General features: G+C 37.2%; 1 protein-coding gene across 2 annotated transcripts; it reads right to left on the bottom strand.

The window, feature by feature from the left end:
* Positions 1 to 31349: 31349 nt before the first annotated feature.
* Positions 31350 to 68107, bottom strand: LOC131059857 (uncharacterized). 2 transcript variants are annotated; one of them, XM_059216091.1, is made up of 7 exons: positions 66914 to 67760; positions 66562 to 66794; positions 66309 to 66461; positions 65816 to 66216; positions 59857 to 59967; positions 31854 to 31954; positions 31350 to 31711 (listed from the first exon to the last, which is right to left on the bottom strand). In XM_059216091.1, exons 1-7 carry the CDS (start codon positions 67681 to 67683, stop codon positions 31588 to 31590), a joined length of 1893 nt encoding a protein of 630 aa, XP_059072074.1. In that variant the 5' UTR covers positions 67684 to 67760; the 3' UTR covers positions 31350 to 31587. The 2 variants fall into 2 exon arrangements, 1 of the variants encoding a protein (XP_059072074.1); XR_009370709.1 differs by lacking the exons at positions 31350 to 31711; positions 31854 to 31954; positions 59857 to 59967 and adding exons at positions 64463 to 65194; positions 65294 to 65702 and having other exon boundaries at positions 66914 to 68107.
* Between the last annotated feature and the right edge of the window lie 1131 nt (positions 68108 to 69238).

Genomic DNA, 69238 nt, shown 5'->3' with positions numbered 1-69238 from the left:
TAATTGTATTTAAGAATTGGTCATTATGCTTTTAAATGTATGTATAAGGAAGACAACAAGAGATCTAATGATGATGAGAAGAAGGGTAGATACAAAAGATATGACTCAAAGAAAAGGATAGATGATAAAGATAAAGGAAAAAGGAGCCTATGTTCTAAGATGATACATTCATCTGAGGATGAAGCTGTTGATGACTTGAATCAAAAATCTATGTTTTTGTCTATAGAAGAAAAGAAGAAGGAAATGTTTGAAAGACTCAAAGGAGTAAAGAATAGTACAAATTTAGTAAGTGAAAAGACTGCATTGCATGTCAAAGCAGAACCAAAAACTTTGATCACTGACTCTAGATGCTCAAATCATATGACCGATGATAAATACAAGTTCATTAACCTTGAGAAGTATGATAGAGGATCAGTGAAATTTGTAGGAGAGGAAGCTACACCTATTTCTGAGAAAGGAAACATTACAATTGATGGTAAGCATAAAACAAATGATGTTTATTATGTTGAAGGTTTGAGACATAATTTATTGAGTGTTAGTCAAATGTGTAATAAAGGTTATGAAGTCACATTCAATAAATCAGGATATATATGATTATAATTTTTTTTTGGGAGATTGGTTGTAGAAGGTGTTAGAACAAGTGGAAATGTCTACTATATAAAAGATAAGAGTGGGAGTAGATGTTTGATGACACAAAGTAGTGAATGTTGGCTACAACTCCATTCTGCTGAGAAGTTCTTGGGGTAGAAAAATATCTTCAAATTCCATGTTTTTCACAGAAACTATCAAATTCATTTGAAGTAAACTCTCCTCCATTATCAAATCTCAAATTCTTGATTTTAGTATCTACTTGATTTTCAACCATTGACTTGAATACTTTAAACTTTTCAAACGCTTCATATTTTTCTTTCAAAAATGTCATCCTAGAGTAATCAACAATAAGCAACATAAAGTACCTTTCTCTGTTAAGTCCTTTTGTCCTAGTAGGTCCGCAAAGATCTATGTGAACTAGCTCCAAGGGTTTAGAAGTAGAATATTCCTTGTTCTTGAATTTCCTCTTTGTTTGTTTTCCTAGTTGACATTCCCTACATACAACATCAATAGGTTTGGTAATTCTTAGTAAATCTCTCATAGCTTTGGTAAATGTTATATCAATGCACAACATCAAAGAAAAGTAGTTGTTGTATGAAAAAATGAAAGAAGCACTTTAAAGGTAAATGAACTAGAAACATGACATAAATAAGATAGTAAGAACAAACAAAACATACAAGGAAACAACACATTAACATACAATGATATACCCCCCCAAAAAAAACACTAAGCATTTATGATATACTAAATAAGACAACAATATGGAAATAACAACTAGATATACACAAAATTTCCAATTTATCTTGCAACTATTATGATATAAGACCACATAAAATAATGATATCTTAACAAAGGTTTGTCTATCATACTCCTAAAGCTATGCTAGGGTCAAGTTAGGCCAAAATACAAATAACATGGTCGAATAGTCATAGTTGTGTGTACATCACTTTGTTATATGTTGTTGCCACTCAAATTGGACAAAAGGACAAGATAGGCAAAATGTAAAACCGATAAATGGTATGATGATGGCTATATTCATTCAATTTAGATAGAAGCTAGGTTAGGCTAGGCCCAAATGGTGATGTTGTATCATCGTGAAATAAATAATATATTCCCCTCTTAAATTGGTTAGAAAAAGAAAAGTGTCAATCAATTTAGGGTAATTGTAAAGGGAAGAAAGAAAAAATGCCAAAGTATGCTCAATAGTATGTGGTAAGTGAAAGAGAGGAACATATGGTTTATATACACATTGGTAGGAAAGGATATCCCTAGGTAGGTCAATTCTTAATATCTATATAATAAGCACCTAAGAACATCAATCATATTTTAAGTGTCATGAGTAGAAAAATAGAGCCATGGAAGAGGGAAACCCATATACGAGTTGATGTCCCTATTGGAAAGGTTACCATGAGACAAGTATGAGAAAGAGAAAATGTCGCAAACAATATAAAGGATAAATTTTATTTAAATGTTCAAGGGTAAAATAATGTGAGATGCAAGAGTAGTAATAGAGATATATAGGTGAAAAACGAGGACAAGAGATTGAATGTCTCTAGGTAGTAGGATGGGATGACACCATTGAGGAAAGGGTGAAAAGAGCGTATTCAAGATAGTAATTATATGTATGGAAAATTGTTCCTAAGGATAAGGAGTAGCCATTGGATAGAATAGGGGGAAGAAAATAGAAGGATGATGACATATAAAAGGGGACATGTAACTATAATATATAACAAAATAAGTGTAAGTAGAAAAGAGAACACAACAAGCAAGAAGTGTCTATAAGATAAGAGTAACACATGGAATAAAGAAACATAAGAAACAAATTGATTGCCACCCTAGTTAAAAGAATAAACTATAATGAGTTATGAGATGCAAGGTTATCTATATATGACCTAATTAAAATAAAATAAAGCTAAGATTTGGAATAGGAGCAAAATTATAAGACCATATATTAGATAACATGGAGAAAATAGAAGTAGGCCATTTTAATATTTGACCTAAACATTCAAGCTCAGGAAGCATAAGGGGGCATAAGAATAATAAAGAAGATATAGTTAAGAGCATTTACGATAGAGATGTACAAGACTAGTTTTGTAGAAGTTTTTTTGAGCTAAATAGGTTCAATGTACCATCTTCACAAGATCCAAGTCCATTTCCTTTATGTCCATAGTTTACAAAATCTTGAATGCTTTGTCATATAAATTTTCAAGTTTGAGAGAAGAGAAAGGAGTGCCCTCAACATAAATTCAACTAAAATAACATCATACCAATAATTATTTGGTGAGGAAGAAGAGGAGATTGATTTGTTACTTTAATTTTACATGCAAAGCAATAATACCTAAGTCCTAAGCTTGACTCTATATTGTCCATGAAGGAGGAAGTAAAATGTAAAGAACACTAATAATTTCCTAGAATAGTGTTGGTGTGAATAAAATGTTTTACCTAACTAGTTCATTAGTAGGTCTTATTCAAGTGTTAAGTTTACTTATGTTCTAAGAGACTTTCTAGAAGTTTTAGTTGTCAATTAGATTTTATCTTATCTTTTTTTCTTTTATTTACTTCTTGTCCTAAGTCATTTAATAATTATCAAGTTAGTTCTCTCATTATAAAGGATTTAAAAACATGACATAATCTTGTCTTATCATACCTATCAACCTTGCCTATATAAGTAAGACATCATATTGACATTATGTGATGTAGTATCTAGTATTCAATCAATTCAATCTCGCATCCATAATAAAGAAAGCTATTCTTGTCATTCTCTCTTGTGAAAAGTTATTTTTATTTTGCAGGTGAAACTAGGGTGTGGAGAGTTCACAATCAACCTTTGCATGATATTTTAGCTTCAGATCTACAAGTCCCTTCTTAAATATGAGAGACAATCAAGTTTGAGCTTGCGTTGGGTGCAATTTGGTGCAAATTGGACCTCATCATTGTTGGTTCTTTTTTGTGTCTTTGTATTGCAGGTTTATTTTGTACCATCCAAGAAATTTAGATTTGGATTTTATTTCACTCAATTTGGCCACTATATGATAGAATTGCAAGTTGGAATTTGAAGCTCAGATTTGGTGAACAATTTTTTTATTGCGACACTTTTAGCCAAAATGGATGCTCCTATTACATTTAAAAGGCCCCCAAACCCTTATTTTCATATTGAATTTGTCCAGTTTTGATGAATTTAATTTTTCACAATTTTTTAATTTTGCTAGGAGGGTTGCCACTACAAGCAAAATTCAAACCTTTTAAAAAAATCACAACTTTTAATCCAAAAGTCAAAATTTTAGAATTAAAATATCATTAGAAACTTGGTTTTGTGTATTTTTCAAAGGTGTGGGTTTCATTATTAGATTTTGCTGCTATAGCTATTTGAATCCATATCTTACTTTTTGGCTCCCAAACTCATAATTGTTTGGCACAATCTTCAACTTTATAATATTTGCATTATTGGAAAGGTATCGAGGAGCTTTATTAGACCATTGATGCACTTTTTCCAGATTCAACTCTAGGTACATTATTTTTTTATATTTGCATTTTGGAGGATTACTTGGACATGTTAGCACTTGTGAAGATGTTTTTTTTTATCAAAACACTTCATTTTAGCCCTATTTTATGTTTTGATCTCTAACTTTGTCATTTGAGAAGTGTATCAATATTGTAGTCATGGATTATGAAACTCATTCTTCTATAATCATTTTGACTAAGGACAATTATGTATATTGGCAAAAAGGCATCCTAACACACTATATAGGTGGATCAATCTTTTGCCTCATCTTTATGGACTCGTCCCTAGGCCAAAAACACAATGAAAGAAATTAGTTTGAGGTATAAAAATGATCATATCATAGAATTGATTGGTACAAGCACCAATGCACACATATTTAGAGAGACCTACAATCATATCTATGGAATCAGGGGTTCACACACAATTTGGACCAAGATTTAGGAGATCTATAAATTGATGAATACTAAGAGGGGGGCTGAATTAGTATACCAAAAAATACTGAACTTAAACACTTAAACAGTTTAGCAGTAAACCAGTATAACAGTTTTACTAACAAACTGGTTAATACAAATGCAAACCAAACAACAAATAAGGCATTCACCCATAGAAGCACAATCACCATAACACAAGAGATTTTGACATGGAAACCCAAATGGGAAAAACCATGGTGAGATGAAACTCACAAGTAACTATCTGCAGAATAGTAACCAGACCGGTTAAGGTCAGACTGGTTAAGGTCATACAATGTTCTTCACCAGAACAGAACCTGTTACGAATCTCAATCTCTGTTAGGAGATAAGTCCGATTAAAGACTACCTCGTGAGAGGATTTCAGATCCACAAATGTGAACTACCTTGTTAGAGGATTTACAAAGGCTTTTCTAGGCCTACTCTGTTAAGGGTTTCAGACTTGTCGAAGATGTGAATAATCAACAAGTGAATGATCTAGTAAATAGCACAGTCTTCTTGGTTAGATTCATGATAGCTCATTGCTAATGCATTTCAGCATTACTTCAGTCTTCAGTAAATCCACACTCTGTTACAACACACAGACTTGATCTTCTCTTCTAAGATCGCACATACAAAAACTCATCAACCACCAAAAACCCTAACAGCTACATCTCTTAAAACCCTAGACATGATGTCCTTAAGAAGGAATCTGATTTCATGTCGGTCCAATAGGATTACATTGCAAGTTCCTAGGTTCATTGCATCTAGACACATTTGATAACACGACACAAAATCACCGTCAAAGTTTCAGTGGATGGTAACTCATCACAAAAATACCTGTTGGTAACTCTTCACAGAGTATTACCGGTTCATACAACTTTACCGATTACCGGTTGGTAATTCATCACAGAGTAATACCGGTTCAAACATTAAACCGATTACCGGTTGTCCAAAAATGAAGATTGGGAAAATGATAACTGCCGCTTCAGTTCCTTCGTACCGCTTGAGATCCTCGAACCGCTTGAGGTCTTCATACCGCTTGAGATTGGTAAACACTTTCTGCAAAACACTGATAGTCTAAAGACTATAATACATAATACCGGTTTGGAACACATACCGGTTGAGCATAACTTATACATACAAAAAGTGATCTTAAAGCAAGTGTGTGTCCATCAATGACAATCACAACATAAACATAAAAAATGCCAGCATAAATATCCACATAATCCTCCATTCCTAGGTGATCTTGCATCAAATTGTCTCATTCCACTTGATGATATTTATAGTCTACCCTTTGATCATAATACATTAGAGGAGCTTGAATATCATGCAACACTTGTGTCTTAATGATCTAGAGACCTCCCTTGAAGCTCCCACTTCTCCAATTGAGATCACACATCAATCTTATGTTGCTAAATTATTGAGAGCTTCTAATGATTCATTGTAACAAGTAAATTGAGTCATATGGATTCATTTTTTTGAGATGATTACTTAACAAGTATTTCAAACTTGTTTGTAGAGTCTCACATTTTATATTTCAAGGACCAATTTGAGGGGTTATCTCTCCTCTTTGACGGCAATCATGACAAAATTATTGTTACATAATATTTGTCCTTCGATTTTTTGAAACATATATCAATGATTGATCCTAGTTTATCATGTTTTGTTTTGATTGGATATGTACCTAATTGGATTGTGGTATCATCATCTTTTGTGGACAAGAAGGAATTTGAGTAGTTTTCAAACCTAGTCAACATACATCTAGATTCTTCTTCCTACCTATTCCTATTTATAATGGGAAGCATGCTCATATTTGTACTTGGTCTATCTTCTTCCCAAATGGAGAAATGTTGTTTGTAAGTATTGGATCATGCTTTATCTTCAAGCATTTACCATTTCTATAGAACATTATACATTGTGGGGATGCTACATAGTCTCCCTCGTTCCTTTCTATGGATAAGTAAATGATTTTATTCTTGTGATGGATCTCATCCATAGGGGGTCTTGTGTTCTCCACACATCACTTGTTCATATTTATTTGCATCTTTTCTTTCTTTTGGAAAGGAGTTTTATCCCACTAGGTTTTCTCCTTTTCTCTATTTGTGAGAGATTGCATTTATAAATGTGTACCTAACATGGCCTAGTAGCCAAGACCCATAATAATCTTCCTCATAACATCATTTGCATATATCTACTACTATCTAAGTTGCACTTAAGGGGAGGTGTTGGTGTGAATAAGGTGTTTTACCTAGCTAGTTCACTAATAGGTCATAATCACATGTTAAGTTTACTTAGATTCCAAGGAACCTTTCTAGAAGTCTTAGTTATCAAATAGATCATATCTTATCTTTTGACTTCTATTTACTTCTTGCCCTACGTTATTTAATAATTATCAAGTTAGTTGTCTCATTATATTAAAATTAAGGCACATGCCACAATCTTTTCTAATCTTACTTATCAACCTTGCTTATAAGCAAGACATTATATGTACTAGCTTTGATGTACTATCCAATGTTCAATCAATTCAATATTGCATCCATAATCAAGTAAGCTATTCTTGGCATTCTCTCTCATGGAAGGTTATTTTATTTTTGTAGATAATCTTAGGGTGTGGCGAGTTTACAATCAACTACTACAAAATGTGTTCGAATTAAAGGAGGATATGTCATTAGCAAAAGGAGTAGCAACATCTTATGTAGAAGGGGATGGAAATCTAGGAGAGGAAGGGGGAAACATAAAATTATCAAGAAGCTAGTCCAAAGAAGATTTTTTTTGGAGAAATACTAGGACAAATTTTATCCATAGAATAAGCATTAGCCTATTGGTTAAAAATAGGAGGCAGAGTAGAAGAAAGATGTCCATGAGAATTAATAAGAAATGTGATTATGTCCTTTGACAATATCTAAAGGGAGTCTCGTCAACTAAAATGGCATACGATTTATCACTATGTACAATGACTACAATGGCTAATAGAGAGTACAAGGGACTTCTCTCATCACATGGATCTATGGTTGACCTAAGAGAATGTTATATGATAACCATATAAGCATAAAATGGAACAACGTGACATGTGTAACAAGGCCAACAAAAATGGGAAGAGAAATAGAGCCACAAGTCTCAAAAAATATTATCAAATCCCTTAATTTGTACCTTATAATTTTGCAAATGAGAGGTATCAATTTTTATGTTGTATCTGAAATCTATCCTACATGTATTAAGACTAGAAATACTATCTACCTAAGAAAATTTAATTCCAAGTCTAGTTAGTCCACAATAATCATGAAAGATTGGTTCTCATGGATTACTAATGTGGAATCAATATTGAAAGAGGAAAGATAATGTTTATGTCATCGCAAGGAAGGGACTTAGGTATTGAAGCAACCTTGGATAGAGATTGTTTGTAAGGCTCGATGAAGTGCTTTTTACATGTAGAAGAATATTGAATTAGATCCAAAAGGAAGAATTTTACTTGTGTAGATTGTAGTTGTTTAGTAATGTCATATCCCTTTAACTTTTAAAAGATAAGGGGAGGAGGGGAAAGTGCATAATGGAAGGAAGAGAAGTTGAATGTAAATAATTTTCCTTGTTGCATTGTGACTATGCCCAAAAAGGTCACTTGTGTGATAGTAGTAAGAGTAAGAGAGGTTGGAGAAGGAACATCTCATACCACTTTTTTTTATAGGTCCAAAAGGAAAGAGGGGAAGGTAGGGTAGGGTTGGAGCAACATATGCAACCTTAGGAGGGGAATATCAAAAGTATGAACAAATTATTGTATATTGGATATTTCAATCAAAGAAATAAGAGGCTTAGACATGTCTATATATGTTCCCAATGATCAATAAATGCATTCATGAACTCATAGGAGGTAAAAAACATAGTACATCAATTAAAAGAATTAAGAGCATCACATTTTAAAGTACTATGAAAGGAAGAAGGAAACATTCTCATCATAACAAAATGCATACACGAGATAAAAAAGATTGTACATGCAATAAAGGATCTCTTGATTAGAAAATGTAGGAATGATTAGAAAGTTATAAGAATAAGAAATAAAAGATGTAACTTTGTATAAGATAATCATTAGTAAAAGGGGGAATATGTGACTTAATCACTAGAAAATGCATCCCATGTGTTATCGAAGAATTGATCTATAATATATAGCATTGTACAACAAGGAGGATATGTATGACAAAGAAAACAAGAATGTGTAGTGGAGAAACAAAGAAATGATTGTATAAGAATCATTATCAAGCTCTATGGAAGATGTAATAAAATAGACAAAATGGAAAGAATGTAATGCATATCATCATCTTTAAATAACACATTATTATAAAATAAAGAAAAATGATGTGAACAAGTCTTGGCATCAAAAGAAGGTAAAAGGAAAAGAAAGAGAGAAGCAATAGGATAGGACAAAGCAAGCCAAGGTTGGGACAATGGTTAAAGTGAAAGTGGGGACAGTGGTAAAATGCTCAAATCAAGTGCTAAAAAAGCTGTGTTGTGCATACTAGGGTGGGTGTTGGCAATAGAGGATGCACAAAAAAGGTATAGGGAAGGTTTAGACAAGTATTAGGGATCTAAAAAGGAGATTGGTGTAACCTTATGAGGGTGTTATGAAAGTAGGAACAAATAGAAATGAATACTAAGTTGACCTAGGGCATAGGACAACTAGTGGGAAGGATGAGAAAATGCTAGGAAATAGGAAAACTAAGCATAGAGCGGAAAATAAACAAAGCTGGTGGGAATAAGGGTAGGGATATTGAAGCAGTCACCGGTGAGGAGGGTCCTCAAGGAGATCAATCCAACCGGTCAGCAAGAGTAAACACAACGGAAACACATAGACATGATGGAGGCAATGCATAACTTATAATTTTATTGCATGAAATTTGATTACATCTAACCGATAACAACCGGGTTACAACATACCAGCACACAAGCCTGGTAAAATAGGTCACACCTGGACCTTGAATCGAAAGATCTATCTTCTAGGCACAGTCTATCTATCTGATACTTCTTGATTCTCTGATTGATTACATTCTAAAGCATGATTATATATATATATATATATATATATATATATATCGATCCAAAGGATCTCGTCGGCCCAAAAAGGATCAAAACCTGAAGAACAAGACCTAACGTGCAAAATGAACAAGGTCGGCCTCCACTAAGAGATTCCTCCAAAAAATCCAAAGGATGAAACGTAGAAGGTCGTCCACACGCCAAGAAACATCGAGATCAACACCCAAGGCTCCACAAGCTTCATAATGGGTTCTAGTAGATCACCAGAATAGGTCTCAGGCAACCGATAAGAAAGAAACATCCAGTAACAAGAAACTATCAAGGAAACTGGTAGCGATATCTTGCCGGAAAGTGATCCAAATGAGATGCGGTTTGAAAGCAAGAAAGATGTGTTGGCATTGTGTTGTCATTGATGTCAACCGATATGGGATGATTACCGGTAGAAGAGATGTATGTGCAACACTGTTATGAAGGAGTATAGGATGTGATATCTTGGATATCACCTTGTGTTCCTGAACACTGGTAAAGATAAGGAAGATGACCTCAGAGGCCATCACTACACAAGCTAGTGCCTAACTTGTGTGAAAAGGTGGAGAAGTGTTGTGAGCCGTTACTTGGGATGAAGAGGCAGAATGTTATCTGAATCACTTCAACACTAGAAGAGAAGAATGAACCGGTATGTTGTGAGGTTGCAGAACAACAAGACTCCCACCGAAAGAAGTTGCAGTCATCTTCAGAAGAGTCAGAGGAAGTCTGAAGTGTTTGTCACCCTGACAAACCAGTAGAGGAAGGAACATCCTTGATCAGGAAGAAAGAATGTGTAAATGTAAGTATAGGAATCTGATCTATCTGAAAGAAGATAGGAGTGTTGTGAAGGTTAATGACATGATGTCATCAAAAGTGGTAACCAATATATGAGTCCATCGATTATATATGCAAGGTGTTGTTGCAGAAGATTTCCCATTTGTGGAAATGAGCATACTTAGGACTTACCAGTCTGGAGACCGGTTTGAGAGTTCCATCAACAGCTCAAGATGAGAGCAGATATGACAAAGTAACTGGTAGAATGGTTGAGACTAGAAGGGTTAGCAAACCGGTCGAAGTGAGGAACCGATAAGGTGGTTGGTCGGTGATCCTACTTGGACCGACTTGAAGTGTCGAGCTCGCAGACAGTCGACATGGAGTCAACATGGAAAACCCGCGATTGGATAAAGATAGAATGTACAACGATGGGGTTGTTGCAGGGGTTGGTCAGCTTTAATGAAAAATCACTCAAATCACGGGACATGTTACAGAAGGATTGCAGGGGTTTGAGGCTCGAGGTCTGAAAGACAACTACGACCCAACTAAGAGATTGAGAAGATTGAGGCGATGAAGGAAAGAACCCGACAGATCTCTTGTGACTAACCGAAGGATTTGTAGAGAAGGTAAAAATAAAATCACTAGGAGTAAAGGGCGTGATCGAGGAAACATGACTATGGTGGAAATATGCATTCAGATGTCAGAAAGATCAGATCTTGCAAGATCTGATTGGATTTGGTATGTCTCAAAGATGGTGAAGAAACCCTAATCGCCTGAGTTTTGAATTGGCGTTTGGCGGGAAATCTAGGCTATAAGTAAAAAGGCCTAAGAGATTGTTTGTTGCTACTGAATAGAGAGAATATTGTATTATTGCGAAGTTGTAGACTTTTGCAAGTAAAGACAAGATCAGTCGAGTGCTCAACGAGAAAGAGAGGGAGAGTGTAGCTGGTTGAATCTTTCAACCAGTTGGAGAGAAGAACCGGTAGTGACTACACCAGCAGAGTGTAAAACCGATGATGTGCAGAGAGTGAGGTGCAAATCCAGCAGAGTAGAAGCAGGTGCAGAGCAGGAAGAAGAGTGAGTCGATAGAAGAGAGAAGTACTTCACCGACAGAGTAAGACATTTGATAAGGTTGCAAGATTCACTTGTAACATGATAATAACTTATGTATTTGCAGTTTGCATTATGAACACTAAGTTGTAGCTCGGTGCAGGGGTTGGTGCTCCTTTGAGTTGTATCCCACAGATCTGTTAGGGGTTGTAGCTCCTTGGGTTGGTGCCCTAAAGTCAGGGGTTCTAGTTCCTTGGGTTGGTGCCCTAAACTGTGTAACTGTGTTTTACCGTGAGGTTGGATTGGAGCAGTAGACTCCAACAACATTGCTCACCGAGGTTTTTCCCACATTGGGTTTTCCTCATATATACTGGTGTTATGTGATGTCTCCTTGTGTGTGTGTGTGTGTATTTGAGTTAGTTTCAGTACTAACCGGTAAATCTGCTTTGTGCTTGATTCACAAACTGGTGTCACCCTCAAAGGAAAGCCAAAAGGAAAAGTTTTGAGAACCACTGATTCACCCCCTCCCCCTCTCAGTGGTGCATTGTGTCTGACAAGATGATCAAGTCTTGAAGTAGAATCCAACTCCACAGGATCCAGTGAGCCAAAACCGGGACACACACAAAGGAAAACTGAAACTACAAACAGAAAACAAAACATAAAGAAAATGTTTTTGGTTGATGCAAGATTGTTGTGAACCGGGGATTCTCCTGCATCAGACATCCAGGGTTAATGAAAAGTGAGCCTCTCTTTTCACTGGGGTCAGAGGGAAACCAAGGTGGTCTACCTCTGCCTAAGAAATCCAAGATGAATCTTCAACTGATCTGCTCTTCCACTTCACAATATATTCTTTGTACTAATTGTTCTGGGTACTACGCCCAATCCTATTGTCCAAAATCTCTTCAATCTGACTCGGTTCCTTCCGAGGTTATTGTCTCTCAAGGTCTACAACACTGTCCCCATTGAATTCTAGTTCATGGTACTCATGAAGATCTGCAATGTCGAATATAGGTGAAATACTTAGACTATCTGGTAGCTCTACTTCATATGCATTTCCAGAATTGAACTTCCTCAAAATCTTACAGGGTCCAAACTTCTTCATTTGCAACTTATTATAAGTTCCAACCGGAAATCCCTCTTTTCTCAAGTATACCATCACTTCATCGCCAACTTCAAATTCTTTATGTCTCCTCTTCTCATTTGCCTTCTACTTATATTTGCTATTCATGTCTTCCAAATGTTGTCTAACCTGAATATGCAATGCTGCCATGTGATCTGCAAAATCTTCTGCTTCTGAACTCTTCCGGTCTTCACTGCTAATGTCTCTCAATTCTGCTATTCGTCTAGGATGCACTCGAGTATCAATCTCAAAAGGTGTTTTTCTGTTACTTCTATTCACTGAATTGTTATAGGCAAACTCTGTTTGTGCAAGGATCAAATCTCAACTTCCAGTTTTATCTCCTACTAAACATCTCAACAAGTTTCCCAAACTCTGGTTAACTACTTCTGTCTGTCCATCAGTCTGTGGATGAAAAGTAGAACTGAACTTCAAATCTGTCTTCATTTTCTTCCAAAGTGTTCTCCAAAAATAGCCAACAAACTTAGTATCTCTGTCTGAAACTATGCTCTTAGGTAATCCATGCAATCTTACCACTTCCTTGAAAAATAGGTCTGCTACATGCAATGCATCTAATGTCTTCTTATAAGGTATGAAATGAGCCATCTTTGAAAATCTATCCACTACCACAAATATATAATCATTCTCTCTTGGTGACTTAGGCAATCCAAGTACAAAATCCATGCTTATATCCTACCAAGGTCTTACCAGTACTGTCAAAGGTTTATACAATCCTACATTTTGACTACTAGCTTTTGCAACTTGACAAACTCTACAACTCTGCACATATCTCTTAACATCCTTATGAATTTGGGGCCAAGGTACTGCTCACTCACCAATGTAACTATTTTATCAATGCCAAAATGTCCAGCTAAACCTCCACTATGCTTCTCTTTTATCAAGTTCTCTATAATGGAACTCTTAGGTATGCATAATTGAACTCCCTTGAATAACATCCCATCCTGAATGAAATAATCCAACCATTTGCTTCTATCAACCATAACCGGTTCTCTACATGCTTTCCAAGGTTCTGCAAAATCTAGGTCTTCATCATACAAGGTCTTCAAATATTTAAAACCTAATACTGTCACTCTCATCTCTGTCAGCAAATTCCTTCTGCTACTCAATGCATCAACAACTTTGTTAGATTTCCCAATTCTATGCTTCAACACAAAGGTGTAACTCTGCAAGAATTTTACCCATCTCATATGTCTCTGATTCAACTTACTCTAATTGTTCAAATACTGCAAAGCTTGATGATCTGTATACAACATAAACTCCTTAGGAAACAAGTAATGTCTCTATTTCTTCAAGGCTTGAACTATGGCATGAAATTCCTGATCATACACTGAATATCTCTTCCGGGCATCATTCAATTTCTCATTGAGATATGCTACTGCTCTCCCTTCTTGACTCAAAACTCCTCCTATTGTTGTTCCACTTGCATGACAATCCACTTGAAATACCTTATTGAAATTCGGTAAAGCCAACACAAGTTGCTCAGTCACTTTCTGCTTCAACAATTCAAAAATTTTGTTTTCTCTGGTGGTCCACTTGAATTCCTTCTGATCTCCCCTCATGGTCTCAGTCATAGGGTTACAAACTGAACTGAAATTTCTGATAAACTTCTAGTAAAAACTAGCCAACCCATGAAATGATCTTACCTCTCCAATGCTTTCCGATGTAGGCCACTCAACAATGGATTTCACTTTCTTAGGGTCCATCTTCAAACCATCCTCAGATATCACAAAGCCTAAATAGACTAACTCATCCTTCATGAAAGTGCAATTCTTGATATTGATCAACAACTTCTCTTCTCTCAACCTCTGCAAAACTTGTCTTAACTGCAACAAATGCTCCTCTTTTGTCTTACTGAAAATCAGAATGTCATCCAAATACACAATAACAAACTTACCCAGGATTTTCTTCAATACCCCATTCATCAGCCTCATGAAAGTACTCAGTGCATTAATCAATCCAAAAGGCATCACCAACCATTGATATAGTCCTTCAATTGTCTTAAATGTTGTCTTCCACTCATCACCTTCTCTGATCCTGATCTGATGATATCCACTCTTCAAATCTATCTTTGTAAAGTATTTTGCTCCACTCAAACAGTCCATTATGTCATCCATCCTAGGCAAAGGAAACTAGTATTTCACTGTGATCTTGTTTATTGCTCTTGAATCGGTACACATCTTCCATTCTCCATTCTTCTTAGTTGCTAATACTGTTGGTACTGCACAAGGGCTCAAACTCTCCCTGATCAAACCTTTCTTCAACAACTCCTGCATTTGTCTATTCAGTTCTTCATTCTCTATTGGTGTCAACCGATGTGTAGCTTTGTTAGGCAAACTAGCTCCGAGAACTAAGTCCATGCAATGACTAACACTTCTAACATGTGGCAATCTATCAGGTACATTATCTGAAATGATGTCCTCATATTCTATCAGCAAATCTCTTATCTCTCCCACGTGTTCTCCTTCTGGTTCCGGTCTCTCAGTCTTCTTAGGAATTAAGGCAAAACACACATTCTCATGTCTCAGTCCATCTATGAATTTCCTTCCATCTACTAAGCAGATTCTGGAATTTGTACAGACTTCATTCTTCAAAGGTTCCTCCAAAGGTAACAAGGTTTGCTTCATCCTATTGGCCACAATAGTGTATGTATTCTTCCTCCCATCATGTATTGCCTGTCTATCAAACTGTCAAGGTCTTCCCAACAAAAGATGACAAATATCCATAGGCATAATATCACACAAAGCTTCATCATGATAATTCCCAATTTTCAATTCTACTAAACATTGTTCACTCACTAACAACTTATGTTCATCCTGGATCCATGCTATCTGATAAGGCTTAGGGTGTTTCAATCTCTCCAATTTCAACTTATCCACCATCTCTTCTGAAACAAAATTATCTGAACTACCACTATCAATAGCAACTTTACAACACTTACTGGATACCTTAGATCTGGTCTTGAACAGGTTCTTCATCTCCTCTGGTATAACACACAGCTCTCCTCATCATCAACAGTTCTCCATCTTTTGGTTTATTGTCTGATCCAGTGGGGTTATCTTCCACCATTTTTGCTCTTCTGGTAGCCTCTGTCTTCTTACATTCAAATGCACAGTGTCCTTCTCCCCACACTTAAAGAGGGTTCCTCTAAATGTCTTCTTGTCTTGTCTCCCAAAGTTCTCATTCCAGTAACCATCTGGTTCTCTCCTTCGTTAGAAATTTCTATCATCCTTCCGATATGAATTACCTTCTTTTCTCACTTCCTTATCCTTGTTATGATTTGTACTCGTTCCTCTTCCTCTGGTATATCTTCTTCCTCCTTGAAATCTTCCTCCGGTAAACCTTCCACCTCTACCTCTTTGTCTCTGCTCATGTCTTTTATTCAGTTTCTCTTCAACCTTTATTGCATACTGGTAAGCCTCTTCAACACTCTCCAATTTAATCATACTAAGTTCATCTTGTATAGACATCCACAATCCATTCAAATATCTTGCAATCTGTTCAAATTCATCATCAACATGTCTAGATCTGATGTTCAACTTGTAGAATGCTTCGGTGTACTCCTTCACACTAGATTCCTTTTGTCTCAGATTCTGCAACTTCTGGAACAAATCTACTTGATAATTCTCTGGGGCAAACTCTGATTTTAACTTAGCAATCATCCTATCCCATGTCTTTATCTTTTCTTTACCTCTTCTCTATCCATCAACTTGCAAATGCTCCCACCAAAGAGATGCATGACCTTTCAACTGGGTACATGCATATTTCACCTTCCTCTCTTCTACAGTGTTTTCAAAATCAAAATACTTCTCCATCTCTAAGATCCAATCCATCAATTCATCTGAATCTAACTTCCCATCATATTCTAGTGGGGTAGAATGAGGTTTAGTGTTCGCCCTACTCAAAACCCTTAAAAACTTTTCTTCCTCCAGATCAACTGCCGATAGGTTCACTTGTTTTGTCAGGGCTTCTTCTCCTTCATCTGAGCTCACATCCTCAATAAGTCGGCCTCTTCTCTAGGCTATCTCCACGACTTCTAATCAGGCTGCTATTCCCCGCAACATCTCCATCGCAACAGGGTCTGCATTCCCACGCACTCCACCATTCCTAGTTCCTCTTTGTGCCATTGATCCACGCTAGTCCTCTGCAATTGTAGGTCGGATCTGCAATCCACCACCCTACAACAAAATTCAGGACACACAACCTCCATAACGAAACTTCGCTCTGAAACCACTTGAAGCAGTCACCAGTGAGGAGGGACCTCAAGGAGATCAATCCAACCGGTCAGCAAGAGTAAACACAACATAAACACATGGACATGATGGAGGCAATGCAGAACAGATAATTTTATTGCATAAAATTCGATTACATCCAATTGGTAACTACTGGGTTACAACATACCGACACACAGGCCTGGTAGAATAGGTCACACCGGGACCTTGAATCGAAATATATATCTTCTAAGCACAGTCTATCTATCTGATACTTCTTGATTCTCTGATTGATTACATTCTAAAGCATAATTACAAATATATATATATCGATCCAAAGGATCTAGTCAGTCCAAAAAGGATCAAAACCCAAAGAACAAGACCTAACGTGCAAAATGAACAAGGTCAACCTCCGCCAAGAGATTCCTCCACAAAATCCAAAGGATGAAACGTAGAAGGTCGACCGCACGCCAAGAAACATTGAGATCAATGCTCAAGGCTCTGCAAGCTTCAGAATGGGTTCCGATAGATCACCAGAATAGGTCTTAGGCAATTGGTAACAAAGGAACAGCCGCTAACAAGAAACTATCAAGGAAACCGGTAGCGATATCTTGCCGAAAAGTGATCCAAATGAGATGCGGTTTGAAAGCATAGAAAATGATCAAGTCTTCAAGTAGAATCCAACTCCACAGAATCCGATGAGCCAAAACCAGGACACACAGGAAGAAAAACTGAAACTGCAAATAGAAAACAAAACAAAAAGAAAATGTTTTTGGTTGATGCAAGATTGTTGTGAACTGGGGATGCTCCTGCATCAGCTATCTAGTATAAAGATTGTAAAGGGTAAAGGAACTATGGCAAGGGATAGAAAACTAAGGGTTGGTTGGTTATGATAAGAGATTAATGAGTGGGATATAGGAAAGGAGGATTAGGGTGTTTGGGATGAACTAAAGAGTTGTTAGGAAGACTAGATGGGTAGGTAAACATATGGGGAGTGTAGACTAGGGTTGGAAATATTGCAAATAGGTATTGGGGACAATTTAAGTGGTGATGGATCAAACTAGAGGCTAGAGAAGGCTAAGAGTATAGGTAAACTATGTGTTGGGCCAAAGGGGCATGGTCTTGCAAGAGGAAAGATGGGTGTTGTGAGGAGGGAAAGGAGAGATAAGTGAGAAGGTAAGGTAAGATATTATAGGTGAGAATGCAAAATAAGTCTGTGAAAATAGATATAGTTGAAAAGAGAGATAGTGGGAAAAAGTAAACTACATATTGGGAAAAAATAACCAAGTGATAGGATGAGTGCATTTGGTATTGGTTAGAGCTAATGCAAAGGCAAAAATGAGGTTATGTGCATGCTTTAAGTAGGGTTGAATAAATATGGAGTTGTGGAAAGCTATGGAAGACTTGGCTATATCAAAAGAGGAAATATAAGAGAATTGGGCTCACCAAATGACACAAATTTAGGACCTCCTAAAGTGGTAACGGACCTAAGAGATATTGAATCCTTCATTTGTACTAATTATTAAGACAAATTAGAATATAAGCATAAAACATAAAGTTATAAATAATCTATTAATATAATATTAAATAATTAGTACAATGAGCTATGAAATGGGGAATGTGGTATGCAATGATTTTTGGAAATATTAATCTAATATTAAATAATTAGTACAATGAGCTATGAAATGGGGAATGTGGTATGCAATGATTTTTGGAAAGGAAATGATTATTAGAAAGGAAATAGTAATAAACAATCCATGCACATGCACCTAATATTAGATGATTTTGAGACCAAGAATGATCTTAGTAGACCTTGTAAGAACTCCAGTCTAACTCTAGGTTTTAATGGGTGACTTTTCTAGAGCTTAAGTGCTATGTATTCAACAAGGGTAGATGAACAAATTGCGTTCCTTTGGGGTGATGGTGACATCAATACTAAATATTGCTTTCCTCTTTTACAATTCCTTGTCATCTTGTCTTGAGTTTTTTATTTCTTAAAAAATGACCACGTTTTATAACTCCCAAATTCCTAAGTTGAAATTTGGGTGACATGAGGAAAAGGGTGCGCTTAAATGGCATTGTCTCATTCAATACCATGTTTGGTATTTTTCAACATCCACAAAAGGATATTTTGGAAAATTAGTTGTGTACAAGCTTATTGTTTTGTTGTAGTGGTGTGTGCAACTATGGTGACTATATAAATTAATTGTTGGGGATAGATCTACCACAAGTGCACAATTGTTATGGAATTAACAAAGAGATGCAAAAGGTAGCCACAATAGAATGTGCAAGAGGGAAAGAGGCTTTAGATCTAAGGGTGATACTTATAATTAGTATAATGGGTTTATGCAAACTTAGGATGGTTTTGGGAGAGGAAATGGGTTTCTAATGGCTTCAAAACTACAAACACGCATGACGGAAGTCAAATGAGATATACAAAAGATCACAAGATAGATGCAAACAAAGCATAAATGAAGGGTGCATCGTAGATCTAAGTTGATGCTACAACAAGGCCTTTGGATAATAGAGGAAAGGAAAATGGATGTTTATGGATTCCAAATGAGGAGAAATATAAGACTATGTGAGGATGAAAAAATAAGAATTCTAAATAAGATCCACGAAAGATTGATCAGTAATGTGTGCAAAAAATTGCAAGCTTTAGATCTACAATATTTTTCCATTACACTCTATAATGGTGATTCCTTATATTCTCCGTGTTGAGAGAAAAGAGATACTAAGTTTCCCAAGTTGGGTGTTGTTAGTGAACAAAGGGACAGAATGGGCTTAAACACACCCTACTAAGTTTTTATATGAACGTCATTAAAAATGTAATAATAATTAAGGAACAAATAATATATTATTTTTCTTTTGCAAATTCAAAAAGGAGCAATAGTGTTGTGTGGCACTAATGCCTAAGGTATAAGTGCCCATTAAGAGAAGAGAGATGCTAAGTTTTCCAAGTTGGGCATTATTAGTGAATGAAGGAAAAGAATGGGCTTAAACACAAAACCCTACTAAGTTTCTATAAGAATAATCATTAAAAATGTAATAATAATTAAGGAACAAGTGATAAATTTCATTCCATTGCAAATTAAAAAAGGAGCAATAGTGTTGGGTGGCACTAGTGCCTAAGGTATAGGTGCCCATGGACACTAGTGACTTGGATAGCTTTATAAATAAAAGCTTATGGGGCGTCTAATGAATTCCTAAGGCTAAAATGCTTGCAATATCGTTTTATGATCACCAAAATGTGCAAAAACAGGTAGAACATGACCTAAAACACATAAGAACAGACACTAAAATGAATACAAAAGTGTAAGTTGAAGATCGTGAAGCATGTAAATTTCAAACTTATATGAACTTATTGTAACTCATTAATCTAGTTTACCATATTGATAGAATTATTGATATGCACATTGATTATGGCTTGTAATGGACATGACTATATTGACCATATTTTGGAATTGGGCTTACTTTGTTTACTCAAGTCAAAAGTAAGAAATTTTTGAAGCTACAGTTTTGGGAGTTGTTACAAAAACAAAAATGTCATATTCAACTTATTTATTTGTTTCATAATTTCATGCTTTTGTACAGTTTGATTATTGTGACTATATATTTATTAGCAATTGTTTTACTCAATTTTGTTGTTTTATCCAATCTTTTATGGTAGAACAAAGCAATCTTTACCTTTAATCAATCAAATAAATACATTTGGAGAATACAACAATAGGCTTTGTTCCATGCTAGTGCTAACCTTGCCTACACATAAGCCTTTTTAATGGTCATAATACACCCTCTAAATTTGCATTTGGAGTAAGTTTCACTTAATATGGACATCCCATCATGATAAGCATATGTAGTCCTACAAGTTATATGCTAATGCAACAATCATATCCTGGCAGGGACATGATTAAACATTTACTGTTTAGCCAATGTATGTCCATGTGGTTTATAATTATGACATTTCCTCTAGGTAATTTATCTAATACATTTTTTCCTTCAAATGTTGTGGTCCTTGTTTCTTTAATCCTATAACTTTTCCCTCTAGGATTAAGGCTTTTATGCCTTTTGAATTTAATCATGCCTAGCTTTGTTGTATACCTTAGTCAAAGTCTTAATTCTTGGCAATACCAGCTTTGTTTGAATCACTTTGATCTATTGGAGAAAAACTCCATTGTTAGAATCTACAACCTACGATATAGTCTTCGTGGAAAGAGAGATTTCACCAGGAAGATGAATTGCATCGAGATGAAGAATAATGTACAATGAGTCAACTTATAAAGCAAAAGGCAGTAGGTAGGAGATCACATGATATGGATGTGTCTCTCAATAGGATGCTAGGTTAGGTAGACACAACTAGCGTCAACTACCCAACTACAAAATACAAGGTAAATGATATTCATTAATATGCAAAATATTAGATAATGATGCCTAAGCAAACTTAAGGATGATTAAATATTATTTACTCCGACAGCCCCCACTAAGTGCAACTTAGGGAGAAGATTATTATGCAATATGAAAGCAAGATGCAATAAGGGTCTTGACTACAAAACCATTTTGGGTACCCGTGTACAATGCAAAATGCAATGCAAAGAAATGAAATCTCTCACAAATGGAGAAAAGGAGAAAACCATATGGGAGAAAACTCCTCTACAAAAAAGAGAAACAAACCAAATGCATAGATGGAAGACTCAATCACACCCCCAAGGACTACATACATCATTTATATACAATCAAATATTCCCCCATAGGAAGGAAAGGAGACTACATAGCCCCCCTATAATAGACAATGTCTTGCGAAAACAATGAGTGCTTGAAGACAAAACATAGTTTGATACCTACATACAACATTTCTCCCTTTGGAAAGAAGATAAACCAAGTACACTTGTAGGAATGCTTCTTATTTTGGATAGGAATTAGGAAGTAGAATCCAAATGTAGGATGATATCTCTGAAATTCGCTCATATGTTGCTAAGTCCTTGGATGATGAAGATGCCACAAACCAATCACGTACATTCCCAATCGCAATAGAAGGTAACAAACAAGGAACCAATGGAAACTAATTGTGAACAAGCTCCAAAGACATAGGTGAAGTGACAACACTAGCACCATCACTATCATCAAATAGGAGATATCCCTCTAAAAACTGAATAGGAGTCTCCAAGCTCAAAGAAACCATCACATAAACATGATCAAACTGAACCATGAAATATGACAAATCAAGTGAAGGAGGAGACTCGTGAATGTTAATCTCCAAAGACAAAGTAGACGAATCTCCAACTATAATGAAACTGACACTAAAGAGTCAAGGAAACCTCTCAAGTATATCTCCCAAATAAAAAATGTGAGATTCCACAAACAATGAACCAATATTTTGCAAATAGGAATCCCAATCAGGAAGACAAACGCATACTTGTTGCAATGACTCACTATAATAACCAACAAAATATGAGTGTTTGATCTCAACTTGAGAAGTGGGAGCTGCAAGTGGAGTTTCTGGATCATCATAACTCTCAAGTGTTGCTTCATATTCAAACTCCTCTAAAGTGCCATCATCAAAGGGAATATTATCAACATCATCAAGTGGGAGACGGTAATTTGAAGCAGGATCATCTAGGAATGAAGTGTGGATCTCCAAAAATATCCAAAATAATGGTCCAAAACTATGTGCGAGCACTGAATACCTCTAAACTTGGGGAGGGTTTCATTGAAGAATCTCTTACTGATATTACAACCAATCAACCCTAATATGATCAATTCCTATTTCCCCCAACTGATTGCTTCTATTTAGATTTTGGCTCAAGATTGAGTCCATAAAGATGACACAAGAGATTAAGTCGTCGACAACGTGTGATGATTCCTTTTGCCCATTACTCATAATCATCCTTAGTCAAAGTGATTACAGGATGATGGGTTGCATAACCCATGATTACATCAATGACACACTTTATCACATCATGAATAGAGATCAACAAAAATAATCTGTGCAAACCCAGATTCAAAATTCAGTGAATAAAATTCAACACGAAACAACTGAAAAATACCTCGTCCACTGCAAAGTTGACAAAAAGAGCTTTCTTTCGATATTTGGATTGCAAAAGTTATGCAAAAATGAAAAAAGGGGCCAATAAAAAGACACTTTTGAGGCACCAAGGGGGCTAAAAATGGCTAAGCCCATGATTCTCCATGTGACCACACCTGATATGGAGGGTTAAAAAATTGGGTTGAGTGTATTTGTGGGCTACCCAGGCCATATAATCTCCAAACATGAAGTTGGTAAGTTGACATATCACAAGTCGGATCAAATCATCTGAGTGTGCATCTGCAAACCACACGACAACACATCATACGCAAGAGAGGCCAACCAAAGGCATGTTAGGAACACGGTTGCCATTGCACCAAAAGATTGACCTGTTAATGCTCGATACAACTACAAGATTCGATGAATCCACGAGAGACAGTTAAGCCATGTCACAAACCTAAACATTGTGTTGCACAACACAAGGAGACCAAGAGTACACACCTTGCAACAATCCCCCCCAAGTGCAAGTGAGGGGTTCGAATCTGTGACCTAGGCTCTGATACCACCTATTAGAAACATGGTCACCATTGCACCAAAAGATCGACCTATTAATGCCTGATACAACTGTGAGATTTGATAAATCCACAGGAAGCGGTTAAGTCATGTCACAAACCCAAGCACTGCGCTGCACAACACAAGGAGACCAAGGGTGCACACCTTGCAACAAGGCCTGTGAGACTTGTTCATGACACAAAGGAGGGATGGGCTATATAAATAGCCATAGAGCTTGTCACACTACAAATGTGGGTTTAAACTCTCGAGTGCCTCCTTCCAATTCCTTTGTCCAGGCCCACCAAAAACTTGTGAATTGCGAACCCTAAATAAATGAAATATTTTGCAGAATATGATAAAGTCTTCGCGATAGAGAAAATACGACTTTGGAGAATAAACTTCATGAGCTGGCTTGGAGATAGAGAGAACAAATCCATATACCATAAAGAATTCATCGCCTCTACCAATGTGCAAACAAAATCCAATTTGCAAATACTAACATAGGCCAAACAAGCTACAACCACAATTTGAATGTGCCACTTCAATTTCGCTTCGTTGTAAGGGCCCTTCAATCAAAATCCACAACAAACAGTCAATTCAATTAAGAAACCCGACACAATATCACTACACTTGCAATGAAAGTATGCACGGGTTGAGTGTATACGACTTATTAAACATGGTCCATGAAAGCAAGGAAATCACCAATCGCCAAATGTTCTAGACAATAAACAAGTGCTCCTACCACAAATCAAATGAAGGTGCCTCCAAGAAGACTGAAAGCCAAGACTAAATGCCTTGGATTTGGTATAGGTTAGTAAACTTCAATGCGGGCCGAGAACACTAAAAGCAATTTAACTACCCACAAGCCAATGCTAAGACTAAGAAAGCTTGAGAATGGATCGTCTTAGCCTTCAACCAATGAAGCCAATTGTAATACCCTAAAAATGGTCACCTAAATCATGGGCCCCTAATCTCAACAACATCACCAAGGTCATAATCAAAGGCAATTAAATCAACTTTGAGCACCTAATTCATTAATTCATCAATCATTAATGTTACATGGCAAATAAATCACTCAATATTAATTTAATATTTATTTAATTAATTAATCATTCCAAGTAAATCAATTTTGATTAATTATCTTATTTATTTAATTAAATATCCTAGCATATTTAATTAATAAATCAATTTGCCATTTAAATCACAAAAAAATGAATTAATTTAAAGAAAAAGAGGAATTAATCTGCAAAAGAAAGAGTTAAATTGAAAACAAAAGAAAGAATTAAAATGAGAGAAGAAATCAAACTTAAGATGTTTCTTTTTCTAAAATTGAGATAACTTGAAATTTCAGAAAAACAATTAAATTGAATTAATCATTTTCTCTAAAATTAAAAATCAAAGCTTTTCTTGAGGAAAGAGGTTCAGTTGCATTAAAAAGGCTTTTTCTAAATAAAAATCTTGAGCAAATTAAAGAAAACTGCATAGAATCACCTAATTTTATCTCAAGTGCATGGAATCAACTAAATTTATCTCTAATGCAAACTTAGACTTATAATCTAAATGCATTCAATCAAGCTATAATTGGAATCTATCTCAAGATTAACTTAATATGATCTCTCAATTATTTCAATTAACTTGGATTGTACTTTTTCTAGAGGAATCTCAACTGCTCATTGTTAATCGATCTTGACCGTTGGTCTCTCTTTTAAGTCTTGTTGGCATTACAATAGAAAGGAGATTGTTGGCATTTCAATAAGGATATTGAGAAGGTTGTTGGAGATTATTGATATAACTGAAGAAGGATGATTGCTGTCTTAATAATATTATTTTGTCATTGATGTCAAGTAATTGATTTTCTGATTCAGTATGATGTTGCCATATCTTGAGAAGTATGTTTTGATGAGTATTAAGAGGTCGGTAAGTGACACAGAAAGAATGTGATAATGAAGGGGAGAAAAAAGTTATTCAATGGGCAACTATTACCGAGTTAGACAATGATGAGATCATGTTGTTTTGATTTTTTGATATCCTACATATGTTGTTAATTATAAGTTTAATACTGTACTATGTCACCGAGCAAAAAACCTAGTCGGTAAACCCTAAGGTTATCGATATCGGTTAAAGAAGGCAGAATATCTACTAAGTGAAGTTCAATATTTACCGAGTAACAACCGAGTTATAATAGAACACATTGGATGAATAAAAACATTATTTAATGAAGGATGCTGATGAGCTGGAGATGAAAAAATGATTGGTATGTCGCGCAAGAAGTTTGTTGAGGATCTACGACATCGAAAATACAAGAGGAAGATCTACAGCACAGATTGAACCACAATAACCTAGCACAAGTTCCAAGGAAAGAATGCAAGTTCCAAGGCTAGGTAAAACGTTTTTCAGATCGAAGGATACATTGAACCTAGTCAAGTTTGAAGATCTGATGGCTAAGATTGATCATGGTAAATGTGATCAAGGAGATTAAGGGGTTAGAAATTGTTTATAAATAAGGAATTGTTGATGAACAATGCATGCGGGCAAATGTATGCACAAAGATGCTACAGTAATGTTTACCGAGCACAGAAGCTTGAAGATCTGATTGAAGAACAGATTGAGAAACCCAGCAAGCCCAACAAGGGACAAGATAAGTCTTATGACAAGATTGTTTTGAGCACATAGAATCTGCTTTAGCATTTCAAATGTGAAGTTGCAGATATATTTTATTACTGTTATTTATTTTGTAAGTGACAGGAAATCTCTTAACCAAGTGGACTTAACAATCTTATTTGTAAACCCTCTAGCAAGGTAACATTCTAAATGAGTGTTTGAAATCCTTTGACAAGGTCACTTCTAACAAAGTGCAAGACTCTAACAAGTTTGAGGGAAATCCCTTAACCGGGTCACATCTAACAATGTGTTTGTAATCTTTAACAGGATTAGCTTTTAACCGAGCATACTCTAGAAGGGTATATTTCTTAGTGGGTCCGAAATCTCATAGTGGCTTTTCCCTATTTGGGTTTCCACGTTAAATCTGGTGTTAAATGTGTTATGATGTTTTAAGTGTATCTGTTTATGAGTACTGAATGATTTACAATCATAGTTGCATATCAGTAAAGGCTACCGAGGTTGAATCTGATGAATACATTGTATTGTGAAGTTTTTATGATTCAACCCCCCCCCCCTCATCTTAACTAACAAATCTCTATAAATTCAGCCTTCATCTCTCATTCAAGACACCTTGGAAATTTATTGTTATTGTGTAGTTTTTGCTCTGGAGTCATTGAAGATATCGTGCTTTGAGATTATTGCATCTTAGTTTAGCTTTTTGCATACTTAGTTTAATCGTTATTACTTGTATTCATTTAACTTAATCTTCATTCATCTATCTTAATCTTGCATATCTAGCTTAATCTTGCATCCATTTAGCTTATTCTTGTGCTCATATAGATTAAATCCTTACTCTTGGTGTACTCTACTCACTGGTATTGCTTAGACAAATCTGAGAGCAAGTCTATACTTGCATCTTTTAGAAGGCAATAGGTCGATTTGTTATGGTTTTTATATTCATGATTTTATCTATCTAACCATGCATGCAATGACTTAATTGAAGTGTTGTGTCTTACAACTTGTAGACTTTATCCACTTTTCACACACACACCAATCACTTTCGCATGTGGATTTATGACCCAGATCCAACACTATCTTCTACCACAAAATACGTGTTGAGCAATAATGCAAATAGCCCAAGGAAAAAAACAATTGCAATTTGAGACGGTTTGAGAACAAAAAAAAAATGGCCGCACAGAGTAAATGTCGATGCAAACTCCAAAAAACCAAAACGCCCAATGAATAACTAATGTAAGTCAAACACTGAAAAAATACAGGGCTCTCAAAGGCTAATGCCAGCCAAGGAAACCAATCTACATAATAACAGAAATTTGGAGTCCCAAATAAATGCCTTGTAATTCAAAGACATTAGCCTCTAGAGGTACAAATAAAAACTACAAATCAATATAATTGAGAAAAATCTGAAACTGACGAGATGCGACAAATGAAATGTTGCAAAGATATCGTTAATCTAGGATTCGAGACCTCAAACAAACTTAGGGGAAGGAGATGTAGAAAGACCACTCTAATACCCTGTTGGAAAAAAGCTCCATTGTCAAAATCTATAACCTGCAATATAACATTCATGGATAAAAATATATCTCACTAAGAAGATGAATTGTATTGAGATGAAGAATAATGTACAATGAGCTCGCTTATAAAGCAAAATGCAATAGGTAGGAGATCACATGATATGAACATGTGTCTCAATCTGTGCTTTATTGTTAAAGGGTTTCGAGTCCCTTCAAAACCTATTTTTGCCTTAATAAAAAACTAACATCAACTACCCAGCTACAAACTACAAGGCAAATAATATTCACCTAATATGCAAAACATTAAATAATGATGCCTAAGTAAACTTAATCAAGAGTGAATATTATTTACTCCAACATTATCCTCCTATACACTTTGGTATTGTCTCTCTTCTTTAGAAATGCTAGGCAACATAACAAACCAATAGAATTTTATTTTATATGCATTACTTCTTCACTTTGTCAAAGGCATTAGCATAAATCCATCAAGTTCTTATAGCCAAAGCCACAACAATTTCATCACATTTGTATTTTGTTATAATTTGAAATTGGTATTTTCTCAAATGCAAGGTGTTAACCATAAGGTTTTTTATGCAAGAGTGTGCGATGTTGAAGATAATTTTTTTACATAGGAGTTTATCTTTAGTCATTTATATTCATAAGATAGGAGTTTATCTTTAGTCATTTATATTCATAAGATTGCATTTGTACTCATCTATCAAAAGCAAATGAGATTTAACCCTTTGCTTTTGAAATAAACTCAATCTTCCACAACCCAAGAGATTTAACCCTTTGCTCCCATCATTTGTCCCAATATGCCACTTATCTTCAAATCATATGGGCTAACAATTGTAGAATTATTGCATTTTGAATTATAAGAAAATCCTATGGTTCACACTGTTTAATTGTATGACATTGTTCTTATCTACAAAAAGCTTAGCGCAAAGTCATTTATCCCCTTTATCTTCTCTTCAATTGTATCATGCATTTTCTTATTTTTCATCAAAATTTAGCCTAACTTTAAGTGATTGTAGCATAGCATGATATGACCAATATTGCATGGTATAGCCTTCTGAAGATGCCAACACCTTTAAACTATATAAAGAAATGTTGATCTATCAAGCTTTGCTAAAAAATTTCAGCGCAATCACAACATGTGTAAAGAAGTGATCAAAAATTTGTGCAATGTTTCAAATTGTGTGTAAATATGTACGTGTAAGTGTGTAGCTTTGTCTAAGTCTGTGCATTTCCATGTGTTCATGTATCTTGTGTGTCTGTGTTTGTCTATGTATGTGTGTCTGTTTTTCTACGAGTGAGTGCACGCATATCATTGTCTTCAAAGTGTAATGCCCACCCCAGATTTTTTTTTAAAACATTGAAGTTGTTGTCCTATAGTTTCTTTTATTTTAATAAACTATGTTATGATTTTTCTGTGTTGTTTCAAACTAGATAGAAGATGCAGAAAGGGTTTCATATTTGTTTTCATTCATCATGTTTGAGATACAAGAGATACATTGCATATTAAAAGAAGTAATTTCTCTTTCATAAGGAAATCATAACATAATGAAGCAAATCATAAAATATTCTGAAATTCAGACTTGAGTATGCAAATCAGACCTGGTACATTCATCCAAAGGCAGATTTTCAAGTCTATACAACAGCAAACCTGATTATGCAATATCCCACAATTGGCATGGCTCCCTAGGAGGGGCAATTTGCTCCTGGAAAATCATACCTTCTCCAAAAACACAAATGAATACTCAAAGATGGCGCTCAGCTATGAGGAATATTTGGAAACAACATCCAAAATAGATCTTCGAACACCAACAGAGCTACAAACAATTGATACTTCCAGCCTCGGTAAAAAGAGAATTTCCAAAATTATAAAATACGAATCAGACCTTTGAAAAAGCATGCTAACACCTCCAAACAAAAACCCAAAAGTAGGAAATCATCAAACACACCACACCGAAATCTACAAAACCCACTTCAAAAAACACAGAAAATATTCATTCTAAATCCACCAAAATGATAGAAATCAAGAACTCCGTGAATACTAATGTGACCCCTAAAGTAGAATCGCTCCTTCCGGCTAGGGTTGATCTCTCACCACCAAAACCAGCAAGCAAAGATGAGGGATGAGGGTTTTCGTCCTTAACTAGCAAAAAATTAAACCTAGAAAAAATCAGGCAACATCCTGTTATGTTGTCCAAGAAAAGATGTCCAAATGAGAGCCCAGGAGGTGATTATATAAGAGAGGGAAGGAAACTAGGGCAACTGGATTTGAAATTAATTTTCCCTCCGCGAAATCCCATGCCCATTCATGAGACTTTTTAATTTATTTTTAATTCCATATGTCTCCCTTCTTAGGAGTCCACTTTTGGAGGCTAAGATTTAGTCTTTGAAAAAAAAAAAATTATTGATTCATGGCATCCCATTAAGACATTAAAGGACCCCCTTTTAAAACAACATTGTGCACCTAGGCCAAGGGGTACAAAGCGCTTAATTTATAAAGCGACAATATAAGAGACTTGGGTGATTAAAATCAAAATATATTTCTTTGAACATAATAAAACTTACCCAACGTCCAAATATGAAATGTTAGACCACTGGAGATACGGAGGCTGACCCAACTGCTAAAAATAGACACTTACTAAAAATAGCAATTGCTAGAAGTAGTGTGTCCAAACACCAAATTGGCCCAATTTGAGATACTCAAAGACTCACTATAAATAGTAAGTGCTAAAGATGGTCACTGCTATAAATAGTAACTAAAAATAGTAAGTCTTGGACAAGCCATCTAAAATCACTCCCGAAAGTGTCATTCATCTCCATTAATCCATCTGAACATACACGCGACATCGAAAAACCCCTCTGATCCTGTTGACACCAACCTAGAAAGCCAACACCAGATGCACTACAAAAGGACCAGAAACGGGGAAAGGGTCAGACATTTTAGTAGATATAGTCAATACGGGCAAATTTTATACAAAATGCTAACATTGATGAAAAAGATGATTAAAAAATGCATAGTAGGCTGTTTCTCTTTTACAGTCTTATTTTGTGTATTTAAGCTCTCAAAGTAGTTTACAATAGATCAGTGAGGTGTCAAAAACCTAGTAAGCCACATTGCCTTACACCCAACACACTTTATTGCTGCCTCGAATGTCAAGACTGTTATCAAGACCTACAGGAATTGTCTATGGAACCCGTTTTTCCTTCCTTGCATTGTTTGCTACATGTTTCTGTACTTTTCTTGGGATGTGCCTCTGCACCCGTCTGTCCTCTTTACAGTAAACCTCTTTCAGTCCCATGGACCAACTGTGGTCTTTTATGGACATTAATACTTACATATTAAATTAAATATAAAAAGGTCAAAAGTGATTGGAGAAGATGTGCTACATTAATTGTTGTGTTTCTTCAATGTCTGATGTTTCATGCAGCCAGTTTTCATACGGATGAAGCTTTGAGGAACTCAAGCAGTGGAATATCAATCACAAGACCTTTTATTCAATCCAGCAATATCCAGTCCTCTATATATCTCTGTGGTGCTAATATTCATCATCCAAACCATTCTTAGATGTGATTTTGAATTAAGATGCTGTCTTGAAATTAAGCCAGTTGGTATAAGCTTTCCTATGACTTGAACTCCAATTTTGACTATATTTTTCGTCTGGTGCTACCATTCAGCTAGATGTTTTTCCTTGCTATACACTAGACCTGCGTGACTTCAACCTTTGCCATAATCAAGACGTTTCTTAATACCAACTATGAAAGTAAATAGCATAAGCCAATGAACCAAAAATTATCTTGAAGATTTCAAAATGATATGCTTGTTGCAGACTCAATAATTATATAGCTCAGCCACTTACAATCAGCCATGACAAAACTGTCCTCATATTAGTGATGAAAATAATTGCACAATTCCATGTATATCAAAAACTGAGATAAAGGCACATGTTAAAGGGATTCTCATTTGTGTTTGGTATTCAAGCCTACAAAACAGACCACTACAATGGTCAAATTCTTGAAGAAAGGTTGGTAATAACTACAAGAACAAAAATCAAAATCAGCATTGATAATCAGCAAAAGGGGAGAATTTTTTTCCTTAAAATTCGATCATAACAATCTTTGAGATAAAGGAAGAAGACATTCGTATGCCTGCACCATTCGAGCTGAGATATGAAGCTTGTAGTGGACAGCAAGCTTTGGATTTGCCAGATCAAGAATATCTGCATGCAAGCTGCAAGGCAACAAACATAGGGTAACTGAGTCAGTTCGATGACTTCCCCATAGATGCTTAGCCAATTTGTGACAGTAAACTAGATTGTGTAAAACGAAACAGTCTAAGAGTCATAAAGATAAGGCTAGAATATAATACAAACCTTTGCCATTCACCAGATTCCTTTGCATGCCTCTCTGTTACCTTATACAAGCGATCAAGTGTATAAAGGATCATTCCAAAACTCCACAAAGCGTTTTTCTCCTGTAATTCATGCCATGTTCCCCATTAGTTATTTCAGAAATATTTAAGGGCCACAAGAATGATGTTTTACTATGTATGGAGAATGAAATTACAGAGAAAACTCAGTTTCTCTTGTTAAAGTTTAAGGTATACAATACACGTTAAATGGCAAAAAACATTAATCCACATTTAAAATGTGCAAAATAAAAATTTAGCTGAATAGGAATTTACAGCTAGACTGTTAGAAATTAGTTAAAATGAAATCCTTGCAAAATCAAGATCATTCGTCTAGTGAGATCACTTGCCAAACAGAGAATAATGGAATTATCAGAATATGGACAATGTGCAAAAGACTAACCACATTGTTTACATAGACAACAATCCATATGTCGACATCCATATAAGAGTTTCTGCTAACTAAAATTCATCAGCTAAAAAAATGTAAAGAATGTCAAAAACTTGTTTCCCTTGACATGTCAAAGATAATGGAAGTAAATCCCCCGTGGGCTATTTGTATCAGGCCATGGATAGAGCCAAAGAGGTGATCAAGAGTAAAATGGGGAATAATCGGGACAGATACATGCCATTTTAGGATATAATCGATGACAGATGGGATTAGCAAATGCACTCACTCCTCTATGCCACTAGATAGTATCTAAATCCATCATTGTTCTATTGCACCTAATTGTGAGAAGATGCAAAGTTTACAAAGGAACTTATCAAGTGTGTGGAGAGATTGTTCCCTACTCCAAATTAGCTATGTGTAGCTATGGGAAAATTGCCAATATATAAGCAAGCAAGGCTTTTTTCTCCAATATGTCTATCAAAGAAGAAAGTAAGACCAAGGCAAGGCAGGCTGAGCACTGAGCTGGGTCACGGGTCGCGGGGATACCCCTAAGTTTTGAAAAAAAGAGGAAGAAACACCTTTGAACCAACTAGACTCCATAGAGTTTTGATAGTTTCTTTACATTGAACATGTGTACATTATAGGAATGAAGTTTTGATTAAATCATACATGATGGAATCTTCATTAAATTTGTGTTTTTTCAACATAATGGTAGATTTTTTTTGGAAAGGAATCCAAAAACCTTTGATGGATGGCAATGTGCTTTTTGAGTCAGCCATATAGTTCATCTACATGTGAACATGGTTAAGAGTGTGTTTGAACACAAACATTTCAAAAACACGATTGTTTGATGCAAGAGCAAATGAATGATTTGGTGTTCATTCAGCACAACCTCCACTTTATGTTGAAGAAAGCTCAAGGTTTAAAAAGTTGCAATTGATAATTACTTGTAAATTCTAATTAGTGTTTTCATTAATTTTCCAAACCAAATTCTTGTTTTTCTAAAACTTATTCTACCTGTCTCACTACATATGCATTCAATTTGACATTAGTTACCATCAAGGAAGATACAACTGATTGACACTAATAAGAAAAATCCAAAATCTAAATGGATTCTAAATGTTGAAGAGATACTTTTTCATAAGGAAACACTTAATAGGTTGGGAAGAAGCCAATTTTTGCTCTAAAGAGAATGATGAAATTAGAAGTTGTGCTCCTAGAGCTTCATCGTCAAGACCTACAGCACCCTAGTGTACTTTGTAACATCAAGAGTCATTGGCTTACTCTACTTTTTTGTCACATTGTACTTTCAACGTTAGATTGTAATAAATTCAACCTATGTACTTGCAATATGTTACTGTGTAGTAATGTACCATGCACTATGCAATGTAATCAACATTCTTAATATTGATGAAAAGTTAAAACAAACTATGTTCCAAAATTAATTGTGTAAAATCTCATTTCCCTTCACTCTCTATCTTTATGCAATTGTATTGTCTTTAAATATTAAAAAACAGAGGTTTTCTCTCTTTTTGTGCATTTTCTGGATTCCTGATATTTTGGGGTTTGTCAAGCTATCTTCAAGAAATATTTTCGCTACCATGTTATAAACATAGATGCAAGAGTCGCAGAGTTCTCGACGAGTTTTTAAAAACTCGCAAGTTTTTTGCTCTGAAAGTTTTTGTGAAAAACTCAGCTGGGCCTAGATGCATCAAAAAATTATCTAATTTTCTTTTTCAAGTCGGTCTCTGTTTGCCCTCTCGGGTAAACGGTTAAATGCAAAACGTAAATGCACAGAACATAATGGAAATATATTAAATAACCAGCCTCTATATTAATTCCACAGTCCATGTACAATAAGTGCTTATAACATTACATCTGACACGACTAACATGATCCTACTTCGAAGAAAAGGTACACAATATATAATACCCGAAGGGGTACGACACAACCGTCGCAACTCCAACTACCTACCCGTCGGCTAACCAACTGACCGCCGTAACTCATTATTACTGACGACGACATAAACATAATATAACAACATAACATAATGATTATTCCCGGCAACATCATCCCCCCCAAGAAAAGAAGTCGACTCCGACGACTTAATACAAAATAGAGATGAACGGCAGAAACTACTAACGCCAGTCGGGCCCGGATCTTATACACTTGCTGCGTCCTCGCCTGAAACCCCTTTTCTGCTACCATCCGATGCTCAAGTGCAAAATTCACCAATATTGCTTCCTTGGCCATCACAGTCCTCCTGTGCCTAACCCAAACTTGTCTGCAAAACATGTTTTTCAGTCTCAGGTTCCACCAACTGCTACTCAATTGATACTATCTCCCTAGCCAATTTGTCCTCGATAGCCATCCGTGCTGCTCTCCCGACATCCAACTCCTGGGTATGCTGAACTAAGTCTCACGCGACTATTGCCTCCAACCTGGTGGTCAGCTCCTCCCGAGCCCTCTGTGCATCCACCAAGGCAACCTCACGTCCAGCCGAGACCTACTCCGAGTTCCTCAAAGCGTACCAGTCATGCCTGGAGGTGGCCACAATCCGCTGGCACAAATGCTAGGAGACACCTCAAATCCTCCATCACACTCCCCAAAGGCCAAAAACTGAACTGAATAACTCCCTGGTGTCATACAACTGCGCGGACCTGCAATGCCTTCCCTCAAACTCTGTTTGTTCCCAACCTCCAAATCCGTCTCCCTCTACGGCTTATGGCTTCCCGCCAATGCTTAGCTGCAGGCTTCTTTCTCACAATACGGACAACCACAACACTTCCCGTGGTCTTCTGTAGCTCAAAAATAGACTGGGGGTCTGGGGGCAACGCCCCTAGCGGGGTCGAGGGGCAGCGCCCCTCGCGGGGTCCTGGGGCAGCGCCCCCGCCGCCAACACCAATTTACAACCTTCAGAACCCCATGAAAGTCCATGGCGCGCATCATTTTTTGATATTTTATGATGTCAAAACCCTTCTTCTACACTCCAATATTTTCAGTGTCTAGGCTCCAGATGTCATCGAATCATTTTTCAATCCGTCGTCGTCGTTTTTTTTTTTTTAGGCACTGTAATGTCCCCGATGGCACATCGGCCATACAACCTCCTTGTACGGTCAACAACAGCACTAGCACCTCCAATCGTGCGGCCACCTTCCCGTGCGGTCGACACCCTTCTTATCGTACGGACACACCTCCGGTCAACAACAACACTGGCACCTCCAATCGTGCGGCTGCTTGGTCTACCTGTGGCGGTCGTTTTGCCCTTACGTGGCTGTGTGGATTGTGCGGGCTTGGTTTTTTTCTTTTTCCTTTTGCGGCTGCTGCGCGTTGGTGTGCGTAACCCTTGCTGTGCGTGTTGATCAGGTCGTGCGGTGCGTGGTCGGGCCGTGCGATGCGTCTTCCTCCTCCTTTATCCCTTGCTGTGCGGCGGTGTTCGGTGTTGTGCGGTGGTCGGGCTGTGCGGTGTGCGGTGGTGGGTTCATGTCTCGACAACAACCTTCGGTGGCTCCCACCGCACGGTGTGACCGCCACACGATGGTGTCACCGTCGGTGGTTCCACCGCACGGTGGTGTCACCGTCGGTGGTTTCACCGCACGGTGGTGTCACCTTGGTCCCACTATACGGTGGCCATTTTCCCCTTTTTTTTCTTTTTTTTTTTTACCATACAGTCGCTGTCATACGACCGTGCGATTTTTTCAATTTTTTTTTTTTTAATAAATTTTTGATCGTACGATCGCCTGCCGTACGTTTTTCTTTCTTTCTTCCAACCGTACGGTCATCTGCCGTACGGTGGTGTTTTTTCACCTTTTTTTTTTTTTTTGAAATTGTCTAAAGAGTCTTCGGCTCAGGTCCCCTATCTCTCGGATCGCCCTTCATCCTTCCCGGTTTTCCTCGCCCAAAAGTCTCCCTTTGTCCCGTGCCTCTCAAGTCGTCTGCCTGGCCTCTTAGGTCCCCTTCCATCCTCTCGGGTCCCCCTTCGGGCTCTCGGGTGTCCGTCCGGCCTCTCGGGTCCCCTGCGCGCTTCGCGTGGTAGGGTTTCAATTTGGGCCCGTTGGTGGCAAGTCTATTTTCGATGGCTATTGGAAGACCTGGAACCACAAATTCTACAGGGACCATGGTCTCCTTCCCGTACATAAGAAGAAGAAGGATAATAAAGATTTTGAAGACTGCGGTCTTCCATACAGGGTTCCAATCGTTGCCGACACTCTTCGGATTATTTACGTCGCCAGGGTTTGGGGCGTCTCCCTTCCAATATTCTCTGTATTCCGGCAGGTACACCTCTGTTGGTTGCTCTGGTTCCTCTACTTCAAGCCTGTAGCTTTGGAACATTTTGTAATCCTCCATTTGCCAATGGAAGAGCCCGTTAAATCAGCATACCTCATCTTCAGAACATCCCTCCAATTCGGGCACCCCTTCACTGTTCGGCTCCATCGCATTCTTGCCCTTGCTTTCATCGGGACCCCCTTCCCCTTTATTAAAGTCCTCTGAGTCTGAGTCGGAAGAGGCGAGCTCTTCGCCAACATCTTGGGTGTGTAGGTCAATGGTATATTTCCGCCCTCCCTTCTCCATGGAAAGTGTATTTTTCTTCCAGTTGTGGTTTACCCTCGCGTTGATCAACCACGCTCTCCCCAGGATGGCGTCATAGCCTTTCTTCTTCGAGGGAATAACCACGAAATCTAACAAGAATGGTTGCGTAACAATTGTCACTTGCTGGGCCATCAACAGGCCGAGTGGCTTAATGCCGTGTTGGTCCGCTCCCACCAGGTTGAATGTGGGTGGCCACAGGGTGGGCTTCCCCAGCCGCTTCCATGTTTCTTCTGGTAATACATTCACCCTAGATCCACCGTCCACAATGGTGTCCTTCAGAATGGTCCCACGGATGCCCATTTCTACCACAGCTGGGTGTCTACCACTGCTCAAGGCTAGTAACATCGGGTCAGTCGAAGGGCTGACGGAAACCTCCACCTGTGGTGTACTCTTCGAAGCGGTGGCGGGAACCCCTACCTGTGGTGCACTCGACGATGCGGTGGCGGGAACCCGTACCTGTGGTGCACTCGATGCTGCGGTGCTTTGCACATTGGTGAGGATGGCAGTCCTCAATTGTGGCAGAGAGTCTAGAAGGTCTTTTACCTTTATCGGCACCTCCATCTGCAAGATTTGCCCAATGATGTTATTTTCCGCTTCCGTACGGGATGATGTACTCGCCGCCTCGTTGTCCCGTCGTTCGGTTGTCATCTCACGTTCAATATTGGCCTTTGCCTCCCGTAATCTCTCCTTCTCCGTACGGGGTTCAGGATAAGTGGCTTTTTTCGTCTGGGCGTGGGTGATCGCCAGTACTTCTTTCTCACCAGTCTTCTTAGCCTGCTCAATGTTGAGGAGATTAACCCCTGCCTGCGGGCAATTTGCGTCCTCATGGTCACCTGGCCCACACCAACGGCAGAGGTGCTGAGGGGTGGCTTCCTTCGTGCAATCACGGGCGAAGTGCCCCCACTGATTATAGGCCCTACATTGGATAATTGGCCGGCCCTTGGCGTCATACTGGATACGGCTTCCGTTATTGTTATTGTTGCTATTCCTTCCATCGCCGCGTCTGTTGTCCCGGTATCCTCCAGATGATGCCGTTGTGTTAGTATGTTGGCCGGTACCCGCTAGTGCGGATGTTGTGGCCTGCTCCGTGAACAGCACCTGGTTCATTTGCGTACCTCGGGTTTTCATGTTGTATGGGCACTCCTTGGTGGAGTGTCCCATCACTTAGCAAATTTCGCAGACTGCCTTCTTTTGGCAAGTACCCTTTGTGTGCCCTTCCTCTTTTCACTCAGTGCACCATATGTCCCCTTCGTTCCGACCAGTGCTTCTCATTATTTTGAATTCCTTTCTCATTCGCTCCATGTCTTTCTGGAGCGCTTGCACCCGTTTGTCAGCCTCGTCGTCGCTGCTGCTTTCCCGTGAAGACTCATCGTCCTCGGATGAGGATTTATTACTTTTCTTCTTCTTTGATGTTTTGTGTTCGCTCTCCAGGTCCATCGCCCTATTATAAGCGTCGTCATATGACGTCGGGGGTACAATTTTCATCTTCCTCCGTAGGGAGGATTTCAACCCTTCAACGAACCATCGTTTCTTCAATCCATCTGCAGGTTGGCTTTCCATTCTACCCAAGAGTTCTTTCAGCCTCCGACTGTATGCCCGTACTGTCTCCCTGGTACCTTGTTTGGTACTGTATATCTCCGTTACAATTTCATTGTCATCACGGAGCAACCGAAACTCCCCCGTGAATTCCTTCTGTAGATTGGCCCATGTGGCCACTTTTTGCTTGTCCACATCGGAGTACCAATCTATGGCAACTCCTCGTAACGTGGCTGGGAACTGCTGTACCCAATCATCCTGGTCTATTACTCCGTTGGCAGACCAAATGGTTTCACATGTACGGCAGTGCCGTAAGGGGTCTTCCTTGCCCTCCCCTGTGAACTTTGGCAATTTTTGTTTACTCGCCATCCCACCGCTGGGTCTCGCTCCTCTAATTCCTTGTGTACTTGTACCTGGCGATCCTCTGGCTCCTGCAACTGAACCTCCACTCGTGGGTCCTCCAGAAAAAGTTGCTGACACCGAACCAAACAAATTGCCTTCCGTACGGTACCCTTGTGCTCCCTCGGCACCTTCGGTCGTACCGTCACCTTCCGTTGTCTCCCTCCGGTTGTCCTCTGAAATGGACAAATTCTTTAGCAAGTCTCTGGTAGCGTCGATCAAGTTTAGACTTCGCCTTGTTTGTTCCACCAACTCTTCGCGGCTTCTTACCCTACGGTGGTATTCTGGCGAACTGTAGAGTTCTCCTTCGGCACCCTCCGTGACTCCTTCTGGCAGCCCTACAACAGTGTAGACAGTGTAGTTCTCTCCGTCTATCTCTGCCTCCGCAACCTCCGTGACACCTCTTGGGTTCCCTTCGGGCAACCCCTCGGCCGGTCGTCCCTCGGCAAGCTGCCTTAGCCTACGCCTTCGTTCTATCTGCTGTCTGAGATTCAACGCGGTTTGTGCCACTTCCCATTCGTCACTCTGTATCTTTTTATTTTTGTCCTTATTTAGTCTATTGGGCATAAGTCACTTCCATACACAGCAAACACACGCCATGTACACAAAAAAACTTTTATTATTTTTATTTTTATTTTGCCTTTCGGCCACAATTTATATCAGCAGTGTGTCGGGATTATTACAAGGTTCAATTTCCTCCTGGCCTGGCGCCATCTCGTTCCGTTACCTGTCGGCTGTTCTCTTCGTAGCGTTGCAGGATTTGTTGTCGTCGCTCTTCCTGGGCAATCTCCTCCAGGTGGGCCTGCTGTGCCAGCGATGCCTGTGCAAGCAGCCGGGGGAGGTGGTTCATTAACCGGTTTACTGCCGGGCTAACCTACAGCGCTGTCCACACGACACTTGGTGGGATTTCTACCTCTGCCGCTTCTCGTCGAACGTATGTCTGAATGGCTACCTGGAGCAAAATTGAAAATTCTCGCGTTGCCGTGTCTTCTCCTGTATAAAGTTCTGTCCGCGCGTCGTCGGCCTCCGGGTTTACTTCACCAACGAGTAGGCCCATTGTGTCTGTGCGCCATCCGTGTCTTCCGTTCCCGAGTTCGTCTAGGCAACGGCACCAAATGTTTGCCCTCTCAGGTAAACGGTTAAATGCAGAACGTAAATGCACAGAACATAATGGAAATATATTAAATAACCAGCCTCTATATTAATTCCACAGTCCATGTACAATAAGTGCTTATAACATTACATCTGACACGACTAACATGATCCTACTTCGAAGAAAAGGTACACAATATATAATACCCGAAGGGGTACGACACAACCGTCGCAACTCCAACTACCTACCCGTCGGCTAACCAACTGACCGCCGTAACTCATTATTACCGACGACAACATAAACATAATATAACAACATAACATAATGATTATTCCCGGCAACAGTCTCATTCTCTTCATCAAAATATATACATAAAATATAACATTTAAGTATATTCTTAAAGTTAAAGATATATTTCATGTATATATTGGTAGGATGTTTGAGAGTGGTTTTGGATCTCTAGGAGTTGTAATGCAAATTCTAGGTTTTAGAAGATCTTATAAATTTTTAGACTTGGTCAAGTCTTAGTAATCAATAGGCTCCTATCAACATTTTCTTGCTCTCTCTATCTCATCACTTTATCTACCCTGAATTCTAGACCTATCTCTCTCTCTATCACTCTTCCTCTATCCCCTCTCTCTACCACTCTCTATCTCACTCTCTCCTCTCTCCCCCAAGATCTAGACCTATCTCTTTACCTCTCTCTCTCACCTTCAGACCCCTGTGAGGGGTGCCACCCTCAATCTCGTTTTGGTGAGATGGAGGAGCCACAATGGACTCCTAGGATAGATCCTCTAGTTCTACCTCTCCCCTAGTTTTCACTAGAGCTGGGAAGAAACAGATGTAAAATGTTTTGATGTAGTATTTAATTTTAGTTTTACAGAAACAATTTCCAATTTTCATTTTGTTTCAGACTACCAACCACCAACATTCCACATGAGAATGCCATTTTGTACCCAATTTACATTTAAATCAATCAAATATAACTACATTTAACTTGTTTCTTTTATAAACTAATTTATGGACTCATTGGATGCATCACCTCATTGATTTTTGCGAAAAAAAATTGTGTTTCTAATCATATTTAAGAAAAAAAATTAGTTGCCGAGTTTTTGCTGAATATTTTGTGTCACATTTTTGGGCCTTGCCAATTTTTTGCTGAGTCTGAGTTTTTCAACTATGGTTATAAATATACTTGAGAGCATTTGGAACTTGCTGAACAAATTTGGAATCTCTTGAGAAGGGAAACAAAGTGCCAAACCAATGGGACTCTTCAGTATCCAATCTTAGACCATGCATCTTATCTTACAACACTAGATGGAAAACTGTTCCTAATGTCAGGGCAAAACAGCCATGGAGGTTCCAAAAGCACAACACAGAGGAAACTTTGTGACAAGGGAAATGACAAAGTTGAACACATAAATGTATCCAACTTATGGAAAAAGACCAGGATGTGTGCAAGGACTTACAAACCACATGGATGCGACAACTTAGGACTGAAAGCAACTCAAATGTAATTTAAATGTGATAGTATGTGTTTATGAAATAAAACTCTAATATCATCACCAGATAGGGGTGTGGCAACACAAAAAAGGAATTGCATGCATGTGTATGAGAAAACGATGTATGAATGGTTGAGATTGAGATTGGTACATGTAATTCATCATCTACTATCTCTACAGAGTATAATATTCTTCAAAACTCCGTAAAATGACCCTAGAGATCAGCTGCCTCAGAGTTTATTGAATGCACAGAGTCTTTAAAAAGCATGAGATCAAACTACAATAAGCCGTGCATGCCATTTCTACCATTGGGGATATTTTCCAAATGTTAGGAGACAAAAATAGTGCTATATGTATTTTGGCATTGCTGTGTGGAACAAAGTTTCTAGGGCAAGTGTTTTAAAAATATGATTTGCTTTATGTTGTCCCCCAATGCCTGAAGGGGCAATGTTGGGACATGCAGAGATGACAAGGAAAATATCAAGAAAATTTAGAACACTATCCAGCTAGCAGGGATCTTTTTCCTTTGACCAAAGCAACCCAAATGAGAATGTTTCCAATCTTAACCAGAAGAAATGAACATTAACAGTGGATGTAGCCCTCTTAAGTTTCCACCAAACTATATTGAGAACGATCACAACTCACTTGGAGGAAGTTGTCAAGGAGCTATGATGGCCTTCCTCTCCTAGTTTAGGAGAGAATTTTAATATAGTTAGTACATAGTTTTCTTATGTAATTTGGCTTTTATCACATTGTCATCTTATAGAATATAAAATGAATGATTATTAGTTATCCAAAGAATGGAATGATATCTGGGTGATTAGTCACTTGATCAAATCAAGCTTCCACAAGGACGCATCCCCGGCCCCCATGCCATTTCAAGGATGCCAAGATGTTTGGGGATGTCTCCCTATCGTCTCCCTTGCCTACAATATTTTTTTTTAATGTGGGAAACGTCTTGGAAACATGGGGGGGCACCTGGCCACCCCTAGGATGGCCAAGGACATTTGGGACGTCCCTCGACCATCCCAAGGATGACCAAGCATCTGCCACAACGTCGAAGGCAAAACAAAATAAAAAAACATTATTTTTAAATTTCAATGGATCTAAAGCGGCATGGGGGTCCCACAAGCCCTTCCCTGCCACTCCAAAACCCTAAAATAGCCCCATAAGGTCATAACTCCAAAAGTTATTTCAATTTAATTTTTCTATTTCAAGTTTGGTGTGATTGTGGGCTCCTTGTTGTGCAGGTTTTCACTTTAAGTAGGGTTTAGCTTCAAGGCTGTTGGAGGGACAAGGAAAGGAGATTTTGAGGAGAGATTGACAAATTTTCTCAGATTTTCCTTTTTGCTTCAAGTCTAAAACAACTTATCAACTACAAATTTGACGCTACAACCAAGGCATATCATTTTTTTTTTTGTTTTCTAATTTCTTATCTTGTTAGTAAGTTTGTAAATTGAAAAATATTTTCATTGATTTGGTTTAAGACTTCCAACTATAAAACAAACACCAGAAAATGAGAAACAGTAGTAATGCTAGTCATGAGGGTAGTGAAAGTGAAAATAAAGTCAACAAAATATTTTATTGGGTGAGCATGGACATGGTGTTAGAGTTTGTGAGGATATAACATTGGAATAGCAGGTTGAAATGGCAAAGTTGGTTGGAGTAAGTGAGGACAAAATCATTGGTACAAGTCAGGATAAGAAACGGTCATCTGCTGATTTGCATGCCTATTCCAATGTATCAATTGGAGAGAGTTGTGATAGAGAGAAAAGGAAGGCCATTTCAGCCGTAGGTGAGAAAGATATAGTGCTAGTGTTATTGAATATGCAAAAACATGAGCAAGTCGATGATTAAGTGGCCAAATTTTTTATGCTCATGCTATTCCATTTCATTTGGCAAGGTCAACTTATTTCAAAGCTATGTTGAGAGTGGATTGGCAATTAGACCCTCTTATACTCCCCATGGAGAACATGGATTGCATACCTCCATCCTTGACAAACAATATTCAAAAGTGAACATGTTGATGGAGGAGATGAGACAAACATGGATTAGGATTGGCTGTTCCATTGTCATGGATGGGTGGACTGATATTCAACATCGGCCACTCATTAATATTATTGTGACATGCCCTGCTGGTTCATACTTTTTTAGAGCTATTGGTTGTTATGAGAAATGTAAGGATGTTGATTTCCAATTTACCATTTTAAAGGAGGCCAAAGAGGAGGTTGGGTTTTCTAATGTTGTGCAGGTTGTGACAGATTGAGCTCATGTTTCTAAGTTAGTAGGTTTGATGGTTGAGAGCGCTTACAAACACATTTTTTGGACTCCATCTTGTGTACATGCTTTGAATAATGATTTGAAAAACATTTGCAAAATAATTGGGTGAAGGTAGTAGTGGCATAGGCTAGAGACATACAAATATTTGTATGTAACCATCACATTTCACTTACACTATTCTAGTCTTATTCAAAGAAAGAATTCCTCAAACCAGTCAAGACTAGGTATGCTAGATATTTTATGTTGCTGGAGAGGATGTTGGAGGTGTAGGATGCTCTACAATCCATGGTTGTTTGTGGAGATTGGGAAAGTGGGCTCAATCAAAGACAAGAGAAGGTGGTGAGAGAAAGAGTGCTTAATGAAACTTGGTGGTCCAATATCATGTAAGAAAATGTAATATCCCCAAAATTTTATTTATTTAATTAAATTAATTAATTAAGTTTAGAAAAAAGGAATAGTTTTCCAAAAGAGGTGACTTTAATTGATTAATTTAATTAAAATAAAGTGAAAAAAATAAAATATTAAAATAGTCACTTTATTAAATAAAGTTCTCCAATTATGATAAAAATTTGTCATAACCCTCTTTTTAGACTTCGATAAAACTTGCTAATAATACTATTATTATTATTATTATTATTATTATTATTATGAGTTAGTGTTGACGTGTATTTTGTACACCATCATACACAGAATAAAATACCTAAAGGCATCTTATCCTCTCTTGAATAAAGTCTCTAACTACTGAAGATTAGCATGAAGGATCAGTTAGGATGACTCCAATGTTCTGGTTAGTAGGGTCTCTACGTGTGGATAAGCTCCAGCGGTATGATGTGATTTGCTGTGTTCTTAAGGGGCCTTACACTCCGAAAGTCTTACTAAACTAAAGAAGCTTTTCAAAAATAACAAAAGGATAGGGTTTGCAAGAGGTCTAATCTAATCTAACCCTAAGAATGACTTCATGTGGACAAGACTTGGCAAGATTCTACCAACTTCAATTTCGCCATAAAATAACAACTTAATTGAAATTGATGCGATCTTCTAAGGTAACAAATGATTTTCAATGCATCAAAGATCAAAGACACTACCACGAAGGTACATATCCAAGATACAATAATGATTGAAGGTTAAGTGATTCAAATATCTCCAGTCGACCACGCAAGGCGTTCCTACAATCAGCAAGAAGCTAGTGGTTTGGATTACGAATCCTACCAAAGATCGAGTCTCACACTATATCCTTCAAATTAACACACTACTTTGATTGAGCATGATTCAAATGAATTGAACAACCATGAAGATAACCAAGAAAGTTGCAACAAAACACCATAACTTCAATATTTCATTGATTTCAAAGTCATCATGTACAACAATTGCTTGAATTCCTTTCCTCAAACTCAATCTTGCTACAAAAATAAATTGCTTCTAAACTCTAATCTCTCTAATACATCAAACTCTCTCTCTAATCTCTTAACTATCTCTATTACAAATGAAATGAAAATGAGGGTATAAATAGCATCCTCAATTACAATGAATGGTCCAGATTGAAAGCAGATCAACGATCAAGATCATGACACCTAAACCCTAATTAGGGTTTGTTACAAAAGTTCCCCCTTTTATTGCACAACATTAAATGCATAGCCAATTATAAATTTGGCACGAAAATCTAGGAGACATAGACCAATGATAATTAGGGTGCCATGTCATCTATAACAACCTCTCATCTAGAATCTTATTCCCTTTCCAATGCTCCTTTTTAGCATATGCAATGAATCTTGATACGATTCCCTCGATCTCAGCAATTGGAATCTCGGGAAGATTCTTCATTCTTTCTTCCAAGTGGATGACCTGATCAAATGCATCTAGAAGAGCTGCGTCCCATGTAAGTTCAAGTTCCTTAGTCCTTTCAATCAGGAGCATGGTAGAAAACATCTGGTCCTGTTGCTCATCTGTGATATTGACGTCCTTGCAAAAGATGACCTTGATTCTATCTTCCAATTCTTGCAAATCCACATCTGTCTCAACTTCGATCCTCCTGCCAAGAATGGTACGTAGTACCTCAAATACTCTGTCCTGGATCGGGTTGATCACCTCCTCAACATGACTGCACCTAGTACTGATGTCCTCAAAGAGAACTTCCTTCATCTGGAGTAAGGTTGACCACTGAAGTAAACTGTGAGGTCCTCCATCCATAATCTTTTCCTGTGCTAAGACCTTCCTCGATGTTTGTCTAATTACTTTCAAGACAGGAATGATAACATCCTTGGTATGAGCAAAAGCGGCTATCGTTATCATCAAATTGTGGATGATCTCAAGAACCTGAATAGCCCTATGAATAGTCTTCATCATCCTCGTTGCAAATTCTAAGGCAACTGTATGAGATTTATCCATCCAAGTACTCATACGCTGGACCATACTCCTGAATCTCTCTGCTTCACCAATTGATTGAAGGGGAAGTGCCTGTATAGGTGATCTTGCTGGATCCTAACGTCCTAAAGGCTGATTGAGATGGCTGAAATATGTTCTCCATGCACCGACCTCCCTCTCAAGCTTTCTACTCTTCTCCATTTCTTCTCTAAGCTTGTCCTTCAATGCCTCAAAGGAATCGGTGGCATCATCTAGTGTCTGCTCAGCTGTGAATGGACCTAGCTCAAATGTCTCTACATCATATTCCTCTGCTAGGATCTCACCTTCATACTTGTCTACTGCCGGTGTAGCTATCTGCAATTTTCTGGATCCAGTCTCGTCTCTAATCATCTTGGACATCTTGGTGGCCTTTCTCTTCTCTGTCACTTCCTGGGAATGTCCAACAAGGCTCTCTAAATCAATCACATTGTCTTCGTCCTCGATCACAATCACCTTTGTTAATCTTTCCTTCAACCAATTTGGAATGGCTGATCTTGTCTCTCTAACCTGAATCTCCTTATGCAATATTTCTTCTTCTCTGTGAGGAGATGTTACTTCGTCATTATTCTTGTCTTCATGTAACTCATAATCTTGGAGAGATCCACTTGGCGACCCTTGAGGTACCTGTCCTTCTTTATCATTCTGAACCATCGACTCCATAGACTCCTCCACTTCAAGTGTCCTTTTCTCTTGTCGAGAAGATGTACCGGATGAACGATCTCGGCTGGCCTCTTGTTTCTTCTTGGAAGATTCTCTCTTTCCAGGTCTCTCTTTCCTTTTCGAGCCTCTTGGATGGAGATCGCCTTCACTTGCACTTCGAAAGTTGCCTTCATTTGCATTTCTGGGATTAGGATTACCTTCGCTCACACTAGCTCCACCTTCGGCTGGCCTCTCTTCCAAAGTGAAAGTCATAGCTATGCCTTGCTCTCTCAACTTCTGATGCTGCACATCAACCCATCTGCGAGTACAAGACAAGACTAGAGCCATCAAAGCATCTAGATCCACGACCTCGGGCTCATTCCAATCTAACCTTACTGATTTGCTTTCTCGATCATAGGATGACTGGAGATGCCTGCCACTGTCCTGAGCTTGGTCGGCCACTCTGTAAATCTTGCATTTCCTGATGAAATCCAAAGGCAATCTAGAATGCATCTTTTTTTTTACTTCAAGATCATCCAAGAGATTCATCATAAAATCTTCAATCTGAAACTCATGCTTAAACTTCCTACCGACTGTCTCCTCTATATATCCATGTGGATCAAAGCTTTCCCTCAAAGCAAAGAATGGAAAAGAATACAAAGCTAACTCCTTCTCTGCGTCATCCATGGCTAAAGCATTAGGACATACCTCAACTGAATTGCCCAATATGATAGGTACCGGAACTCCATTTCCATGTCTGTGTCTGAATGCCTTCGCATAAGCTGCCAACTGTCTTGTTACCTCAAGTAACACAATTCTGTCTGTCGGATATCTTGGCAACATGTATGGAGGTGAAGGACATCCATGAACTCTGATATAAGTAAACTTCGGAAATTGGATAAACCAAGCACCGTACCTCTTTACTAGTTCCTGTGCATCCTGAGATAATCTGTTGTGAATCCCACCTTGCAACGTCCTTGTGATGTTCATCGTGAAGGTATCATTAACTAACTTGTAGTTGCTTCCTGGCGGATGATGCAAGTGGACATAGGAATCACAAACTCTGACCTCGCCGGGTCCTCTTCCAATCACTCCTCTATGAGGTAGTCCTGCGTACTCAAAGCTCCTGATCAAGGCATAGATGACGTATGAACTCATGTGGAAGGACTTGGTAGCTTTGAGTCTCCTCAACTGTACGTCCAAGCAATGGCTAATCATTCTAGCCCAATGAATTGTTCCTTTACCCTGAACTATCACCTGGATGAAGTAGAACATCCACTTTTCAAAGTAAAAAGCCTGAGTTGCTCCTGTGACTCGGTTGAGCATTGTAATCAAATCTCTGTACTCCTCCTGGAAATCAATCCTGTGTGGTGTGTTCGGTACCTTACTCAGGCGAGGACGACTCTTGAGTAACCAGTTCTTGTTAATGATGCTTAGGCAAGCATCTGGATCATCTTCGTACATTGACCTGGCTCCTTCTATGCTCTTGTAGACCATATCTTTGTGCTCTGGAAGATGGAAAGCCTCACTTATAGCTTCCTCTGAAAGATACGCCAAAGTGTTTCCTTCCTTGGACACGATCGTTCTGGATTGAGGATCATAATGACGAGCACACTCGACCATCAACTCATGACACTGTACTGCTGGAGGGAAGCCGGCCGCCTTAATGATGCCACTTTCAATTATCCTCCAGGCGACAGGTGATGGCTTGCCAATGTAAGGAACATCTCGAAACTTCTTCGTGCTGAAGTTGCCCAAGTTAGTATCTCCAATGTTGCTCCACTTCGACACGATCTTGGTCTCCACTTCTTCGGTCTTCTGATCTTCTTTCATGAGAGCTGGACGACTGGTGGATGCTCCCGCCTTCGGGGTTGCCATACCTACACAACATTTCATAATAAGTAACTAGATATTGCAATGCATAACATAGATTAGATTAATTTTAGGAAACTTCATGATAAGTCTCTGAGTTATCATTTCCTAAATAACGATCAAGCTATTGAAATTCAAAATTTCAAAATTCAAAACTTGAAGCAATGACGATCAACAATTCAAAATTAAAACGATAAAACCATATCGCCATACCTCACTTGAGAGCTAACTCTAGAATGCAAAACAAATGGAATTCGCCTAGGCAAAATTAACGTTAGAAGCCTTCAACGTGATCTTCAAACAAACGTCCTTCTTATCAACTTCGCCACCCTTGGAGTCTTTGACGTATTCTTCAATGTCTTTCACCTTAATTCAAACTTCACGTTCGCACTCCTTAGATGATGTTTACGCCTTCCTTTGATGAAATTCGCACCTTGAACACCACTCGCACCTCCTCTTGAATGATAATTTCGCACCACCTTTGGATACTCCAAATCGCACTTGAATGTGGATGATAAAATGATAATGTGAAAATGAAAATCTTCACCACCCTTTATAAGCGCTCACACCACAATTACCTTGAGGCCGACTTGGTAAAAATAAGGTAATTAAAATGATTTTTAAATAAATAATAAGGCCGACCTTTCAATCCAAGCGCTCCATTTGATTTTTAATTAATTAATAATTAATTATTAAATGCCTTTGTTTTTTAATTTAACAAATTCGATTTTTTACAAGGCAAAAATAATTAATTAATATCTTGCGCAAATTTTAAATGCTATTTTAATTGAATTTTTTAATTTATCGAATTTAGCATTTAAAATAAATTAAAAATGTTTGAGCGCCCAAAATTTGAAAATGGAAAAGTGCAAACCTCATCGCCCTGGTCCCTGACTGAGGGACAGGAGCGATCTATCAACTTGGTCTTGATTCTTGCTTTTTTGACGTTCAAAGTCTCCATCCTTACGTTGAAACTGGCGTTTTTACTAGGAATTTCAAACTTGGGTGACTTGACCTTGCAAATGAGTGTCTCTTGAGGTGATATCGCCCTGGTCCCTTGGAGAGGGACAGGAGCGATCCCTATGTTCTTACTTGAAATTCTTCGTTCTTGATTTTAACTCCTCGTTCATTGCCTTCCAAACGACGTTTTAAACCCTTTGTAACTTTGCTTTGACATGATCTTCGAAGGATAACAAGTGTTTTAGCAAATATCGCCCTGGTCCCTTGGTGAGGGACAGGAGCGATCCTGGTGTTTCTCTCCTTGATCTCGCTTCTTTAATCACCAATCCTCCTTATATGGCAAGCAATGACATAGTTTCTCCATTCCACGCTTGTTTCACTTGACTTCCACAAGGCATATAGATGTTTAGAGGATTATCGCCCTGGTCCCTTGGTGAGGGACAGGAGCGATCTCCATGTTCTAGTCAAAACTTGTCATCTTTCAACCTTTGTTCTTCATTCATTGCTTCCTAAATGATGTTTTTGATCTTGCCTATCCTTGCCTTGTCTTGATTTTGAAGGAAAATGAATGATTTAATGAAAATCGCTCTAGTCCTTGCCTGAAGGACAGGAGCGATATAGCTTCCTTGGCTCAATTGATAGTCGTTTGACGTTTGAAACCTTTGTATATCACCTTCTTAAGATGCCTTAGACCCTTTACCACCTCGCATGATCTTGACTTAACGTGATTTTGGAAGGATTTGGCCAATATGATGAATATCGCTCTGGTCCCTGCCTGAGGGACAGGAGCGATCTTCAATGTCTTGTGCTCATACTTGCTTTCATCAATTTGCCACTGCTTTCATTGCGTAAAATGAAGTCCTTTTGATCCCCTTGGACACTTAAAATGTGATCAACTTTCAAAATCTAGGCTCCCATGAAAATTTCGCTCTGGTCCCTGCCTGAGGGACAGGAGCGAACCTAGGTATTTAAGTGCAAATCCTTCATTTTGGCGGTCCTTGTAACTTTGTTCTTCATCAAGATACCTTAAAACGTCCTCGCCACCTTGTACTTCGTCCTGGAGTGTCTTGAACTTGGGATGAAAGCAAGATAACTAAGATATCGCCCTGGTCCCTGGCTGAGGGACATGAGCGAATTTGTGCTTGTAGGCTTCATCTCACTTTGCTAACCTCAAAAATTATCTTCAATGGTCTTGTAATGCTCCGTTTCACTCATCCATGCCTTGGAATTTGCTCTTACTTGGCAAGAAATTTGTCTAAGGTAAAAATCGCTCTGGTCCCTGACTGAGGGACAGGAGCGAACTTAGTCATTTGGGTCCCTTGTAGATGTTTTGTAATCTTCAATTTGTCTTCAACGGGTTCAATTCACCTCCTTTCTTGCCATCAAACTTAAAATTTGCTTGATCTTTGTTTAAAACATGCCTTATGAAGAATTTCGCTCTGGTCCCTGGGAGAGGGACGGGAGCTACAATGGATTTTGCCCTGGTCCTTGACTGAGGGACAGGAGCGATTTTTGCAATTTGGTCCACTTTCTTCATGTTTGTGCCTTCAAATTATATTCAATTGATAAAATGCATCTCCTTTGATCTTTCCAAATCGTCAAGTTGTTAAAATCCTGCAAGGACGAGGTGATGTTTGATTTTAAGCTCCGGTCCTTCACTGAGGGACAGGAGCGATTTTGCTTCCTGAGGCATTTCTGTGTTCGTGAAATTCTTCAATTTATATTCAACGGAAAGATCACGCCTTTCTTTACTACTTCCATTCGAAAAATCATCTTGATCCTGCAGAGATAGTAAGATTTTTGAAAACGAGCTCCGGTCCTTCACTGAGGGATAGGAGCGATTTTGCTCCTACAGGCCAAAATATCATGATTTCACAAGTTTAATCACTTCACAAGGCAAAAACAAATCATTCCCCATGCCCAGGATCAGAAATCAAAAAACTCAAAATTTGGGTCAAAATTACTCAATTGAATAAAATTCACATTTTCATCATCAACACTTAGACAAATTAAGACTCTGCACTCAAAATTCCAATTGAAAATAGACCATTCTGGCGAATTCATTCCATTCAAAATTGCATCCTACAAAAGGAAGCTTAAAAAGCTCTCAAGACTGACTGGACTCTGGCCTGAAAAGACAGTAACGGAAACCCTAAGGCTTGACCCTAAACCCAGACAACTGACGAACTACCAAAACCCTAAAAAGCAAAGCGAAAGGCGAGCAAAAACGAGCAAAAACGAGCAAAAAAAAGGGGGTCCCCATTTTAAATGGGGCGATGTGTGAAATGGTCACAACAGTTAGAAATCAAAATTTTAAATAAAACGATTGATAAAAAAAAAAAAAATTTAATAAAAAGGAGTAATAAGTGGTGACTCACACGTGAGGTCATAATTTACTTGGAAATTATTTATTTCCTCAATATTCTAATTGAGCACATGGTGTAGGAGAAATAAGAAGATTCTAGAAAAAAAAATTCAATTTCAAAATATTAAGGAATATATATTTATTATATTTAGCAAATATATGACATGGGAGTTACAAAATTATTCTATGACAAGAATAATTCTATTCATGGCTTTTTTATGACAAAAGAGTTCTGAATTTTATTTTTGATAAAATGGAGGAAAATTCAAATTCGAATTTTGAATGCATGGTCAAATGTAACCCCTCCAATGACAAACATCTTTTTTGCATGAAATTAATTTAGAAATTACTTATTTTAATTTAGCACATGTTGTAGGATGAAATGAGAAGATTCTAGAAGAGAATTTCAAATTCAAATTTCTTACATATAACCCCCACTATGACAATAATCATTTTGCATGAAATTAATTTTGGAAAAGAATCTCTAAATCAATTAATTTCTTTTGTAGTGGGAAAATGACTCTCTTTTCTATATATTGAATGCTAGATTTTTGAAAAGGGGAGTTCATTTTATTGTTTCTATGTGATGAAATAGGTCTTTGAATTGTTAAGAAATTAGTTTCAAATTTATGTTAGTTGTAGGAGGAATTTGGTAGGAATATTGCAGGATTTTCTTTACTTCGAGGATTTGGAGAAGGTCTTCACCAAGCTACAAAGCACGGATTGAGGAGAGATAGCGGGAAACAGAGGGTGAATCATCAACAAAGTCTTCATTCGTCATGTAGAAATCAGGTTCCCCTCTTCCACATTCACTTGCATGATTTTTTTTTTCAAAAAGGAGAAAAGAGGGGAGGGATTTTTATTTTGCATGCATGTTATAATTTCTTTGGGAAAAATTTAGAGGATTAAAGTATTTTTTTTTTCTTTTTTTTAAAAGATATAGTTATTTCATTTAATCTGGAAGAAGATGGGTTAAAAAGAAAAGAGAGTATTTTCAATTTGTTTTCAGATTTTTGATAAAAATATATATATATATACATATGTGCGTATATGTTTACTTTATACCTTATCAATTTGTGGGAAACCTTCCTTTCTTCATTAACTGGTTATTTATTTATTTTAAGGGTTTTAAAAATATATATATTTCTATTGGCTAAGAATAAAAATAAATAAATAAATATGTATTACTAAGAGTTGTTAATCCATTTAGAATTGCAAAGGGATGAGGAAGTTTTAGCAATGCTATTTAGAGATAAAAAGTGGTAGAAGTTGCACAGACATTATATCTACTTTTGTTGATAAACTTTTGAAGAAGACCAATAATACCCACTTAGTTAGGATTGAAAATAAATAGCAAGGAATTTGTACATATAACATAGTTTAAATATTAATATTTACTTAGCTTGACCTCTGTAGAGTAGAATACCTATGTGAATATTTGTTGTATGAGTATGTAATGAGAATTTAAAAAAAATAAAATAATATAAATAGAAATTAGAAAAAATTAAAATGGATCATTAATCTGCTATAATACATATAAGATGAGTATCTGTACGGCAAGATAATTAAATTTTGTGGAAAGTGGAGCTTCCACCATTAATGTATCATTCCAACATTAATTAGTCTTTCCATTCACGTCACATTTATTTGCATACCGCCTTCCATGCCTTTACCATGCGATGGGTACACAGTCTAATTTTGGATATGGCTAGGTTTAGAATAAATATATATGCTGCTCTATTTATTGCAGACTGTGTCTTTTGTAGGTCGTGGGTTTGGGACAAACTAAAGTCCCATTGGTCATAGCAGTAGAGGAAAAGTGTGGTAGTAATTTTTAGAATTTTACAGCAACTGCCAGGATGGGATGGGCCATGTCTGAAATCCCTATTCATGTACAATTGAAAAGAAAAGAAAAATACATAAATCAAGAAAACAAACAGAATGTATCATATGAAATGAATTTTAAGCTTCGCATCTAACTCACCCTCTGAAGACATAAGAACAAAATATACATATATATTATTTTAAATCAATCATTGAATAAATGCACCAATCTCCTGTCACGTTTCCTGACTGTACTTGCAACATATCTCATGGTAGGAAGTATCAATAAATTCCTTGACCCATTGTTTGCAGAAGAAGATTGTGTGTGATAGACCAAGGTCAGTAGTAAAATTCATCCATAGGTTGCAGGAGTCCATTTCATTACTGTGAAGAACGAGGATCAGATTTCCTATGGGAAGAACTATGTTTTTGGCTTAATATGAACATAAGGAAAAGTTTATTAACTTATTTAATCCCATTTAAATATTTAATTTTATGCATTCTTCTAAAAACAATGAGAGTTGTTTTATGGTTGAGTATTTTATAGACTTGAAGAGTTCATGAATAAAATAGTTACAAAATGATTATAGAAATATTTCTTATTAAATATGACTTTTTTATTGTTTTGTAATTATAGAATGATTTTATGCTTTATTTTATTCTATAAGTTAATAAAGAAATGATAATAGAATCATTTCTATATTGAGCATGATTTTTTTGTTTTAAACATATACTCCAAAACTACATGATAATAGAATTGTTTCTATAATAAATATTATTTTTGTTTCATAAATATGGTATGAAGACCTATTTTATCTTATTAAATAGTTAAAATGATAATAGATTTATTTTTTATATTATAATCTGATTTTTGTTTGGCAAAAATAGAATGTAGATTTATTTTGATTTTATTCCATAAAATAGATAGGAAGTGATAATAAAATCATTTTTTTTATGAAGTGATTTTTTTGTATTTCACTTAATTTTTAATCAAATGTAATAATTTTGGAAGTCATCTATTGATCTAATATTTAATGTTACTTCACCTATAGATAATAGTTTAAATGGATAAAATAATATAGAAGACTAGATATTAGGACATTTACATAGTTGCAAACTGGATTATTTTTAATGTCGGTTCATTTACTTATAAATTAAAGAAATAAAATTTTAAAAGGTCACTTAATTTTATTTAAATCCAAGAATCGGTAGATGTTATTATTATTTTCATGATGATAATAATAATATCTTTCAAAATCTATTTTTATTTTTAAAATTAAATATTTCAGATTACCAACTTTAATTATTCCCCAGATTTGACAAAGGTAAAATTAAAAGTCATAGTTCCATTTTATAGAAGAATTATAGAGATTAAGGTCTTCACTTATGTAAATTTCAAGGTCAATGTGTATTATAAGTTATTACACTTAATTGACTCCTATATAGTAAGCCAATTATTTATAATTGGAGAGTGTTTTCAATTATTACAACTCTCCCATTCTAGGATAGGGTCAATAATGATGTTACACATGTAATATCTTTAAATGCACAATTTCATTACTAAGTTAATCATGTTAGGTGGTGTTAAATAGTATTCTTTTTACAAAAAAATTGTTGGTTGCATTTTTATCTAAGTGTAAAATTTTGTGCATGACATAGATTGAATAGAATTGTTTATTAGGAGACTTAGTATTATTTACATTGGTTAACTAGCAAGTATTTAGACTCTTTTCTAATCTCTTTTTCAAACAATTAGTAATGAAGAAAAAAAATGTGGTTATTAAGCTTATTGTTAAATAGTTTTTCCCCCTACAAACAAGAAAATATTAAATTTCTTTCCAAAGTATTATTATCTGATAATTTTATTTTATTCACGCAATTTAGTACTTTTCAAGTATTAGTATTCATATTTATAGGAAGGTTATCATTTGTAGAAAATAATTAAAGATAAAAATTATGTTACTTCAAGCGGAAGAATTAGTTGGTTTATCAATAACGTGGTTATTTTCAGGATTCATATTTCAAGAAAAATGATTTGTTCCAAAATGATTGTACCTTACGAGTAGTTCAAATCCTTTTTATAAGTTATTTTTACAGTTATCATAGTTTCCAAGCAATTAGTACTTTCATTTTTTTAGTTCAATTTTCTGAGTTTTAATTATTATCATAGTTTTCCTTCAAGAAAATACTATTCCAAAGTAGTTGATTTATTTATGCTCTTTTAATTACGTAAAATTTATACCTTAGTCTTTAATTTCAAGCGATAATTCCTTGTATATAATAGTTTATTTTTCATAGTTGTATTAGTACATTGTTTTACTTAAGATTCATGAATTCAAAGTTAAACTCCTAGTTAGACAACTAAATAAGAGGAGATGAGACCAAAAACCTTAGCAGCGTTCGGTATCTATGGCGCCTTTGGGTCACGCTTACGGGTAATGCCGTCGTGTTGAGCTACTGCACTTAACGCCTAATAAAGCTGCAACAACGACGTTTGTGGTATTGTCCCTATAAACCGTTGGGGAGAAATAAGGGTCATTTGTAAGTTAAAATCCAAGGGGCGGGTAATCCCCCTTGGATCGATAATCTAAAAAGATTAATTTTAAAATGAATTTACATCTTATCAGTTAAACTTTAGAAAACCCCATTAGGGTTTGGATGTGTGATGATTTTGGAAATTTATTTTATCTTGATGATTTCAACGGATGATAACGGATTAAGGGTGACATATTTAATAGGAAATAGGACTTAGTTGATTTAGGCCACAAGCAAAAGGCCATCTTGAGCCTTTTTGCTATAGAGTTACTATCGTGGGTAGCAACCACAGAGAAACTGTTTGGGACATTGACCCTAGAAAGGGTTGCGTTACCCACCAAACAAATTACATTAAACCATAGTTAGAAACCAGAACTACATACTTTACGCCTTGATCATGTGCCAAAACGGGTATGTAGGCAAACTAGGGACGAAGTTGTGCCTAGTACTCAGGCGTTCGGGGATGGGGATTAGGATTTGGTTAAGGGTGAGTTGATCATGATTTATCAAATCTCCTTGGTCTTCAATCAAAGGGTACAAATAGTGCTAAGTGAGAGATTAAGAATAAGTCAATGTATACTCAAAAGGAATCCCATATGGATTCGCTCAACTTCCTGAGGCTTTAGGCCAAATTTTGAGGGGGAACTCAAGCTTGTTTAATTATTTTCATTTACTCCTAAAGACGGCGACCTCAGTGCATTCCTAGTAGGGGAGTGTAGTCTTTAGAGAGTGACTCAGGACCCAGATTGGTGTCGATGAGTCTAAAGTCTCTGGCCAAAGCATTTCCTATTCCTTATGAATAGATGCCTACCCCGTTTGGGTAGATGCCTATCCCGAATTCGGTAGATGAAACCCCTAACCCGTATGGTTGGATGCCTAACCCGTATGGTTAGATGCCCATCCCGGTTGGATGGATACCTATCCCGTTTGGATAGATGTACCTGAGTATGCGATTGAATCAAGCACAATAAAAATTAAAAATAAAATTAGTTGAAATTTTGGGTTAAGACGAGTGGGTTGTTACAAAATTAAAGTTGGCTTAATCTTCTAGATGTTTCTTGGAGTTCTTTATAAGGAGTTGTTGGAGCTGTAGTAGGGCATGCTTATGGATTTGATATGGTGATTTGTGCGATGATTTATGAGAAGCTGAGGATGAAAACCTTCAGTGGATTAATAGAAGGGTTGGACGAAACCCTAGCTCTTCCAAAGGGGTGGATTCGAGATGAAGTCTACATCTTTGAAAATTTGCTTAATCTTCCTTCAAAGACAAATTTTGCAATAATAAAGATATTTGGAGGTATTTTATATTTGTGTTTGGTTTGGGAATAAGATTGTTTCATTTTGAATATTTGTCACCTGGGAGTTCGATGATTAATATTTAGATGGCTTATCAGGGTAATAAGGTTTATGGTTGCAATTGTCTAATGTTAGATTTAATTCCCAAATGATAATATTGACATCTGCCGCTATTCCAAATTGGCAATTTGATATTAAGAACCGTGACATAATGAATAATATGATTATCATTGCAAAGATGAGGCTTTGATTAAATTGGCTTTAATGATCTGCTCTCTTCAGCAAGTGCGATATTATTAAGCCAAGTATTTATTTGATATTTGTCTTCATTGGCTTATTCATTTCTAAAGTTGGTGATTGATAATGTAGGCTTTTTATTTAGTGCTGGGAAAATACATTGGCATTTCTCAAGTTTAGCAAGGTTGAAGATGGCACAAGGAGATTACATTAGGCGCCAGGAATTGATTAAATTGACTTTTTCTAAAGTTTAGCGTGTGAAAATTATTTGAACCCAACAACCAGAGTTTATTATTATTGAAGCTGTTCATTATCCGGACATTTGCTGCAGACATTATTGAGCCGTGAATGTTTGTTGAGCCATTTTTATATTCCTATAGTGCATGGCATGTGTTCTTTCCTTCTATCGCAGCATTCATAGTTGGTGAAAGTCTTCTATGACGGTAGCCACCTTGCATGCAATGGGAGCCAATATTCCTGAGCAGACTTTCCTTCTATTTCAATAATGCGTCTGAGGCATGAGGGGTTGGCAGTGATTGAAGAAGTCCGAAATTAGCTCAGAACCGAGCTTGAGGAATTTTCAGAACTACCAGGTATGTTTGAAGATCATCATATCAGATGCCAGTTTGGAGGTGAAGAATAAAATCGTGCTGTTTGCTGAAGCACTTTCCAATGCTGAAGGAAAGCTACATCTTGATTCTCTCTGGCTATAGGCAAAAAGAATCAGGCTTCATATGGAATAAAAATCCAAAGATTTTCTATTTGCAAAAGAAGCTGTTCATTTTCCTAAGTTTGCAAAATAAAGGTCAGATCCTCATTGATTATCAAAGCATTTGAGTTCCTTTTAGTTCTCCATTTCTATGTTTAAATTATGTTCAAGATATTGCTGCATTGGAAAATATTGATAAACATCTGAAACCTATCAAGCTATCAACTCTGTAATCTGCTAATTCATAAAGAGCAGTACTGTTACCTTTCCTGATCACTAATAGATGTATTTAAGTGCAAGAAATTGGAAATTTGTCTTAAGGGACTTCACAGAAAAATTGTTATAGTTTGTACTTCGTTTTACTTTTTACTTTCAAATTTTAATCTTGAAAATTTCATTTTTAATAGTGTTAAATGTCATAAATTCTAATTTTAAAAGTTTTGAATGTTGCTTGCAGGTATATTTGCTCTATCATAACACCTGTCGTGGGAATAATGAGGTATGCAGATACACATTCTCCTAACAAGGATCTTGAAATGCAGTTCTATGAGGAGCATATTAGGCCTATTGTCACAAAGCGGTGGAACTCAATGAACACTCCTCTTCATATGGCTTTCTATGCTCTTAATCCGAAGTGGTATGCACCTAGACCTAGCCGAATGCTAAAGACTGCTGTTACACTATTTTATTGAAGTTTATTATGCTGTTATACTACTGCTGTCATGATTTATTTACATATTGATATTGTTGTTATTAGTTATTGACATCTCTCACTCTCTCTCTCTCTCTAATATATATATGGCTATCGGACTGTCGTCCACAAAATGTGTCCCCTGTCATCCCCCCAATCCCATCCCAAAATACCGTGGAGCACAAGATCAAATAACTTTTATCAACTAATTTACCAAAATCAAATCTATTTTTTTCTATAAACCAATATCAATACTTATTTCAGGCATCTATTATATAACACTTTGCATACTAATCTTTGCCTTTCAATTTATTAAAAGATTGATAAACTCTAAATATCAGAAAATGCACTTCATCATTACAGATAATAATTATTTATCACTTCAATAGAAAATGGAGATTGACATAAATAGCATACTTGGATTGCAACTTTCTGAAAAATGGAATGTTTGTGTAAAGTAATTATTTCCTTTTAAATTTCCACACATCTATTTATAGACCATTTTCATTAAGTTAATTCTTGCCTTTCAATTTACTAAAATCAACTATGAAAAGGGATGTTTGTGTAAGGTAGCTAATTTCCTTTAACTATGAAAATCAACAGAGATATGTAACAACGTGCACTTTCCAATTCAGAGTTTTCATCATACCTTTCCTTCATCCATGAGGACTTGGCACTGCATAATTTTCTTCTCCACCTCCACTACAAGCAGCCTCCTTTTTAGTCTAGCAGTTCTCCCTTTACCCTCTGCTCCTCTGTCCTGGAATAGTTCAAATGAAGACATTAATTTGGAAAAAAATATAACACAACTTGTTCTAGGATGAACCACACTTTAGAATATCATTGACTCATTCACTTGCTATGTCAAAATTTTCTCTCTTTTAACATTTCATTCCCTGATGAGGCTGGAAACAGGCAACATAACAATCCACCTGGACATAAAAATTCAACATAAAATATTTAATTTGTCCTTCACTCATTTAGAAACATATATATTCATCTCAAGGAAGTACAAACAATAAATTCATAGATAGCTCCTACTTACTGAAGTGTTCATTCAACAACATCAAGCCCTCCCATTGTTTCACACACAAAGCACAAACAACTGGAATAAAGATAGGTACAAAATCAACCTCAAAGATGGACAAAGAAAACATGAAAACGAGTATATGCATGCATGTAAATGACTCAAATTAGATAGCAAATAAAAAAAAGTGATAGTTAGTTGCTGTGTATGGCTTCCAATGATGACAATGGAAAATAGTTTGAAAGTATTATTTGAAATTTCACTCACCTTTATGTATACCTACACTCATCATTTGTGTTTTCCCTAAATAAGAGAAAAAATCCACATTCAGGTATAAGAACAAAATTCCTCCCCTTTATCTAACATAAGAATTATTATTTGCCGTCCAAACTCTTTTTCTACTAAGGCTTAAACTTCTAAAAAATGCTAAACACCTCTGATTTTTGTTTAAGAAAATACACCCATATTTTTCGACTAAAATCATCAACAAAAAACAAAAAATACCTGGACCCAGTAACTAAAGGAGTGTTCATCGGACCACAAATGTCAGCATGAACCAACTGCAATACCTTAAAAGCTCGCCAGGAATCAACATCCATGAATGGAGTCCGATGCAGCTTTCCATCCTGACAAGCTCCGCAAACTCCCTAATTTTGAGTCTGAATCTCAAGTAAGCCATGAACCAGATCCTCCCGAACAAGCTGAGAGAGATAGTGTATTTTCAAATGGCCATACCACTGATGCCAGAGATTGCTGATTGAAGAACTTTTCACTGCCATGGCATGCTCTTGAGAATCACCAGTGCCAAAAAGTCTATGAAGACCATGATCCTCAATACCTGCAACTGTAGCAGGAGTCTCCCTATCAACAATGTTGCATTTGTGCGAACTGAACACCACATCAAGCCGAGGAGAGTGTCTCATAATTTGACTGATAGAGAAAAGGTTAAGTTCCATGCCGAGAACATAGTATACATTTGAAGAAAATTAAATTCCTCCCACCAAACTGAATCTTCACGTTGCCCTTTCCGACAACGGTATACTCTTCCCCTCCTCCAAAGATCACAGAATTAGTGAAAGGTTGGTATTCTATGAATCAATCACGTCAATGAGTGAAGTGTCGAGAAGCACTTGAATCAATATACTAGGCAATGGACTTCACATGATTTGTAGATCTTTTAGCCATAAAGGTGTAAAAGGCAGATTCTTTCTGCTCAGTGTGGTCGGCAACATTCGCTTTTAGCTAAGACCCTCCCTACTTCTTTTGTTCAGAAGCCACGCATGATCGACAATCCTTCTTCATGTGACCATATTTGTGACAATAATTGCACAAAATGTTCTTCTTCGAGCCTTCTGATGACATAGCAGAGTTACTCTACTGAGAAAACTAAGATTTGCCTTTATCCTTGTGAAAGGACTTGGCTGCAAAAGCTTGCTCTGTGGAGGACAAACTGAGACCACTACCAAACTGTTGTTTCCAACGATCCTACTACAGAAGTTTGTTGCACAACTCTAGAAACTTCAAGTCAACATTAGTTGAAGTAATGTTGACCATCTCTATAAATCGCTCTAAGACTTCGGTAGACTTTTCAAAGTGATGACAACCATGTCTTCTTCCTCCATTTTTCGATCAATCGCTTCCAACTAATCACGAATGTCCTTGATTTTCGTGAGATGCTCCTGCAAAGACATCCGTTCACGCATCATGATGGAAAACAGCTAGTTCTTTAGAAAGAACGCATGACTCTAGTCTGATGTTTCATGGAGATCCTTCAGATGAGTCCAAATCACTACAGTTGTCTTGTCGGATAGGACTTGAGGCAATTGATCATCAAGAACAAAAAGTTTGATAAGCATCACGACTTCTCGGTTGCGCTCATCAAATTTGTCCAAGTCTTGTCCAACTACTGTAGGACGAATTTCCTTACCTAGAACGAGGGCATCAAGGCGGCAATATTAAAAAATGGTCATCATTCGCTGAAGTGCTGTAATTTCGGCCATTGAAGCTTTGACTGCCTTCTAACATAGTATTGGTCAAAGACACCATCTTGTAGGCGAGGCATGAAAAATAAGGTTCACAGAAGAGGCGCAAATCTGATTGCACGAGACTTGAGGCACAGATCCCAAAGCAAAAAACACAGGTAAAAAACATGAATTCCAAGGCAAAAAACCCTAACATAGATTTCGAGGCATAGATCCCAAAAATACAAGTTTTGCTAAAAACCCAGAAAATATTCTTAAGACCCAGAAATCTTCCTAAAAAACCCGAAAATAATTTTCTTTTTAAATTACGCAAATTCCAAACCCTAGGTCAGGTTGAAAACTTTTGCAAATAGAATGATTTTTACAGAAATCCTCGAGTTTGATTAAAACCTAGCCACGCAGGAAACTTTACGTCGCACACAAAGACGCACCAAACGATGAAAATTGTGTCGCAATTCAATCCCATTGGCACAAACACAAACAAAAAACACAGTCGCACGAGCAGACGTGAAAAGAACAAGTGTCGCAAGCAGAAACGCCCACAGTTGAGGTCGCGAAGCCTAGACGAAGGTTGCGTAGGCAAAAAAGAACAAAAAAACAAGAGGCGTGTGGATCATAGACGTATGACCCATGAAAACGGAAACCCTCAAATTTGCCCACATGAACACGAAAAAAAATCGCGACCTTCAAAAAATAGGCACTAAAAAAATTAGAACAAAAAACCCTAGTCAAGTTTTAAAATTTTCACCAAAGAAATTTTTCGAATTATGAAATTTTTACTTTAGCTAGCTTTGATACCATGAAATTTTATTTTTTTGAAGTAATAGCATAAATATTTTTAACATAATGAAATGTACATATAGCAATTACAAGCATGATGTTTCCTTATCGAAACAATAATCAAAATTAGAAACAATCTAATTGAGCTAATATTACATGTAAAATACAATATTGACCATTAAATAAGATATAATAATATTATTATAATACTAATTTGGGTGCCATAACTTAAATTTGAAATTGACTTTTTTTTTTAGTTTATATTTATTATTATATTATTTATATTTTATTTTTATTAATTAAAAATATATACTTGTATTTAATACTATTTATTATGGTGTTAAAAGAGACCTTTTCTAAATAGGATGTTGAAGGTTGACTTAGTTTGGAAGTGTTGGTGTACGTTTTATCATATACCGAACTTTAGAATAAAGTACCCAAAGATAATTTATCCTCTCTTGAAAAATCATCGCTTATGCTAAGATTGCTAGAAGATCATATGGTGATTCCAAGGTTTCTTTTGCCAAGTCTTGACGTGTGCATAAGCTCAATGGGCGTTGTGATATGTTGGTAATACACAAAGGGACTTACGCTTGGATTGTTCAATTCACAATGAAGGTTTAGAAAATGAAGCTCTATCATTCGGGACTTGGGTCACGGAAAAACTGAAAAGGAGACAAGGGTTTAGAAATTCTAATCTATTCCTAAGAATTCAAGAGATGGTATTGACTAGGTGAACTCAATAACCACACTTTGCTTCGCCTCGCTTACGACAACTACACAAAGTGGATGCAATCTTCAAGGGATGCGCTTATGATCGGAAGTTAAGCATACACAAAGGAAAGCTCAAACTAACTTTACACAATGAACAAAAATCATCTGTCCATCAAAAGTATGAGCGGAGATTCACCACAAATCAATACTTATCAATCTTACATTCAATCTAGCATACATGAAATAAAATCTAAACTATTGTGTTGAAGAAATTGAAAACCTTGCCAATCATCCAGATAAAAGAGATTATCCGAAATGACCTCTCGCAACAATGTTTCAAAAAATTCAATCTCCAAATGAGAGGAGGAAACCTTATATAGGCACACAAAAGTTTTGAATGGCCGAGATCGAACAGTGATCAAGGGCCCAGATTGAAAGATCAAAACCCTAATTAGGGTTTGGTACAACCAAAGAAACGAAACTCGGACTCGGCTCGGACTCAGCAAGGCCAAATCGGACTCGGACTCGGGACTCGGCGTCAGACTCGGCTCCAGACTCGGCTGGACTCGGGAAAGTGAAAAACTCAAAAAATTTAGAGATTTTTTAAGATTTAAAACTTGTTTCATGCACCCTTTATTGAATAAGACACAATAACATCATCAAACTTGGCTCATTTCATTACATAATACATACACAAGTATACATCTATGATCTATCACATAAGCATAAACGCAAATTGTAGCTGAAGGAAATAACAAACATAGATATATAAATATTGTCAAATGTATACAATATTACAAAACTCATGGAATAAAAAATCCATGTCATCATATGATCATCATCAAATGTTCCATACAAATAACAAAGGTAAATACATCTACAAGCCTATGGCGCAGAGGAGTCTGCACCCTCCGGCCCCGACGTCGGCTCCGATGAAGGCCCCGCCCCCCTACGAAGGCGTCTAAGGTAGGTCATAGATGATTGGGCAGCCATAGCCGCTCCTCGTGACACCACGCCATGCTCACCAACATCAGGAACATCTGTGTCACTGTCACCATCTCTGTCACTATCACCATCTGCCTCTGAATCTCCTCTCTCTGCTCGTGCTCTCTGCTCCTCCTCTGCCATGGCTACAGCCTCAGCCTCTATATCTACCTGGTCGATCCAATCAGTGTCATCATCACTAAAGACAGCCACAGGATCTGTCTCAATGGCCCACTCTGCCTCAGGATCAACCTCATCTAGAATGATAGGAGAGATGTCAGCTAATGCATTCTTTCTCATTCTCAGGCGGAGGTTATAGTGAACAAAGATAAGATCATTCATCTTCTCCACGGATAATCTATTGCGCCTCTTGGAGTGTATGTGCTCAAACATACTCCAATTGCGCTCACAACCAGATGCACTGCATGGTTGGCTCAAGATGCGAATGGCCAACTTCTGAAGATTTGGTGTCGTTGGGCCAAAAAAGTTCCACCAATTATCTGAGTTTGAAATGAGAAAAATAAATAAAATCAGTCTCTCATAAACTCATTTAACAATATACAATAAAACTAAAATTAAGCCTTACAATTTATTTTTACCTGGCATCATAGTTGTCCTACTTTCTTTGGCGATAGGACAAGAAAAGGTCTCCCCTTGTGCATTTGAGAACAACTGTAGCTCTCGCATAAGATCTGACTGAGTACAACCAACAGGTGCCATCTTCTCCATGACTGAGTATAGCCCATCAAGGACCTCCGCATCAGCCCTGAAAGTAGGGCTAAAATGGAATGCCGGATTCAAATAATAGGCTGCTGCATGGATGGGCCTATGAAGCTGATGATGCCATCTCTTATCAATGATCTGCCAAATGGGACCATACTTGCTCTCATCTCCTGCCTAGATAGATTTGATGCCCTCTTTCGCCCTATCCATGCCCTCATATATGTAGCCCATTGCGGGCTTTTCTCCATCCGCAACTCGCAACAAAACCACCAAGGGCTTAACAAACTGTAAAATTGAAAATATTGTGTAATTTAAAACATGAGCAAATAAGAGAATATGATGAATAAGTTATAAAACAAAAAGTTAAATAAAAATTGTAGAATTTATAAAAAAATTACCTTCACTATCTCATCACAAGGGCTCCAAAAGCCTCGCTCATCAAAAATGCAGTCTGTCATATCTTTTCCTGCTGGGGTGGCAGCATAGGATGAGGAAGACCACTCCTCACCAACAATCATACGTCTCAAGGCCATCTTACAACGAAGCATGGACTGCAATGTGATGAAGTTTGTGGCAAATCTTGTGATTCCTGGACGAGCTAACTCCTTATGCTCTGTGTATTGTCTCATAAGAGCCAACACCCATGAATGATTATATACAAATTTGCACACATTTCTTGCCTTTTCTACACATGTCTTGACCCATGGAAGTTTTCCAATATCCTCTAACATGAGGTCAATGCAATGGGCGGCACATGGAGTCCAAACTATAGATGGGTGCCTCTCCATCAATAGTCTGCCTGCAACAACATAATTTGTTGCATTGTAATTAATGAGGTTACAAAATAGAAATTAATTTGCAAACAAAATTAGTTTGTAATCAAAAGTTTACCTGCAGCAACATAATTTGGTGCATTGTCAGTCACCACCTGTACCACGTTCTCTTCACCCACCTCATTAATCACCTCCTCTATCTGCTCACATAGGTAGGTGGCATTCTTGCAATGGGCGGAGGCATCAATAGACTTGATGAAAACGGTGCCCCCTGAAATAAAAAAATAAAGCAAGATCAATGATCATTCAATAAATCATTAAATGAAAAATAAAAAATTAATGCCTAAATGAAACTAAAATTAATCAATCACCTGCGGAAGAAACAAGAAAATTAAGGAGAGTTCTATTTCTCCTGTCTGTACAACCATCAGTCATGATGGTGCAACCTTTAGTGCTCCATATTTGGCGTTGATCACCCAATTCTTTCTTCACATCATTCACCAATTCAGTCAAAATGGGTCCGCTCAAATCAAACTCAGAAGGGGCTTTGAACCCCGCCCCACAAATGGTAAGGGCATCAACCATTTCTTGCCAATAAGGTGACCTGTCACAAATAATTTTAATGAGATAAGTATGTACTATGTATAATGAACTATATACAACAAAAATTAATACGAACAATCAAATTATAAAAATTAAAACAATCAAACATAAAACATTTACCTGGCTGTGAAGAATGGAATACTGCCATAGATCCAAAATCTGCCAACTGCCATTTTAGCAGCATCATGGACCTCCTTGTTCCAACCCATGCTCTCAAGTGACTGTTGGGACCCAGGAGTAGTGCGAGGTGCAAAAAAGGTATCCAACCTAGATTTACGAATCCTAGGTCCAATGCTAACATTCCCACTACCACTGCCAGTGCTAGGAACATGAGAAGGGGTAGAGGCACTGGCACTAGCACTGGCACTTATAGAAGCAGAACCGGAAGCATGAGTAGTAGCAAAATGAGTGGGACGATATGAAGGTAAGGAAGAAGGCCCTCCAACACAACCTAATTGTGTCCCTGTTCCTAGAGGTGCATGTCTCCCAATGACTGTGAGATCCTCTTTTTCTTTCCTTTTCCTTTCAATTTCTTCAACCATTACATAGCAATCACGTACGGCCTCAGTGACTGCTTTTGTGCATGGGTCGGCATCATGCCCACGCACACCAGCAATATGGTATTTCAATCTATATATGCCTCCATGGAATATTGTTTTGCAAAATATACACTTTGTTTGCCCTTTTCTTTGCCCTGGAAAATCCTCATGATATTTCCAAGCAGGGTCCTTTCTAATGGGAGGTCTAGAAGAGGACATTGTATGATTGTTTTGTGAAACTTGAGGCAAATAAGAATGTGAAGGTTGCTGCAATAAAACATTACAAATGCAAAAATAAATTAAGACATTCATTCTATGTTGTGCATTCATAATTTCATTCTCATTGAACATTTTTTTCAAAAAAGCTAAAGTAGGGTAACTAGGGTTTGCAATTTTATTTTTTTTAAATTGTAGGGTTTGTCAAACCCTACTTTAAAAAAAATAAAATTACAAACCCTGGGCCTACATAGTAACATAGAAAAGATTTTGGAATAAAATGTAAAACTTTCAAAAAAAAAAGAATAGAAAAATGAATTTTTGCATATAAGAAACAAAAAAATCTCAAAAAAACAATGTTACCAACTTACCTCTTAGAACTCTTGAAGAAAATTGAAGAAATTGAAGAAATCTTCCTTGCTGGTTTTTCTTCAATGCACCCTTGTTATTCTTTTTATCTCACTTTACTCCTCCTATTTTTGCAAATGAATGAAATGAAAGTCACTTTTAGGTATAAAACAAAAATAACACAAAAAAAAAGAGTCAAAAAAACCATTTAAAATTGTTTTTTTTTAACTTATCTTTCACATCGCCGTCGGCCGAGTCCCAGGCACGGGACTCGGCCAAACTCGCCAAACTCGCCAAACTCGGCGAGTCTGGCGAGTCTGGCGCCTGGACTCGGCCGAGTCCGAGTCCGAGTCCCTAGGACTCGGAGAGGGTGACTCGCACTCGGACTCGCCGAGTCCAGGCGAGTTTAGGCGATTTTCGTTTCCCCTGGGTACAACTAACTACCCCTTGACCAATGAGAAAATTACATTTGAGGACACTTGTCCTTCTTGCTAAATATGAACCAACAATAAAAATAAAAGGTCGTTGCATTGTGAAGTGTGCCCTCTAGAAGCTTTTGTGGATAAGTCAGGGTCATTGAACCTGGACATGCTAACTTGGAACAATCTGATTGGTTGGAAGATGACAAAGCGCCACCTTAGCGTGTTGGATATCTTCCTTGAATTCCTCAAGAAGTCTGAAATTCTTTTCATCAAGTCTGCGGACTTTTCTTTCTTGATATCTTGAGATTATTTGAAGTACCTTGAATTTGGAGAAGAATTCCTCTATGCCTTCGCCATAATGGAGGAATTTGGAATTTCTTTCTATGGAATAGTTTTTCCCATACTTAGCCAAATTTTGGCCATCTTTATGCTCGGACAAACCTTGCTTGTGGACCTGTCTTCAATTCTGAATTTGGCTCGAAACTCCATTTGTGTTTTCAGTGATGATCATGCCTTCAGCTGCCATTTATGATCTGCAAAACCAAAAGGAAATTACATTAAGGTTCTATCCTTGAGTGTAAATTTTGAAGGTTTGATGGCAGAGTGTGTTCTGATTTTCCAATTCCTCAGAACTTAGAGTTTTGACAGGTTGTAAGCACTTATTAATTTGGAAATACTCAGAGAACTTGATCTGACTTGAGAATTTGGAATTGAAATTGACCCTCAAGAAACTTGGAAATGAAAAACTCAATCTCCAAAAATCTGTGAATGTTGAAACCAGATTCAAATTCTGGAAAATATGTGAAAATCAGACTAAGTCCCTAAAAATCTCCTCCAAAACTTTCAAAATCACCAAAGATGCCTTGAATCTTCATAAAAAGGTAAGGAAACAAACTAGAATACCCCTGTCACCTTGAGAA

This window comes from Cryptomeria japonica, unplaced genomic scaffold, assembly GCF_030272615.1.
Source record: "Cryptomeria japonica unplaced genomic scaffold, Sugi_1.0 HiC_scaffold_663, whole genome shotgun sequence".
Classification (NCBI taxonomy): domain Eukaryota; kingdom Viridiplantae; phylum Streptophyta; class Pinopsida; order Cupressales; family Cupressaceae; genus Cryptomeria; species Cryptomeria japonica.
The sequence above is the reverse complement of the archived record's forward strand: the minus strand, read 5'-3'. Positions and strand labels throughout refer to the sequence as shown.

Coding starts and splice junctions, on each gene's coding strand:
- LOC131059857 (XM_059216091.1), bottom strand. CDS start 67,683: ATGTTCAATGAGAATGAAATTATGAATGCACAACATAGAATGAATGTC. Junction 66,462..66,561: donor TTTTCTTGTTTCTTCCGCAG/GTGATTGATTAA, acceptor TTTTTATTTCAG/GGGGCACCGTTTTCATCAAG. Junction 66,217..66,308: donor ACCAAATTATGTTGCTGCAG/GTAAACTTTTGA, acceptor ATGTTGTTGCAG/GCAGACTATTGATGGAGAGG.